The following is a 60,948-nucleotide window of genomic DNA, read 5'->3' as shown; positions in this document are numbered from 1 at the left end:
TTGGACCATCCTGGAGAAAACCGGGCCAGACCCGCAGCCAGGTGCGTTGCCGCCACCTGGTGGCCGCCGGCCTGCAGTGCAGGGCAGCGGCTTCGCGCCGGTGCCGTGGCTTAGTGGAAGCCAGGAGTGGAGAACTCCATCCAGGTCTCCCGCGTGGGTGGCAGGGACTCAAACATACAGCAAACGCTTCAACGAGTGTTTTCTTCTTCAGAAGTTTTCAAAGACAATGTCTGATTTCAAAATGGTTTATTTGAGAGGCAGATACAGACAAAAAGCGCCCATCTGCTGGTTCACCCTCAAACGCCCACAGCAGCTGGGACTGGGTCCAGCCAAAGCGGAGAATTCAAGTCGGGTCTCCCAGGAGGCGGCGGGGACCCGACCGCTGGGGCCTCCCGGGGTGCACGCCGGCAGGAAGCTGGCTCCAGAAGCAGAACTGGGCCACAGTCAGCGCTGGGATACGGGGGGCAGGTGCCCCACCTGGGGCCTTCACCCCTAGGCCAAGGGAGTCCCCCTGGAAGTGCTCCCCAACACCTTCTGCTGAGATGAGGCACGAGGCCTTATCTTTAGGGAGTCTGCGAAATGCAAGGGTATCAGTCACAGTGCAGGACGGGGCGGGGGCTCCACTGCCGGAACCAAGCAGGGGGAGGGGCAGCGCTGGGTGAGCCACGAGCGACAGTCTTCGTCCCAAGTAGCTTCATAGCAACTTTTTTTTTTTTTTAAGATTTACTTATGTATTTGAAAGGCCAAGTTACAGAGAGGTCTTCCATCCGCTGGTTCACTCCCCAAATGGCCACAGCAGCCAGAGCTGGGTCAGGCCGAAGCCAGGCGCCTCCTCTGGGTGTCCCACGTGGGTGCAGGGGTGCAGGCACTTGGGCCAACCTCTGCCACGTTCCCAAACCACTGGCAGGGAGCTGGATCGGAAGTGGAGCAGCTGGGACTCGAACCGGTGCCCGTGTGGGATGCCGGGGCCACAGCCGGCAGCCTGCCCCCTGCACCAGCAGGCCAGCCCGCCAAGACTCCTCTCGCCCCCTCCCCACCCTCTGCCCTTCCTTTCTGTTCTTCCCCTCTCTCCCTTCGGATGTGAATGCGATGGCTGGAACCCCAGAGGCCATTCTGGACTGAGAGCTGACCTCAAGGACGGACGTTAACTTGAGGACAGTGGATCAGGAAGGGGACAACCCAGCTCACTGCAGGACGGCGCCAGGGCAGCCCTGGGCCACGTCTCCTCTGGTGGAGGAACAGACTTGCTTCAGAACTGAGGACTCGGCTGCCACTGATGGAGGCACACCTGGTCCAGGACTGGGAGCAAAGACCAGGTGGGGCCAGCGTGGGGGAGCAGCGTGGGGTGGCCACTGACCACGCGGGCCTCCCACGTGCAGCGCGAGTGCGAGTCCCGCTGCGAGCGACACTGACAGCTGGGACCCAGGAGGCGGTCCCGAGGGCCCCCCCCCCGCCCTATGAGTGCGTGGTCTCAGACAGAGCCCACTGCGGCCCGCCTGGCAGAGCTCAGACCCCCCCGCCCCCGCCCGCTAAGCCGAGCCCCGGCTGCACCTGGGTGAGTGCTGGGATGGGAGTTTGCGTAAAGTCCAGGTTGTGATGGACAGTGGCTTCCCTACCCCCAGGTCAGCCTGACCTGCAACCTTGCGTTCCCCTCCCTCCTTGTGGGTTTTGCCTCTATAAACCCTGTCGCTTTGGGGCCGGTGCTGTGGGGCGGCAGGTTAAGGCCCCACCCTCACCCGATATGGGCGCCGGTTCGAGTCCCGGCTGCTCCACTTCCGATCCAGCTCTCTGCTGTGGCCTGGGAAAGCAGTGGAGGATGGCCCGAGTGCTTGGGCCCCTGCACCCGCGTGGCTTAGGTCATTTGGGGAGTGAGCCAGAGGAAGGGAGGACCTCTCTCTGTAACTCTTTCAAATAAATAAAATAATTCTTAAAAAAAAAAAGAGAGACCCACGTGTCCTCGAGGACTTGATCAAGTTCAAGCCATTTGGAGAACTACTTTCACTGACAGACTGGCTGGAAGAAATCGAAGCCTCCTCACACCCTGACCCAGTCCCGGGGGGCTCAGGAATCTAAAGGTAAAAGCGGGGCGGGACAGCACGGCCCCGCGCCCACTGCGGACCGCACGACCTGCGCGCGCCGCTCCCGGGAACTGCGCAGCCGCCGTAGAGCGCGCAGAAGGCGCGCCCCGCTCCCGGGAACTGCGCAGCCGCCGTAGAGCGCGCAGACGGCGCGCGCCGCTCCCGGGAACTGCGCAGCCGCCGTAGAGCGCGCAGAAGGCGCGCCCCGCTCCCGGGAACTGCGCAGCCGCCGTAGAGCGCGCAGACGGCGCGCCCCGCTCCCGGGAACTGCGCAGCCGCCGTAGAGCGCGCAGACGGCGCGCCCCACTCCCGGGAACTGCGCAGCCGCCGTAGAGCGCGCTGGCGGCGCGCGCGCGCGCACAGGGCCGGAAGGACCCGGACGGCGCCGAGAGGAAGGGGCGGGGCTGCTCGGGCCTCGCGCATGCGCGCGCCGCGCGACGTTTTGGCGGGTGTTTTGCGACTCCTCGGTGCCGTCTGAGGCGCCCAGCGGGAGCCTGTGGGAAGCAGCTCGGTTTTGTTTGTTTATTTTGTGAGAGCGGCCTCTCCAGGTTCCCAGGCCTCCCCTTCGGGACGCTCAGGGGCTGCTACTCCCACATTTTCTTTTGAAAAGGAATTTTTCTGTGCCTTAACCTGGGGCCTCCCGACGGCTTGAGGGCTCGGGCCGCGGGGTTCCGTCCTCCCTCGGCCCCCCGAGGGACCTAGGCCTGCTCGCCCGGCTCCGCGCCCGCGGCGGCCGCGGCTCGGGGCGGAGCGGCTGGCCATGGCGGCGTCGGCGCAGCTGCTGGCGGAGGAGCTGCAGATCTTCGGCCTCGAGTGGGAGGAGGCCGTGACCGAGAAATGTGAGTCCTCGCCCGGGCGCTGCCCGGGTGCTGCCCGGGCCCCAGAGAGCAGATGTGCCCGTGGGTCGGAAGCGCCGGTTCCCAGAAAGGGGCGCTGTGCGGCCGCGGGCTTGGGCCGGGCCCGCTGGAGCCCCGACAGCACAGCAAGAGACGTGGGGTTGTTGGAGAGGCGCGGGTTCCGCCCACTGGTGCAGCCCCCACCGCCGGCCCTCAAACAGCGTCCAGAGCAGGTGCCCCTCGACCGGAACCCCGCCGCCTCCAGGGTCCTTCGCGTTAGCAGGAACCCGGCACTGAACCCTAGGCTAGGCCTAGGCGATGCGTCCTTCTCCCGTCGGATGGTGGGTGTTCGGTGCACCTGTGGCTTGGAGCTGGCGTCGAGGCCCAGCAGGTGCAGCGGTGGCGCGGGGTCGCGCCCTGCCGACGGCCCGGGTGTGTGGGGCCCCGCCGCCGACGCGGGAGACCTGGAGGAAGCTCCTGGCTGTGGCCCGGCCCTGCCCTGGCCGTCGCGGCCGTCTGGGGAGCGAACCAGCGATGGAGGACCTCTGTCGCCCTCTCTTAGCTCTGACTTTCAAATCAATCAATCAGGTCTTTAAAAGAAATTTTTCAGCTGACCCTCCCCGACCTCGGAATCTGCCGTGCCCTGTGTGCCTGAAAACTCCGCTCCTGGAGGAGCCTGGCTCACGGCTTCGCTTCCTGCAAGTCTGCACGCAGACGTTACCTTCTCTGCCCAACTCCCCAACCCCTCTTCTGGCTTTTTCTTTCTTTTTTTTTAAGGATTTTATTTATTTGAAAGGCAGAGTTTCAGAGCGAGCGATAGAGAGAGAGAGAGAGAGAGAGAGAGAGATGTCCATTGCTGGTTCACTCCCCAAATGGCTACAAAGGCCAGGGCTGGGCCAGGACAGAGCCAGGAGCTTCATCCAGGTCTCCCATGTGGGTGCGGGTCTTCCTCTGCTTTCCCAGGCGCGTTAGCCAGGAGCTGGATCAGAAGTGGAGCACCCAGGACTTGAACTGGCGTCCTTATGGGATACCAGCGTTGCAGGCTGTGGCTTAGCCCATTACGCAGCAACGCTGGCCCCTGGCTTTATTTTCTACCTGGCACATTTAACCATCTAACATACTACCTGCTTCCGCGTTTTCCGTCTCGCCGCAGAAGTAGACTGTAGGGCAAGGATTCCTCTGTGTTCACGGCTGCCCCAGTGCCGGCGGTGCCTGACACTGGTGGATGATGAACCTTTGATTGGGGTAGAGTGTTCTAGTCCCTTTGCAAGGTAACAGCTGCAGGACGTGACCTGAGTTCTTGTCCGATTTTCATTCCCGCAGTGGCCGAGCTTTGCGTTCTGTATGGACAGAGTGAAGAGGGAATGGTAGGCGAGCTTATAGCCTTCTGCACCAGCACGTGTAAGATGTGCGTTACCTCCGAGATTCTCAACTCTTTTGAGCATGAGGTAAGAGCAGAACGCAAGCCAGCTGAACACGCACCTGGCCCTGGCGGGGGGCACTGGGGTGTACTCAGAATCGTCCTGGAATGTGGACCTGGGCAGATGGCTTCCTGTCCTGAGCCTGCTCCCCTCCACTAGCCGCTCTGTCGTTCACACTTAATTGTTGTGAGAATTAAATCAAGTGGGTGTCAAGCACCCAGAACGATGCCCAGCAAGTGGAAGAGGAATTGTCTGTCTTTGACTGTATTTTGGTGCTTATTGTATTAGCTGAAGGCTGTGGGAAACGCCTCCCCTGTGACTTGCGACAGAAAGATAAATTCATTATGTTGTATTCCTCAGTTTCTAAGCAAAAGGTTGTCCAGAGGCAGAGCCCGGCAGGGTGTCTCCAAGGACAGCGAGCACGCCGGGGCCAGAGACATCGTGTCCATCCAGGAGCTGTATCCTTTCTGCTGCAGGTCTTTGCGCCAAGTCGCGTGCTGTGTTTTAGAATCTGTCTACAGTTGCACGCGTAATTTGAAGACATATAAAAGTGGCCCAATATTGAGATTCCTTCTTTAATCAGTTCTTGCCTTGGGCAGAAGTTTATCATTGTTTTCCTTAACCAGTGTTTTTAGAATTGAAGTGGAGGAAGAAGAGGAGACGCTTCTGAACTCCTACACCACGCCCTCTAAGGTGAATGTAGTATGTTTGGAAATTGCATTCTGGGAGTTGCTTTTTATTTTTTTATTTTTTTGGAAGATTGATTTATTTGAGAGGGAGAGTTGGGCCAGGCCAAAGCCAGGAGCCTGGAATTCCATCCAGATATCCCACGTGGGTGCAGGAGCCCAAGCACTTGAGCCATCTTCTGCTGCTTTCCCAGGCACATTGGCAGGGAGCTAGATCAGAAGTGGAGCAGCCGGGACTCAAAACAGTACCCATATGGGATGCCGGCACTGCAGCTGGTGGCTTAACCTGCTGCACCCCAGCACTGACCACCATGCTTTCCTTCCTTCCTTCTTTCCTTCCTTCCTCCCGTCCTCTTTCTTTTTTTAAAGATTGATTTATTTATTTGAAAATCAGAGTTACACAGAGAGAGAAGGAGTGGCAGAGGGAGAGAGGTCAGTCTTCCATATGCTGGTTCACTCCCCAGTTGGTTGCAACAGTTGGAGCTGCAGCAATCCGAAGCCAGGAGCCAGGAACTTAATCCAGGTCTCCCAATCGGGTACAGGGGCCCAAGGACCTGGGCCATCTTCTACTGCTTTCCCAGGCCACAGCAGAGAGCTGGATCAGGAGTGGAGCAGCCGGGACTCGAATTGGCACCCACATGGGATACCAGTCCTGCAGGCAGTGGCTTTACCCGCTACGCCACAGCGCCAGCCCCCACCATGCTATTCTTTAAACATATCCACTTCATATGTCCCCTGTTAGGTGCCATACCTGCTGAGTGTTGTAAACTCCCTCCCCCTCCCCTTGTGTCTTTTGTTCTGTTGCTTTATTTTTCTCAGTAGGGCTTATTACTACCAGGTGTGTTATATACAGCTATTTCAGAGAGCTTGTGGAAAAATGGAATTAAAAATATTTATTTTAATGCAAAAAATTTTTTGAATCCTTGCATGGTTTCTCCATAATACACCATTTTCCGTGAACATGTTGAAGGCCCCTTGTGTTTTCTCATTTGTCTTTATCTTCCTTCCGTTAGAATGGAAGCTCCCTGAGGAAGGAGCCTGGGCTTGTTTGCTGCGGTTGTCCCAGTGCATGCAGGGGAGACCTCATGAATAATGGCAGCTGGTTGGCGCTCTGTGCAAGCACCCGGAACTGCAGTACCCCGGGGGCCACTGACCGCTTCAGACATCCAGAATTTATCTGACTTGTCTGTTTCCAGGGTTGATCATATTCTTCGAGAATGACTTCCAGGAACCTACCTCTTAGTAGGCTGATGTTTTTAAAGATTTATTTATTTGAAAGGCAGAGTTATGGAGGGGTAGAGGCAGAGAGAGAGAGAGAGTCTTCCATCCGCTGATTCACTCCCCAAATTGCAACCACAACTGGTGCTGTACTGATCTGAAGCCAGCAGCTTCTCCTGGGTCTCCCACACGAGTGTAGGGCCCCAGGGACTTGGGTCATCTTCCACTACTTTCCCAGGCCATAGCAGAGAGCTGGATCAGAAGTAGAGCAGGCCGGCGCTGCGGCTTGCTAGGCTGGGCCGGGGCCGCGGCTCACTAGGCTAATCCTCCACCTAGCGGCGCCGGCACACCGGGTTCTAGTCCCGGTCGGGGCGCCGGATTCTGTCCCGGTTGCCCCTCTTCCAGGCCAGCCCTCTGCTGTGGCCCGGGAGTACAGTGGAGGATGGCCCAGGTGCTTGGGCCCTGCACCCCATGGGAGAGCAGGAAAAGCACCTGGCTCCTGGCTCCTGCCACCGGATCAGCGCGGTGCGCCGGCCGCAGCGCGCCTGCCGCGGCGGCCATTGGAGGGTGAACCAACGGCAAAGGAAGACCTTTCTCTCTGTCTCTCTCTCTCACTGTCCACTCTGCCTGTCAAAAAAAAAAAAAAAAAAAAAAAAAGAAGTAGAGCAGGCCGGCGCTGCGGCTTGCTAGGCTAATCCTCCGCCCTGCGGTGCTGGCACACCGGGTTCAAGTCCCGGTCGGGGCTCCGGATTCTGTCCCAGTTGCCCCTCTTCCAGGCCAGCTCTCTGCTGTGGCCAGGGAGTGCAGTGGAGGATGGCCCAAGTGCTTGGGCCCTGCACCCCATGGGAGACCAGGAGAAGCACCTGGCTCCTGCCATTGGATCAGTGTGGTGCGCTGGCCACGGCGACCATTGGAGGGTGAACCAATGGCAAAGGAAGACCTTTCTCTCTGTCTCTCTCTCTCACTGTCCACTCTGCCTGTCAAAGACAAAAAACAAAACAAAACAAAAAGTAGAGCAGCCAGGTCTCAAACTGGCACCCATATGGGATGCCGGCACTGCAGGCAGCGGCTTTATCTGCTACATCACCGTGCTGGCTCCGCAGATTTACTTTTTAAAGTAGATAACCTTCTGATTGAAACAGCACATGCAGGACACCCCACTCCTGCCGTGGAAACGCCTGCTGAGGGAGACTCGGTGATGAATCAGTCTGTGACCATGGAGTCCGAGCTGAGTGAGTTGCATTGACATATTGACCAGTTTGAAACGTGAATACAGCTCAGGAGATGCAGGATGTGCCTGGGCTAGAGGCACGTGGAATCTCTGTCGCTCCCCTCTCTATAGTTCTTTCAAATAAATAATTCAGTCTTTTTAATAATTAAATAGAGCTCCTGCCTTTGGCCTGGCCCAGTCCTGGCCATTGTGGCCATCTGGGAAGTGAGCCAGAGGACAGGTCTCTATCTCTTTCTCTCTCTCTATAAAACTCTTTTTATTGTTTTTATTTATTTATTTGAAAGTCATAGTTAAACTGAGAGAGAAGGAGAGGTAGAAAGAGAGAGGTCTTCCATCTACTGGTTCACTCCCCAATTGGCCACAACGGCCAGAGCTGCGCCGATCAGGAGCCAGGAGCTTCTTCCAGGTCTCCCACGTGGGTGCAGAGACCCAAGGACCTGGGCCCTCTTCCACTGCTTTCCCAGGCCATAGTGGAGAGCTGGATCAGAAGTGGAGCAGCGGGGACTTGAACTGGTGCCCATATGGGATGCTGGCCCTGTAGGCGGTGGCTTTACCCACTACACCATAGCAGCTTTACCCTAAAACTCTGACTTTCAAGTAAATAAATAAATAAATCTTTAAATAATGATGAAAATGATTTGAGAAAATATCAGAAGCCTTTCTAGGGGACAGGTATTTGGCCAGGTTGTTGGGATACCCGTTCCCATGTCCTGGTTCCAGGTTCCTGCTAATGATACTCTCCTCGCCCACAAGTGATGGCTCAAGTGGGTGAGTCCCTCTACCCAGAAGGGAGACCTGGATCAGGTCCTAGAAGTAAACTAGTGAATGGGAGACTCCCCCTCCTCTCTCCCATCCCACTGCTTCTTCATAAATAAAATTTTAATCTTTGTATTTGACCTAATATGTAATAGTCCCTAGTAAAAATCTCCTAAAGAATTGAGATGTAGTTTCCATTGTAGCTGTTTAATGGCAGTTTGAATCCGTGCTCTGGCGTTCTAACACTGACCACCAGTCGGCAGCCACGAGCAGCCGGCAGCTCGGAGCTGGAGCGCGCCTTCAGCAGCAGCCGGGAGGAGCTCTCTCCGGCAGGCCGGCTTCCTGGCTGCAGTCCAGACGAGGGTTGTCTTTCCTGTGTTACACTCAGTTGTCCTAGACTTGAGGGGACAGCCCGTCTCTGGGCTGTGGATTCAGCCTCCATTCTGGTCTTGTCTTTGGATCCTTATTGATGAGCCAACAGCAACAAAAAACCCGAGTGCAGAAGTGACCAGCAGTGAGGTGTTTGCTGACTGCTCTCCAAGTGTGAGCTCAGCCGTATCCTCGTGTCCTCTGCCTGGAGCCTGTCCCTTCTTGATGTTGGAAATGTGTGGTAGACTTTGCCAGAATAAGCTGGGACACGGTCCCATCCCTCTTCAGGAAAATGTGCGCACAGGTCAAAGCTAGGGGTTGCAAAACTCAAATGTGTTCTAAAGCAAAGAGAAGTGAGGACGGCAAGTGAGCAGACTGCCCGCCTGGCTGTCCTTTTTGGAAAATATTATTTGTGTTTTTTCGTAATTGCCTTCAGACTGGGGACGGTGCTGATGAATGTCGGGTCATGGTTGTGGGAAGTTTCTTGGGGCTCTGCTTGGACGATGGGGCCCAAACAAGAGAGCCAGCCTTCTCGTTGGGTGCTGTGCCCTTGCGAAGGAACTGTACTTCAGTGAGCACCTTGGATCTCGAGTGACTGGGGTTTTGTTTCCTGGTTTCTAGGGCTCTCAGAAGCGAGCTATCACCACCCCAGAAACCCCCCTGACGAAAAGGACTGTGTCTGCCCGTAGCCCCCACCAGCTGCTTTCTCCGTCAAGTTTCTCTCCAAGGTACGGATCAGACTGGGGTGCCTCCAGGTGCCCCAGAGCAGCCCCTGCTGGCTGGCTGCTGCAGGCTGACCGCAGAGTAACTGATTAACTGGGCGGAGGGCACCTCTGCCGAGAGCCACCGGGAGAGCCAGTGCCCCCGGCCTCCCCGGCGCTGCCTTTGTGGCAGATTTCTGTTTCTCACAGTAATGGGGGAGACTGGCTGCCCACCCACTTCTGCAGGCGCCTTTCCTAGATCGGGAACTGGCGTCTTCTGCAGCCAACAGCCCGTCTGTCCAGGAACCTGCCAGTCTGACAAGTGGGTTTCCACCTGCTTCTCTTAGTTTGTGTTTTGCTGGGCTTGCTTTCTTCTTCTTCTTTCTTTCAACCTAATTATTTTTTCAAAAGAAAAAGCACGTGTCTTTGTTCATAGTGTTGTGTAACCTGTTGATTATTCCTCACTCAGGTCACAGCTAGTCAGTCGTCTTCACTGTGAGTCTGTGCTGAGTTAATTGGTGTTTATCCCTGCCACCACCACTGCACATAAACCCACAGAGGTCGCCAGTGACTGCAGGCTGTAAATGGCACGTCTTATGTGCGAGAACCCCATGGGCAGAGGACGCGTCTGTCAGTGCTGGCCCCTCTGGGTGAGGCCCGGGAGCCACCACCTCTTCTAGACTGACGAGAGCTTGAGATTTCTCAGGCTCTATCACTTGATTTTTTTATGTTTGTACTTAGTTTACTTATTTGAAAGGCAGAGCAGCAGAGTGAGACAGCTATTTCATCTGCTGGTTCACTCCCCAAATGCCCACAACAGCTGGGGCTGGGCCAGGCCGGAGCCGGGAGCCAGGAGCTCCATCCGGATCTCCCGGGAGGGAAGCTGGGACCCAGCTGCTTGGGCCATCACCTGCTGCTTCCCAGGGTGCGCCTTGGCGGCAGTGGGATGGAAGCAGAGTGGCCGAGTCGGGGCGTGGGTGTTTCTGTGGCGGCTTGACCTGCGCCCCACACCGTCCCAGCTCTGCCCCTTCAGAAGAGCGGCCACGGGGACGAGTGCCCCTCAGATTGTGGAGGGTACTCGGGCTCCATAGCGCAGCCCAGTGCTCCGGGAGTTCTCCAGCCTTTTTGGGGAATAAGCTTTCTAGTCGTACAAGGGTGTCCTTGAAGCTGGTGTGCAGGGACGGCTCTCACAGATGAGCCAGCACCATTCTCTAAACACGCAGTGCTTTGAGGCCTGCAGGCCTGGGGACGGCGTCTGATTGCGTCCGGGGCCTGCTGTAATGGGCGCCCCTGGGAGCTTCACAGGGAAGGGCTTGGAGGGGTCGGGGGCGTGCTGCCTCGTCATTTTTCATAGACACTAATAAAGCTGACATCAGAAACGGGTTTTGTAATTCATGCAAGTTACATAAGTTATTCAGGCAGAGGCAGCGCTGGGGGTAGAGGTGATTAACTGAGCTCCTCGGGAGCTTCTCTTTGGCAAGGAGGAGCGAGGGCACCGCTTGTGCCGGGTCCCGTGTGACGCTGGTTCCTGCAGGGTTTAGTGCCGTAAACACAGCAGCCCTCCGGGCACAGTGCTCACAGCTGAAGGACTGAGGGGATCTGCTTCGCCTGAGCAGGTGGGCAGCCTCCCTGTGCTTGGAGGTGTCGTTTGCTCGTGGGGAAAGGAGTGAGGAGAGCTGGTCAGCAGAGCCCTGGAGAGGGGGCGCGTGGGCTCCCACCGGCTCCCCCCGCCGTCTCCAGCCCGGGGACGCTGGGGAAAGTTGACGCATCGTATTTAGCTCCGTCTGCCGTCGTTCCTGCCTGTGAGCTCCGTTCTCAGCATAGCTGGCTTGATTGCAGGCTCACGTGATCGGCTAACACGTTAGACAGTCACAGAGCCTGCTTTTTAGCCAATTCCGAGTTTGGGTTTTGGTCAGTTTTAATGCCAGGGGAGCAGCAACCTTTAAAATACATTCCTGTCTGGACTTCTCTAAGCACCTTTGGTTTTCCTCCTCGGCCCCTCATTCCTGAAATTCCTGAAAGGTCTGGCTGTTACGTGGATTGGTTTATAGCACACGAGGCTGGCTCGGCTTTCCTCAGTCCCTGTTTCCAAAGGTAACCTCATTTTATTCCTCTCTCCTTTGAGATACACACACAGTGATACTGATCTGTTTTGCTTCTGATTAGTGCTACGCCCTCCCAGAAATACAACTCGAGAAGTAACCGAGGAGAAGTGGTCACCTCCTTCGGCTCGGCGCAGGGGGTGTCTTGGTCTGGGGGCGGAGGCGCTGGAAACGTCAGCCTGAAAGTCTTGGGGTATCCAGAGCCCCTCACCGGGAGCTACAAATCCATGTTTCAGAAGCTCCCAGACGTTCGAGAAGGTGAGCCTTCTTCCCTTAGAGACTCTAAAACCACCTGGCAGGGTTTAGAAAGAGTGATAAAGCTTAGGGCTGGCTGGTAGAGCAAGTTCCAAGCTGCCTTTGAGTGTGAGTGGTGGGCTCCCTGTGAGTGGAGGGACAGGGCTGACACCATCGTCGTTCTCCCAAGTCACGTCGCTGCCGAAGAAGGGCGCGTCACCAGTCCCAGTGACGAGCGCCTGTGCCAGAAAGAAACTCCGCTGAAAGACGTTTCCAGCCTCTGCGTTGGCAGCCCTCCGGCTCGTCCTGGGCTCCCGGGATCACGGTGGTCACCTGGGTGGGGGCGGTGTCCTGTGCCAAGTGGAGGGCTGCATCCAGCACCCATGGTCAGGAGACGGGCTTGGGGGCGTTAGAGGGTCTGAGCTGCCTGACGTCCCTGGTGCCCTTCCCGCTTCTGCAAGTGACGGACGTGGACGTTCTGCGATGTGCTGTGTTTCTTCCTGACAAGTGAAATGTCTTCAAACGCCTCTTTCTCACCTCTGGGGTTGCAGTTCTGACCTGTAAGATAGAAGAACTCGGCAGTGAACTCAGAGAACATTACAAGATTGAGGCTTTCACTCCCCTTCTCGTCCCAGCACAAGTAAGAGACGTTCTCACGGCCCTCAGTGGGTGCTGTCGTGTAAGTGGGTGGCGGAGCCGCCTGCCTGCTCGCCCTGGTCTGTGTTCTGGTTTGAACGCTGCTCTCGGTGGGGTTGGGGAAGTGGGTGCTTCTAAAGAAAGGCTCATGCCTGCCCTTGGCCTTGTGACCAGGATCCTGTCTGGATCGGGTGTTGTGTTTTTGTTTAAGATTTATTTATGTATTGAAAGGCACGGTTACAGAGAGGGAGAGAGAGAGACAGAAATCTTCCATCTGCTGGCCCACTCCCTAAATGGCCACAACAGCCGGAGCTGGGCTGATCTGAAGCCAGGAGCTTCTTCCTGGTCTCTCACACGGGTGCAGGGGCCCAAGGACTTGGGCCATCTGCTGCCGCTTTCCCAGGCTCGTTAGCAGGAAGTGGAACAGCCGAGACTTGACCTGGCGCTCATATGAGATGCTGGCGCTGTAGGCTTTGCCCACTACACCACAGCACCAGTTTCTGGATCCAGGTCATGTACATGAACAAAGATTGATGGCCTTGTTCCCCATGGTGGTGCGATAGGCCACCTCCTGGAGACCCCATAAATAGAAGCATCCGGGTTCCAGATGGCAGGATGGGGTTTTCTGAGCCCCATCATTCGGGCATAGACCCACTGTCTGTCCCCTCGTTTGGTCTCTGTCCTTCCAGATCGGCAGTTGCTGATAGTATCTTCACTTCATGCTTGTGTTTCTCTAAAATATTCTTAAATTCATTTTTAAAGATTTATTTCTGACAGGCGCCACGGCTCACTAGGCTAATCCTCCACCTAGCGGCGCCGGCACACCGGGTTCTAGTCCCGGTCGGGGCGCCGGATTCTGTCCCGGTTGCCCCTCTTCCAGTCCAGCTCTCTGCTGTGGCCAGGGAGTGCAGTGGAGGATGGCCCAAGTGCTTGGGCCCTGCACCCCATGGGAGACCAGGAGAAGCACCTGGCTCCTGGCTTCAGATTGGAGTGGCACGCCGGCCATAAGGGCCATTTGGGGGGTGAACCAACAGAAGGAGGACCTTTCTCTCTGTCTCTCTCTCTCACTGTCTAGCTCTGCCTGTCAAAAAAAAAAAAAAAAATTTCTTTATTTGGAAATCAGAGTTACAGAGAGGGACAAAGGGAGAGAGAGAGAGATCTTCCATCTGCTGGTTCATTCCCCAGGTGGTCACAACAGCCAGGGCTGGGCCAAGCCAAAGCTAGGAGCCTGGAGCTTCAGCAGGTCTCCCATGTGGGTGACCTTGACACTGGAGCCCCAGCACTTGAACCATCTTCCACTGCTTTCCTAGGCGTGTTAGGAGGAAGCTGGATCAGAAGTGGAGCAGCTGGGACACAAACTGGTGCCCACATGGGATGCTGGTGTTGCAGGTGGTGGCTTTACCCATGTGCCACAGGCTGGTCCTGGAATAGTCCTCGATCTAAGGGGAGATGTGTTCTAGAAGATTCTTTAAGGCACCTTTGTCACAGTTCACATCTGGAGAAGAGTGACCAGATGGGGCATATGAGTAAAACCGGGTCTTCTAAGGAAATTAGGAAGTGGAGGAGGAGGCAGGGCTGCACAGTCATGTGGGAGATGGGACTTCTCTCTGCTCCCGGGCTTGGGGATGACAGGAAGCAGCAGAGAAGGTTGCAGCTTAGGCATGAAGGACTTCCTGTCAAGAGGCCGTGTGGGGGCAAATGTAGCTCTGGAACCAGACTTCTGGGCTTCAGAGCCAGGCCTCACTCACGGACCTGAGTCACCGACCTCGCCGTCGCTTGCTACCTGTGAAGTAGGCGCAGTGGTACCCACCCGGTGCTTGTTGTGAGGATTAAGTGAGTAATTACGTGGAAGCTTTTAGAATGCTGTCTGGTATCTTACAGTCGCGACGTTAGCAGTTATTGAGTTGGAGGGCTGCTTGGGAGGGGGCCCGCCCCCTTGCAGGACATATTCCCAGTGGGGGGGGGGGCTTGCTGCCCTTCAAGAGTCTTTTTTTTTTTTTTTTTTTTTTTTTGACAGAGTTATAGACAGTGAGAGAGAGACAGAGAGAAAGGTCTTCCTTCCGTTGGTTCATCCCCCAAATGGCCACCACGGCCAGCGCTGCTCTGATCCGAAGCCAGGAGCCAGGTGCTTCTCCTGGTCTCCCATGGGGTGCAGGGCCCAAGCACTTGGGCCACCCTCCACTGCCTTCCCGGGCCACAGCAGAGAGCTGGCCTGGAAGAGGAGCAATCGGGACTAGAACCCGGTGCCCACATGGGATGCCGGCGCCGCAGGCAGAGGGTTAGCTGAGTGAGCCACGGCGCCGGCCCCTCGAGAGTCTTGATGACGAGTGAGCTCAGGCTCAAGGGCAGCGCGTGGCTGGGGTGGTTTTCTGTTCGCTCTGTTGGCTCCAGGTTGAGCTCCTGTCGCACAGACTCATTCATATGTCGCAAACTTCCTTCTAGGAACCTGTCACGCTGCTGGGACAGATTGGCTGTGACAGCAACGGGAAGCTGAACAACAAGTCGGTGATTCTTGAGGGGGACCGGGAGCATTCCTCCGGCGCTCAAATCCCAGTGGATTTATCTGAGTTAAAAGAATACTCTCTGTTTCCTGGACAGGTGAGGTTGCAGGAGCCTCCCTGAGATGCAAGCCACAGTGTGTGTGGGTGTGTGGGTGTGTGGGTGTGTGTGTGTGAGAGAGAGAGAGAGCGCGCGCGTGTGCCGTGGGCAGCTGCTCCTGGTCGCCGTCCCCGTGCCCTGAGGTGTGGCTGCGTAGGCCCAGGAGCTGACACCCACAGGGTTCCGATTCTCTCGAGCGTGCTCTGGCCATGACTGCCCAGGATCAGTCCTGGCTCCACCCCAGCTGCGAGCCAGATTGGATACTTAATCTTCCAAACAACAGTGTCTTCATCCATAAAATGGGGATAAATAATTCTTACGTCATAGGACTGTGGTGAAAATTAGATCATGCGTGTATAGCATAATTAGTATTACTAATACAGCATCTTAATTTGTTTTCTAGAAAAGTACCCTAAGTTTACATGTACAGATGAGAGTAGCTGGACAGTTGTTTTAATTGCATCAAAATAATTTATTCCAGACCTCTCCTTTTGTTGCCTGTTTAGCAGTCCTGTTCTGTTTCCTGTCTTTCAGGTTGTGGTTATGGAAGGAACCAACATCACGGGTAGGAAACTTGTTGCCACCAAGCTCTACGAGGTACGTGGTGGCCCCCGACCCCCCTGGTTCCCTGCAGGCTCGTGTGCAGTCCTGTGTGCCCTAGAAGCTGCTCCTTTAAGAGCCTGCTTGTTTGTCGGTCCGTTCTCGGAGCGGGACCCTGCCTCGAGGCCGGGGTGACAGCTGCCTCTGGGAAGGACCCGAGAGTAAATCCTGGAGGCTCTGCAGGCCACACGTCTGCCGTGACTGCGCCAAGGCAGCCACATGGCTGGGGGACGAGCGACGGTGGCCAGGTTCCCATGACCCTTCTGTGCAGCTGGCCGTGGCTGCGTTCAGCCCGCAGGCCTCAGTTTCCTGTTCCTGCTCTAGGCCACAGGCCTCCAGGAATGTTCATCAAAGCCAGAGAAAGTAGCAAGACGTCCTCTCCCTTTCTGCCTGGAAGCACTTGTAGCAGACACTCCCACGTGTGGCTCGGTGTTTCCTGGAGCTCACCGATGACCATTGACTGGTCGCTTCGCTGTTCTGAGCGGTAGAGAAAAATGGCAGGTCCCCTCAGCTTTGCGGGCTTTAGCTCCAAGGAGCAGGACAGAGGCTCATCCCTCCTTCCTTCTCCCCCGTCCCCACTGCCCTACCTCTGCACCCATGCTCACCAGTCAGGGGCCCACCCCTTTCCTGACCCAGGTGATGGCTGGCACGAGACCCTAGTGGAGTTTTCTCCCTGTTTTTAGGGTGTGCCGCTGCCGTTCTATGAGCCCACAGAAGAGGATGGGGGTAAGTTTTGGTCTAAAACGGGCTTTGCCAACTGTGAGGGTAGTGCGCAGAGGTTCAGGAATGCACTTCCTCCGGCCCGAGAAAGCTGTCAGAGCTCGTGAGGCGCAGCATGCACAGGTGGTCGGGGCGCAGCCGGGCGTGGGGCTCGGAGGCCTTCTGCTGCAAGGCCGCAGATCTGAGCCAGGTGCTCCTCAGGGCTGCTCCAGGCTCTCACCACGTGATGCCTGGTGCTTAAAGGCCGGCGCTTAGCAGGTACTTGGAGGTTACCTTTTTTTTTTTTTAAGATTTATTTATTTATTTATTTGAAACTCACAGTTACACAGAGAGAGGAGAGGCAGAGAGAGAGAGAGGTCTTCCATCTGCTGGTTCACTCCCCAGATGTCTGCAATAGCCAGAGCTGTGCCAATCCAAAGCCAGGAGCCAGGAGCCTCTTCTGGGTCTCCCATGTGGGTGCAGGGGCCCAAGGACTTGGGCCATCTTCTACTGCTTTCCCAGGCCACAGCAGAGAGCTGGATCGGAAGAGGGGCAGCTGGGACTGGAACTGGTGCCCATATGGGATGCCGGTGCTTCAGGCCAGGGCATTAACCCCCTGCAGCACAGCGCCAGTCCCCCACAAAAGAACTTCTAAGAAAGCATAGTGTTATTTGTTAAGTAATCTGGGTGAGGAAAGGGCAAAGAGAAATTTTGACAAACTTTGCCACAAAATATTTCAGAGCATTTTAAAATGTATTAATTTATTTAGGAGAGAGTGAGAGCTCTTTCATCTGCTGGTTCACTCCTCAGATGCCTGCAGCAACCAGGTTGGGCCCGGCCAAAACCAGCTGCCCGAGAATCACTCCGTGTCTCCAGTGTGGGTGGCAAGACAAGTACTTGAGCCACCTGCTGCCGCTCAGGGCACAAAGCAGGAAGAACTGAGTTAGAAGCTGAGCTGTCGCTCAGTCCCAGAGGTTCCTGTACGGGATGCGGCTGTCCCCTGTGCCTTAACTGCCACATCCAGTGCCCACGGTCCCTGCATTTCCGTGAACAAGGCACTGGGATGCCCAGCACTGCAGCCTGCCGCCACCCCCTGTGCGCTGACAGCGCAAGGTCTCCCCAGGGACGAGGTGGAACCAGGAGTGACATGTAGCGGTTTAGGACGCTGTGTATTCCCAGTAGACTTGTGTTTATGGAGGCGAGGATGGCACGGTGGAATCAGATCAGCTCAGGCAGTGAAGAGAAATGAACGTGCCTGAGGGGCTGGGGGCCTTTCAGCGTTTTGTTTCATACAAGCAATTGAACAAGGCACTCGTGGAGACACAGAGTAAGGCGTGGCCATGGGGCAGACTTCACCTCGGCCCCTGCCCCACACAGGAAGCTGACGCCGCCCTGAACTTGCTGGCCTGGCTGCTGTTAGGAGAGGGGCTGGGGACAGGCCCCTGCCCCACACAGGAAGCTGACTCCGCCCTGAACTTGCTGGCCTGGCTGCTGTTAGGAGAGGCTGCGACAGCGCAGGCCCCTGCACCCCGGCACCTGCAGCCTGTCTCTGCGCTCTGGGTGCACACCTCCTCCACGTCCTCCAGCTGCCTGGGCCATCACATAGTCCCTCCCACTGGACACACCCAGGGCCCAGTGCTCTCCTGGACCTGCCTTGCCCTTCTCCTGAAATGTCCTTTCACGGGAAGCACACCTCATCCAGCACATACTTTCCTCACTACCACTCAGTTCACACCCTCCTGCGCTGGGGAGAATGCTCACCGTGTGCCCGGGTTACCTGGGCTACCTGGGCTTCTACTTCCCAGGGCTGCAGTCACATCTGACTGGAGCCCAAAAATGGTCAGTGGAAACTCCAGAAGGAAATGTTTTAGTTGTGCACCATCCTGAACCGTGTGCCGTCCCCTCCCCTGCTGTCCTGTGCCCGTGTGTCCATGCTGTGCACAGCGCCCAGTCCCTTCCCCTGCTGTCCTGTGTCCATGCTGTGCACACCGCCCACCTGTTAGTTGGCAGCCGTCACGTTCTCAGGTCTCAGTATATGGTGCTCGCTCACAGGACTCGCTACTCTCCGAGGCGTCAGGTTTCCAGTGAGGTGAGGGCCGTGTCTGCCCGCCTGCCCGTCACTCGAGGGCGGGGTGAGGACCTCCTCCGTGAAGACTCAGTACGTCGAGTCCTGTGCCGTCCCCCGCTGCTCTTTGTGCTCGTGACGTCCTCATAGCAGTCCTTTGTTTAAAAATTTGCATTTGTTCATTTTTCATTTTATTTGAAAGGCTGAGGACAAGAAAGATCTTCCATCCACTGGTTCACTCCGCAAGTGCCAGTAACAGCCAGGGCTGGGCCAGGCTGAAGCCAGGAGCCCAGAGCTCCATGCAGGTCTTCTACCATGAGTGACAGGCACCAAGTACTTGACCGACATCTGCTGCCCCCAGAGCGCCCACTAGCAGGAGTCTGGGTTGGAAGCGGAGTAGCGAGGACTGAAACCAGACACTTGGATGTAGGATGCAGGCAGCCTGAGCAGCGACTCGTCCAGTGTGCCAAGTGCCTGCCCCATCCAGCATCAGCCCCTCCCTTCTTCCTTTCTTCCATCTTTCTGTCAGGGGGCGCCATTCGCTGGTTACTGCCCACTGTGGCTGAGCTGAGCCAGGCAGAAGCCAGGCAGCAGCTGGGAGCTCGATCCAGGTCTCTCACAGGTGGCAGGGACACAGGCACAGCCTCTGCTGTCACCACCGCCTCCCAGGATGTCTGGCAATCCTTTCTGTCGTAGATTGTGAGCAAACCATGGTCCTGGTTGCCTGCGGACCGTACACCACGTCTGACAGCATCACGTATGAGCCCCTGCTCGACCTGATCACCGTCATCAACCATGACCGGCCGGATGTCTGCATCCTGGTAAGAGGCCTCTTGGGGCAGCTTTGGACAGGGAGGCCCCACAGGAACTGAGAATCAGCCCTTAGGAAGGGTCTAAGTGAAGGTCTGAATTTCTGGGAAGCACATCGTTCGGTCCTCCTTTTTGCTAAGAAGTGTTTTCTTGTGTGTGAGGCCGACAGACGTGTGAACAGAGAGCACTCTCATCCACTGGTTCCCTCCCCAGATGCCTGAGATGGCCAGGGCTGGGCCGAGGCTGAAGCTGGGAGACGGGGACACATCCACGTCTCCACACAGACGGCAGGGACCCAGTTACCTGGGTCTCCACTGCTACTCCCAGGGTCTGCCAGCAGAGACCGGAGTCCAGACCAGCGCTCCAGCCTGCGATGCAGTGACCTCACCCAGCATCCTAACTGCTAGGCTACATGGCCACCCCATCCTCTTTTTTTTTTTTTTTAAGATTGATTGATTTATTTGAAAGTCAGAGTTAACACAGAGAAGGAGAGGAAGAGAGAGAGAGGGGTCTTCCACCCACTGGTTCACTCCCCAATTGGGCACAACAGCAGGAGCTGTGCCGATCTGAAGCCAGGAGCCAGGAACTTCTTCCGGAGCTGCCACGCGGTGAAGGGGCTCAGGGCTTGGGCCATCTTCTGCTGTCCCAGGCCAGAGCAGACAGCAGGATTGGAAGTGGAGCAGCTGAGCAAACCGGCACCCATATGGGATGCCAGCACTGCAGATGGCGGCTTTACCTGCTCTACCACAGCGCCAGCCCCCCATTCTCCTTTTTAAAAATACTTTTTGGGGGCCTGCACTGTGGCGTAGTAGGTTGAGCCTCCACCTGGGGCGCTGGCATCCCATATGAGCACTGGTTTGAGTCCCAGCTTCTCCAGTTCCAATCCAGCTCTCTGCTATGCCCTGGGGAAGCAGTGGAAGACAGCCCAAGTCCTTGGGCTCTTGCACCCACATGGGAGACCCAGAGGAAGCTCCTGGCTCCTGGTTTTGGATGGTCCAACTCCGGCTGTTGCGACCATTTAGGGAGTGAACGAATGGGTGGAAGATCTCTCTGTCTGTAACTCTGCCTCTCAAATAAATAAATTAATCTTAATTAAATTATGAAAGTACTTTTTGATTCTTTTTTTATTTTAAGTTTTATTTTTATTTATTTAAAAGAGTTACGGAGAGAGGTGGGGAGGGAGACAGAAATACATCTGCTGGTTCACTCCCCAAATGGTTGCAACGGTCAGGGTTGTGTGCCAGGAGCTTCTTCTGGGTCTCCCATGTGGGTGCAGGAGCCCAAGCGCATGGGCCATCCTCCACTGCTTTCCCAGGCCAATAGCAGGGAGCTGGACCGGAAGTGGAGCAGCCAGGACTGGAACCGGCATCCACATGGCACCTTTCTAAAGCTTAGAGTGCTACTGTCAGCATGGTAGTCAATTTCCATTGCTGGATTTAGAAAATGAGAACAAAGGTTATGTTGGGAGGGGGTCAGTAGAGCAAGGAACAGTCCCTGGGACCACCCTGCACCCAGGGCTCAGGGGCACCCCCACCCCACCCCATTTCCTAACTGCCCAGACTCTCCAGGCAGCAGTGGGGAGCAGGGGCCCTGGGCAGAGGAGTGCTGGGACAGGTTCTCTGGAGGTGTTTGCAGACACCTGAGCTCTGATTGGTTCTCTTGGTGCCTTTGTTTCCCCTTCTGGCTCATTCGCAGCTGGGTCCCTTCCTGGATGCCAAGCATGAACAGGTGGAGGTAAGTACCTTGGGTGGGACAAGGGTGAGGGCTGGGTGCTTGTAGCTGTACAAAGCCCAACTTTTCTTCACCTTTTTTTTTTTTTTTTTAAGGTTGGTTTATTTATTTGAAAATCAGAGTTATAGAGAGAGAGGGAGAAACAGAGATCTTCCATCCACTGGTTCACTCCCCAGAAGGCCATAATGGCCAGGGCTGGGCCAGGCCAAAGCCAAGAACCAGGAGCTCCCTCTAGGTCTCCCAAGTGAGTGGCAGGTGCCCATACACTTGAGCCGTGCTCCCCTGCTTTTCCCAGGCCGGTAACAGGGAGCTGGGTCAGAAGTGGAACAACCAGGACTCAAACCAGCAGCCATGTGGGAGGCCGGCTTCCCAGGTGGCGCTTTATCCGCTGAGCCACAGCGCCGGCCCCTCTTTGCACCTTTCGGAGTTGATCCACATCTGTGATAAACCTGAATTAATCCTGTAGCTAATCAAACACATTGTAGCAGGGCATTTTTTATAAAGATCTTGACCTTGACAGGGCTGTCTGGAAGCTGGGGTGGGAAATACAAAAAACACCAGTCCCTGCGTTCCTTGGTCTGTGACACCTGACACAGAGTACCAGCACAGGTGCAGGTGTCCCTGGGTCGTGGAGCTGTCCTCAGATGCGTAAACACAAAAGGCTTTCCTGGGACGTCTGTGTGGCCGGGGCCAGGGCCTCCTGTTCTGAGTTCCAGGACCTCTGACCTCCCTCGACAAGGAATCGAAGCGCCTGTTGTCTCGCTCCCAGCTGTGTTCGGGAGACGGATTCAGGCCCTCCCAGAAAGGGACCACAGCTCTTAGATGCTTGCAGGTCCCTCAGTTCCTTGCCCGACAGCTGGCACCTGGCAGACACCTAACGAAAGTGGATAAACGCCCGGCGTCCACGCCCTGAGTCCTCCTTCCCTCTCTTGCAGAACTGTCTCCTGACGAGTCCATTCGAAGACGTGTTCAAGCAGTGTCTGCGTACGATTATCGAGGGGACGAGAAGGTCAGATTCAAAGCAGTGGCCGGAGCCCTCGGCTTCCTAGGTTTTCCCGGGCGTCCCAGTGAGGACTGAAGCTATGAAAGCGATGGTGGCTCCTTCCCCTTGCGTCCTTCTAAACTGCCCGGGTCAGACAGGACCCTTGAACTGCAAGCGGGGCGGCGTCTCTGGGAAGCGCGGAGATAAACAGGCTTGGGAGGAGAGGACCGCGGAGGCCTCGCTCTCCTGCTGTGCTCTTCCTCTGCTCGCTCCCTTTTGTGTAGACTGGTATCAAGGGAATCTTCCTGGGAGGGTGTTGAGGTGGTCGGTGACTGACACACGCGACCCTGTTGGGAGGGTTTGGGGTGAGTCAGTGCTTCCCCGTGTTGCCTGGGGCGCTGCCCGAGGCCAGAGCAGGGGTGGCAGGAACTCTGGGTGGGTGGGAGCTCGCATCCCTGCACAGCTCAGACAGCCGGTGCAGTGAGGCATCAGGCAGCGCCGGGAGCTGTGCCGCTCACCGGAGAGGAGTCACTGTTCCAGGAAGCGGCTAAAGCTAAAAGTAGAAAGTTCAGGAAGCTGCCGCCCTCGGTTCCTGTCCCTTCTCCCCAATGTGAGGGTTTGAAAGAAGTTGGTGTAGGTGATGGATCTTCACCAGGATTTGCTTTTCTTGTAGCTAAATTGATTAAAAAGAAATTAGGCTAAGCTTTTGGAAACTGGTCTGTGTGACAAAGGTAGCTTGGTTTTGTTTTGTTCTTTGTTGTTTAAATTTATTTGAAAGGCAGAGTTCCAGAGGGAGGAGATACAGAGAGAGATCTTCCATCCACTAGTTCACTCCCCAAATGACTGCAATAGCTGGGGCTGTGCCAGACCAAAGCCAGGAGCCCAGAGTTTCTTCCCGGTCTCCCGTTTGGGTGCAGGCCCCAAACCCTTGGGCCATCTTCTGCAGCTTTCCCAAGAGCATAGGCAGGGAGCTGGATTGAAAGTGGAGCGGCTGGGTCTCAAACCAGCATCCATATGGGATGCCAGCATTGTGGGCAGCGGCTTAATCCACTATGCCACAACACCGGCCCCTAACAAAGGTGGTTTTTAAAACAAGATGTAGGGGCTAGCACTGTGGTGTGGTGGGGAAAGCCGCCGCCTGCAGTGCTGGCATCCCGTATGGATGCTGGTTCAAGTCCCTGCTGCTCCACTTCCGATCCAGCTCTCTGCTGTGGCCTGGGAAAGCAGTGGAGGATGGCCCAAGTGCTTGGGCCCCTGCACCCGCCTAGGAGACCCAGAAGAAGCTCCTGGCTCCTGGCTTCAGATCGGCCCACCTCCGGCCATTGCTGCCATCTGGGAAGTGAACTACCGGATGGAGGACCTCTCTCTCTCCCTCTGCCTCTGCCTCTCTATAACTCTGCCTTTCAAATAAATAAATAAATCTTAAAAAAAAAAAAAAAAAAAAAAAAAAAAAAAACTAAGATGTGTCCACCTTCTGGCCGTTGAGCAGCCACAGTAGTTGATTGGACCTGAGACCTGGTAGAGAGCACCCTGAAGCACCCAAAGTCAGGGTGCTCGAGTTGTGCTGGTGGCGGCCAGAGGCTGGCTCTGCCTCTCCGTCCCTCCCTCTGATGAGGGTGACATAAGTGCCTGCCCTCTGCTTCCTCAGATCTGTCATGACCTGGGTCAGGGTCGTTGAATCCGAGCGTGCTTACGGCTCCTCAGGAGATAACCGCCCAACAAACAGGAGCAGGCTGTGCCCCCTCTTGTCAGCTTCCAGGGCGGCAGGAACTGTAGCAGTGCCGAGCCGTGGCTGGTGCTTTTGGTTCGAGGATGGTTCTGATTTTGGTTCCTCGCCTCATGTGGTATTGACAGCAAGGACACAAACAAAGAACAGAGCGGGCATTGTTGGGCTGGGTGAGTGCCCAGCACCACCAGGCACTTTCATCCGAGGCCAGCGTGTGGCCCAGGGCAGGGCAGGCTGCCCCACCTTCCAGAAACCACAGATAAACGGCGCTCAGGTGGAGAACTCCTGGTGCAGAGCCCTGACCTGGTCTAGCAGTGGGGCTGGAGCCAGTGCGGAAGCTGGGCGGGCCCCTCCTGTCCGAGGGAGCGGCAGGGGCACCTGCCACAGTGACGGGTACGGCTGTGCGGTGCTGAGCAGAGCCGCCTGGTGACTGAGCAGGGGCTGTCTCCTCTAACCATTGCTCTTCTGAGCCAGCAACTCTGTCCCTTGACGGCAGCACCTGCTCCCCGGTCCTTTGTGTCCATCATGGACCTTGAACCCTCGGGACCAGGAGCACAGATTGTCCCGTCCAGGCAAGCTGCCACCAGTCTCTGCACCCTGATGCTGGGCTGGGGTTGTTAGTGAGCTGCCCAGGTGAAAGGATTTGGAGCCGATATGCAAAGCACCTTTGACCTCAGGTTTCTGGTTTCCGGTTGCAGCAGCCTGGGCTCGCTCCTTGAGCAGAGGTGACGAGTGTTAAGTGGGACAGCCGTCACCGGCGCCTCGTCACACGAGAAGGCGTGTGTGCCTGGGAAGCGAGAGGAGGGCTGGACCCCTCGGGGCTGCTGCTGGCTGCTAAGTGGGCCCAGGTGGCCACGTCATCCTGTGTGGTGTATGATAGGCCTCTGTGCCGGGGGCAGCCAGGGCAGCCAAGGGAGCAGGGTTTTCCCTTCCTCTTGTGTGGCCGGGGAAGGTGACCAGTCGGCCCGAGTCAGAGCTTTCCTCGCGTGGGTGTTGCAGCCCTAGAGGTTCTCCCCGCCGCCAGCAGAGCAAGCGCCTGCGGCACCTGTGCTCTCAGCGTGGCTGTGAAACGGTCCTTGCGCTTTTGCAGCGCAGTCTGGCGAGCGGCGGAGACCAAGGCGTCCGTCCCCTGCGTGCTGTGTGAGCAGAGGCGCCTCGGCTGGGAGGGGAGCCACCGTCTGCTTCCCGTCGCCCTGGAAACGCCTGTGTCATCGGCCCGTCAGGGCCTGTGTTTGCGCAGCCGGCCTCAGGATCTGAGGGGCACGCTGGTTTCTCCTGGGGAAGGGACCCCAGCCTCGCTGGTGATGCGGGTTGTGTGGCAGGGAGACTTGAACGCCTATGCCCTGCCCCTGTGGCCCCTGTGCCGATAGTGGGCGGAGTCAGAACTCCTGTCCCTGCGCTTGCTCTGCGGCTGTGATTCTTGGCCCAGTCCTTGTCTTTCTAGATTTTCTAGAACTCAGACGCTGCCCTGTGCCTGGGGGGTGCCACCTGGCAGGAGGCGGCCTGGGCAGCCAGAATCTTTTCAGCGTGGCTGAGCGTGAGCGGGACGAGCTGCGCTCGCGGGGTCCGGGAGACGCCGCTCTGCAGGGCGGAGTCGGGGCCTGAGTCTTCCCCGGGGGGTCTTGTCTCCGCTCTCACTCAGCCCTGCGGCCTGACCGCTCACACGCTGCCCTTGTCCTGTAGCTCCGGCTCCCACCTCGTGTTTGTGCCATCGCTCAGAGACGTGCACCATGAGCCCGTGTACCCGCAGCCACCATTCAGCTACCCTGAGCTGGCTCAGGAGGACAGAAAGGTACCTGCCCCGGCTCGGACCCCGGGCCACCAGTCGGGCAGAGGCCCTTCCCAGGTCTTGAGCTCCTTTCTCTAACAGGCCAGGGTGGTTGTGAATTTACCAGGGTGGGTTTAGTTCCGTTTGGTGGTCCCGCAGCCTCAGAGACCCCCGCACTGTCCCGCGGAAGAAGTTTCCAGCTGGGCGTACAGAGGTCTGTTTGCACCCTTCTCGCTCAGCGAGTGCGGTTCGTGTCCGAGCCCTGCAGCCTGTCCATCAGCGGGGTGATCTTTGGTTTGACGTCCACGGATCTGCTGTTCCACATGGGCGCCGAGGAGATCAGCAGGTGAGAAGCGTGGCCAGGCCGGCAGGCGGGACAGCTCGCGCCCGGGATCCGGTCCTCTCCCCGGCCCGGACACCAAGGGCTGCCCGACCGTCCTGGCCAGCAAGTCCTGAGCGCCGCACCCGGCCCTCGCCCTGGTGTTCTGAGCGGCCCTCCGCCGGGGGCGCCTCTCTTCTGCTCTGTCCTGCCCTCGACTTGGAGGCACAGAAACCCCTCCACCCCTTCTTCCCTGCCGCCTTCCCTTCGCCGCCCGGTGTGTGAGCTGAGCAAGTGCCGGTGTCCCTGCGGGTTCCCTCAGGCCCCGCTGCGGGCTGCAGGGCGGCGGCTCTGGGCGGGGAGGGGCGTGACCCCTGCACAAGCCCCACGAGGAGGTGCTGCAGACCCTGCGTGAGACCGGCTCGCCGGCAGCCTCCCTTGGCCTCGATTACGGGGGCTTCCTCTCTCCTTCCCCTGCGGGCAGTCTGTGGACTCCCCGAGGTGTCCCCCTGTTGCTGTGTCACAACCGTGGAGGTCCGTCTAGTGCCTCCCACTTCTCACTCGCCTTCCTCCCCCAGCTCTTCCGGAACCTCAGACAGGTTCAGCCGGATACTCAAGCACATCCTGACCCAGAGGAGGTGAGCGCGCTCGCTGGAACCCCTTGATCATGCGGGGGGGGGGGGCTCGGTGGCCAGGCTGCCCGCCAGAGGGGACGGTGCCGCAGGGGTCCGCCTCGCCTGCTCCTGACCCCTCTCCCTCTTTGCAGCTTCTACCCGCTGTACCCTCCCCAGGAGGGCACCGCCATCGACTATGAGAACTTCTACGCCTACGCACAGCTGCCCGTCACACCGGACGTCTTCATAGTCCCGTCAGAGCTGAGGTACTTCGTGAAGGTAGGAGTGAACTTGGGCTGTTTCTCCAGAAACACCAGAGCCGCCCAGCACTGGCCGGCCCAGGGCTGCTAATCTGGCCGCTGGCCTCTGCGACCCAGCACTGGGGCCTCGTTGCTTGTAGGGGGGTTGGCTGGACAGCGCATGCATTGGTAAACGCCCAGACAGAGGCCCCGTCCCCGCCCAGGTGGCCGGCAGGAAGGCCCTCAGCATGGTGGAGATGGGGCTGTCAGGTGACCCGGAGGGGTGGTCGTGATCGCTGGCCCTGCCCACCCCGGGAACCCACCCACACTGTCCCCCTTCCCAAGGCAGAGCCAGGCCAACCTCGCGAGGTCACAGTTTCCCGCGTGGGAAAGCAGTGAACGGCGATGTGGGTTGTCTCGGAGCTGGGGGGCTGACTGGCGTCCCCCGGCTGCCCCCTCCACAGGAAGCCCGTGGCAGGCGGCGGGTTGGGCTGAGGTTGCCTGTGGTGGCCTCGTTTCCAGATCGCAAAGCCCTCTTTGGGGTCCGGGGCCGTCTCCCCCTGGCCCTCGGCCCACGGCCTCCTCTTTCCCTCCCAGGACATCCTCGGCTGCGTCTGCGTGAACCCCGGGCGCCTCACCAAGGGCCAGGTGGGCGGCACCTTCGGCCGCCTCTACCTCAGGAGGCCGCCCGTGGGCGGGGAGGGGCGGCAGAGTCCCTGCGCCGCCGTCCAGGTGGTCAGGATCTGAGGGGGGCTCAGGCACCTGCGCCCTGGCCGGACTCCTCCTCTGGGGGCGTGGCCGGGGCGTGGCCACGCAGGCAGGGAGGCCCGGGTTTCCAGCGAGGATCAACCACACACACAACTTCCGGGTGAATAAAAGTGAGTCCTGGTGTGTCTTCTGACTAAAGTCTCTTTCCTGATAGTGGACAAGAATGTTGCCTGCTTGACCGATGTCCAGAGAAGGCGGAGCGCTGGTCACCCTGGGTTTCTGTCCAGCCCCTCGGCCTCTGAGGCGCCCCAGGCCCGCATGGCCTCTGAGCCGCGGAGGGCGCTGGACGCAGGCCATGGGGCGGGGCTGCCGAGTGGGCCGCTGGCTGCGTGCCCAGCCCTCCCGCGGGCCCCTCGCATGCGCACTGTGCCAAAGCTGGACTCCCTGGTGGCGGCCACTCTGGCAAGCCCCGCCGTGTAGGCCGGGCCTTGCCTGTCCTCCAGAATGTTCAGGCGAGCTCGCGCCGTCCAGGTCCCCAGCACAGCCCGTGGCCGTGTGTGGAACAGAATGGGCTTCTGCCCTGAGCTGGCCAGGCTGTTGGGACGGGCTTGTGGGCAGTCGGTGAGCGCCGGTGGCTGGGACCTGGCTCAGATGGACAGGTGGCCGCGCAGGGCCCGCCCACCTCCCCTCTCCTCTGACCAGGGCTGGGTAAACGCCTCCCTTTAACCGAGAGCCTTGGCTTTGGTTAGTCCAGGGACAGGAATGAGACAAGGCGCAAGCTGGAGGGCTGGTTCCCCTCCTTCCCCAGCGGGGCTCCGCAGCCTCTCTGTGGTCTCTGGAGCCCAGACCCCTCTCCCACACCCGATACGGTTACCCCAGCTCAGGAATACCGCCTGTTTCTACCAAGCCGTGTTATCAGCGGGAAAGCCTCCCCCAGCCTTGGGAAGCCTTGCCTAGAAAGGCGGCCCCGGGCCTGGTCTGCAGCTCTGCTGGGGAGCCCTGGTGGTCCCCCCTTGGCACAGAGCCCCCTTCCCCCTCCAGACACGGAGCAGCGTGTGCAGGGGGGCTGGGAGGTGGTGGAGAGGAAGCGGGACCGTTGCTGGTTACCAGGGGTGGGACTGGGAGCTGACCTGGGAGGCCAGAGCCGGCAAGCCCCAGGGAGCAGGCAGGTCTGGCACCAGGCGGCTCCATTCTGTCAGGACAGCGGTGCCGAGCGACTGCTGGCTGCTGACCCTGGGCCTGGCTGTGCTGTCACCAGTTCTGCAGCGTCTGTCTGTGGGGCTCGCTCTGGGGCACGCGGAGGCCCTGACGGCGGGTAGAGGCGGCAGCCGGTCCCATCCGCCTCCCGAGCCCCTTGGGTGGCCTCTGCCCTGGAGACGAGCCGAGGGCTTGAGAAGCAGGCCAGCGCCTGGGCGGCCCTCTCCTCACCCCTGGCATGGCTGCCCTGTAGGGTTCAGGCCCTAGTGAGGGGAGGGGACAACCCTCGTGGCTCGTGTGCACGGGAACCCAGCCAGATGCCTAGAGGGATGCCCAAGGTTGGGGGGGACACCCAGGGCTGGAGGGGGCTCCCAGGGCCGGGGGGGGCTTCTGGGGTCACGACACTGACCTGACCCTCAGGCCCCCACCTGCCCTGCCCTGGACTTTGAGTCCTCCCCCTTGACCTGGGCCTCCCAGCCGGCGCAGCCCACCCCTGCTGCCCCCGTGTGGGAGTGGCCGTCTGTGCTGATTTCTCTCTGTGCTTGGCACACTGGCAGGTTTCCTCCCCCGACCGGGCCTCCTGGCCGGGTCACCAGGGAGCCAGTCCAGCTGTGCGGGCGCAGCCTCTCGCTGGGGGTGGGGTGGGGAACCTCCAACTCCTCATGAAAGGCTGGGGCTGGCTCGGGGAGGGAGGTCCGATTCTCAAAAAAAAAAAAATGCTGTTTTATTTTCATCTACTTGAAAGGCAGAGTGACAGAGACGGACAGGTCCTCCATCCGCTGGTTCCCTCCGGGCACCTGGCCGCGGTGGCCATTGGAGGGTGAACCAACGGCAAAGGAAGACCTTTCTCTCTCTCCACTCTGCCTGTAAAAAAAAAAAAAAAAAAAAAAAACGAGGGTGGACGTGGTCAGGGAAGGCGCGTTGGGCCGGGAGTGGTGTTTGGAGCCGGATGGCGGACACCGGCACCCACCCTCCTCTCCTGGCTTCCCTCTGCCACACGCCTGCCTTGCTTCAGCCAAACGGCACATGGCATCTCCTGGCTCTGGTGACTGGGCAGGCCTGGGCAGGCCTGGGGCCATCCAAACATGGTGACCAGGGCTTGAACTGGCAGAAAAGACAGCTGCAAGGGCAGGGCTGCTGCAGTCGTTTTACCACCATGAGAGGAGCCCCGTCTCGAGTGTGGACTGAACCCCAAGGACGCAGAGCCTGGAGATGGAGAGACGGGTCAGCACTGGGCCCCGTCTGAACCCCAGTGAAGCTGCGTCCTGGAGATGGAGAGACGGGTCAGCACTGGGCCCCCTGTCTGAACCCCAGTGAAGCTGCCCTCAGGTACCCCAAGCATAGACCCTAAGTAGCCCACGCCCTTCTTTTATTAGACTAGCCTGCTTGCGACCACAACAATGAGGGCCTGATCCAGTCCAGCGGGAGCCGGACGACCCAGCAGCGCTGGGGAGACGCGGGCGCCGGAGAGGCTGGCCTGGGAGTCCCTGGGTTCAAAGGCCTCGGAGCTGGGAGGCCGCCAAGAGGGGCGGGGCCGGGCTCGGCCGCAGAGGGAACCTGGGCCAGCTCGCTCTCCAGGGTCAGCGGGGCGGGGGCGGGGTCAGGAGTGGCGGCAGTGAGGGGCTCCTGGGGTGCGGGCCGGGGAGAGCAGAGGTCACCTGCGCTCGCTCGGGCGTGCGGGTCCCCGCGCCGCGCCCACCCTCCGTCATCCTGGGGGCCGAGCCCGTGGCCGCCCCCTGGGACATGCCCAGGGCCTCAGGGCTGGGCCCCAGCCAGGGGCAACCTCCCCCCCAGACCCAGCCTCCTCCCTCCTGAGCACCCTGCAGCCCTGTGACCCCGTGACTGGGGCCCCTGCGCACTCTCCCGAGAGCCGCAGCACCTGCCCGCCCACTCTGCCCCCAGAGCCCCCCAGGTCCAGACCCGGGAGCAGGCAAGCGGAGAACCACACGCGGCCTCCCTGGCTGCTCACTGCAGGCGGCGGGGTCTGCGCGGGGCCCGGTCCGCGGGGGCGGGCTCTCCACCCTCCCAGCGCCCCGGCATTGCGCGGCCCGCGGCCCCGGTTCCTGCTGCCTCTGGGGTGGGGGTGGGGGTGCGGGCGGTTGTGGCGCCCTCGCAGGTCCTGCTGGAAATGTTTCGCCGTGAGCAGGGATGGCTTCAGAAGAAAGTGAGAAGAGAAAAAATATAGGGGCCGGCGCTGTGGCGCAGGGGTGAAGCCGCCGTACGGGCGCCGGTTCGAGTCTCAGCTGCTCCCCTTCCGACCCAGCTCCCTGCTGACGGCCTGGGAAGCAGTGGAAGACAGACTGTTTAATAGATATAACCTTTTAAATTATGTATTTATTAGTTATTTGAAAGGCAGAGTTAGAGAGAGAGAGAGGTCTTCCATCCGCTGGGTCACTCCCCAGATGGCCACGGCCGGGAGCCAGGGGCTTCTTGTAAGTCTCTCAGGTGGGGGCAGGGGCGCAAGGACTGCAGGCGGCAGCAGGGGCTGACCCAGGCACTCCAATGTGGGCGCCACAAGACAAGCCGCGTCTCAGCCACTGCACCCCCCCCCCCGCCCCTCCGTGACCACTGCGAGGGGCTTCCCGTGTGCATGCCTGTGCGAGTGGGCGTGCTGCGCGCGCGTGTGTGTGTGGCTGTGCACGTGTGTGCGCGTGTGCACCGCTGCATCTTTGTGTGCTGCGCATGCGTGTGTGTGCTTGGGCATGTGCACACGTGTTGTGCGTTGTGTAATTGTGCGTGTGTGCTGTGCGTGTGTGTGGCTTTACATGTGTGTGCTGTGTGTGTGTGTGTGGCTGTGCATGCGTGTGCATGTGTGTGTTGTGCAGGTGCACCCCCTGCTCGGGTCCTGAAGGGCTCCCTGCCCTGCCCCTCCCGGGTGGGGGGTCTCTCAGAACTCTGCTCCCCAATCCCCAGCGAGCGCTCGGCACCTGCCGGGCCCTAAGCTCCGCTCTGCAGCCGACTGCAGGAAGCGGCACAGCTTCGGCGGGCGTACACGGAGGGTCTGTCGGGCGCCTCCCCCGGCCACCTACACAGCAGGGACCTCACTCACGATGGATCCGATCCGGTGGGATTGCCTCCCGGCGCAGGAGGCAAAGAGGAGCCCACAGGCAGACTCCCCGCTCCCACACGGCCGCCACCCCGTGCGTGAACACTGACAGACGGGACCGCACCGGGATGCGGTGGGTTAGGGTCCCGCGCACAGGGGCGGGAAGCGGGGACCCCCAGCAAGCCCTGTGATGAGGCACAGCGGTGTCCTCACTGCCAGGCCAAAGGCCACCCCCACGTCCCCAGCTTCTGTCGCGTTATCTCCAGCTCTGACTTCCACCGCCTGTCTCTCCTGGACGGGGCCCCTCCTCCAGGCTGGCCTCCTCCCAGGCCCACCTCTCTGGAGCTGCCAGCCCCACCTTCCTCAGGGCGTGGGAACGGAGCTACTCCAGCTCTGCTTCCGGAAAGACGACGGCTTCGCCTCTCCCAAGAGAAAAGCAAACTGGAACCACCAGAAGGCCCTCCATTTCCTTCTTCCCTGTCAGAGTGACGATGGTCCAATCGATGGGGAGCCGGGCCCTGGCGCCTGTGCATCCCCGGGGAAGCGCACGCGGCCGGAGCCTCCTTGGATTCACTCTGCTGCGCTCATGGCACGGGCACACCGTGCCACACAGCTGCGCCGCTCGTCCTGGGGTCGGAAGCCCACGGCCTGTGCCCGCGCTGGACAGCCATGCGGCTGTGAAACAATGCAGCTGCAGGTGACGTGCCCTGTGCACGCAGGGAGCCACAGCCGTGTCCAAGACAGCTGACCACAGCGGGGAGGGGGGGCCCACGGCACCGGCAGCATCACTCCGGCCCCCTCCCCCGGCTGCCCCCAGGGCCTGCAGCACCTGGGGCTCTGTGTGTCTAAATATTTGCCACTTGTGCAAAGAGACGGGGTGGGGGGCTGTTAGTACGCGAGGAGCATCTCTGGAAGTGTTTGTAAGAGCTGATAAGGCTGCTGTCCGCGGGAGGGGAGCTGGGCAGGGAGCCAGGGCGGACGGGCGGGAAGGGAGCCTTCATGAAAGGATGACTTCATCAAACAGTCATTTCAGTGAGAAGAAAGACATTCTGATCCTGCCCCTGATGCCCTCCCCGCTGCACTCAGCGGCTCCCCCGCGCGCGCGCGCCTCTGATTATGGTGGTGGACCTTCAGCTCTCAGGGAAAAGTGTCAGAAACCCAACCCAGACTGGATTCGGCAACAGCTGGGATTCGGTGGCTCACGTAATGGGCACTGTTTCAGGCACGGCTGGATCCAGGAGCACAGGCACCGTCTTAGCTCTGCTTTTCCCTGGGTGGGCTTCATTCTCAGGCGGGCAGGGCCGGCCGCCAGCAGCCCTGGGACAGTGTCTTGGCATTTGTAAAGCAAACAGTTCCAGGAAGCCCCCAGGCTGGTGCCGAGCGGTGTCGGATGCTCATCTCGGAAATATCCCTCCGGCCCAGGTTGGCCAGGCACACTCGGAGCTTGGGGACGGGGTCAGAAACACTGGAGACTGGGAAAGTGAGGGAAGGGTGCGGGGCCACCGTGGTGGTGCGGCGGGCTAAGCCGCTGGCTGCACCGTCTGTGTCACATACGGGCGCCTGTCCCGGCTGCTGCACTCCCCAGCCAGCTCCCATGCGCCTGGGAAGGCAGCAGATGACGGCCTGAGTCCCTGGGCACCCGCCCCCATGTGGGAGATGGGATGGAGCTCCGGGCCCCTGGCTTTGGCCTGGCCCAGCCCGGCTGTTCTGCCGTTTGGGGAGTGAACCTGCAGACGGAAGACCTCCGTCTCCGTCTCTCTGTGACTCTGCCTTTCAAGTCTTTCAAAAACCAGAAGCAAGAAAGCAGAGGGGACGACGCTAGGCAGAGAGCACCAGCCCTTGGACCAGGCCCGCTCCCGTGCGCTCTCCGGAAGTTCCCCGGTCACACCACGCGTGTGCGTGTGCGTGGAGCAAGCAGTGACATACAGCAAGGCACAGCACCGAGGTGCCTGGACGGGCCGAAGGCAGCCTCTGTTGACCCCTCCCCCCGTTTTTCTCCCTGGAGCAGATGAGCAGTCGTGCAGCCGAGTGGCTCCAGAGACTTCTGGGAGGAAGCGTGGGGGCCAGGCCCTGCCAGGACAGGGTGTCACCACTCTGGAAACCCCCCAGGCCTGGGCCAGAGGCCAAAATCCAGACCTAAAGGAAAGTCCCCGCTGCCAGGCCCTGCCACCGACTCCCGAGAGGGGTCCCCGGCAGAGGAGCGGCGGGGGCGACCCCGAAGGTCGGCACTCGTCTCTGGTCCCAGCCTCCGGCCGATGGGATTTCTCTGAGCGGCTGCGCAGCGAGGCGGGCAGGACTGGACTTGGCCGGTGTCCAGAGGCAGAAGGAAGCAGAAACAATCAAGGAAAAAATCTCGGCCAGGCCCTGGAGTGGGCTCAGGCCGCCAGCCCTGCGGGCTGAGCTCGGGCCGGGAGGTCGGCCGCTTCCCAGCCCCCAGCACCCCACGGGGCCCACCTCCTGAGACCCCATCTCTTCCCACTGTCCCCCAGGGGGTCACTGCCCTGCCTGGGAGACTGCTCCCGGGCCCCTGTCACCCCACCTGCCTCCCAGGGGGGCTAGGCCCCCGGTGAGGGCAGGGGGTGGCTTTCCTGAGGGGCCCTCCATTCTGGTCAGCCTTGGGGAGGGGGCTTCCGCCTCTGGCCCCCAGGACCCACTGGGGCTGTGGCCGCTGACAAGGGCGATTTCCAGGAAGAAGCGTCCGGGAGGGGAAGGAAGGGCTGAGTCAGTCCCTGTGTGGCCGCCCCCGTGGGGGGAGGCAGCTGTGGGGGCGGGGCGGGGCAGTGGCCACTGGGGACAAGCAAGTGCCCTTGGTGGCCTGCCCTGCCCCTCCAATGCCACCTGGGTGTCTGGGCGCAGGGGCCTGCAGGGGGAGCGCTCGGCCTGAGCCTCTGGGGTCAGAAATGCCGGCGCTTGGGCGCTTGGCCGTCCCGCGGCTCAGGCTGTCCCAGCCTCCCGGCCACGCCCGGCCCTGACACACAGCCTGAGAAACGGCAGAAAGCAGCCAGTTTCAGCAGACAAAATCCTTTTTTTATACGCACTTAATTGCAGGGCTCGCACGGGACATTGGGTGTGTGCACAAAGGCCCGTCCATTCAGCAGGACCTCCCCAGGGACCCCACGCCCAAGGGGCGGCCTCCACTGTGAGTGGGCGTTTGCAAAGGGCAGAACCCGGGCCAGCCACGAGTCACTCCAGAGCCTCGGGCCTGGCGCTGGGGCTCCGGATGACGGCAGGAGGGGACCCGGCAGCAACGCAGCCGGCCCTGGGCACAACTCAGTCACATCCAGGGGACTCAGGGGGCAGCTGCAGTCCTGGCTTGGTGCCCAGGCCGGACAGGGAGGAGAGCAGGGGCTTAGGCCAGGCCCCTGGGGACTCCACACCTCAGCTTTCCCTTAGGACAGTGAAACACAGAGAGAAGCGCCTGGTGGGGAGGGGAGGTTTGCTTGGCTTCGTGTTTTTGCAGGTTCACAGTCCAAGATGGATGGCCACAGTGTTTGGGCATCGGGGGAGAGCGACCCCACCGACAGGTAGGGTAGCACAGAGCAGCCCGCGGCAACAGAGCGTGCACCTACCTGTCTAGGGGGCCTCTTACAAGTCCGCATGGGGCTCAGTCCAATCCAAGGCCCCCACAGGGCTCACCTTCAGACACCATAACAGGACTAAGTTCCACCTCTCAGCACCATTTCACAGAAGACCTTGGGGACGAAGCCTTTAGGAACAAGGTACCACAGGTTTCTTCTCCGCGCGGGACCCCCAGGCCCTGATGCCATTGTCCCGTGTTACAGAGCTGTCTCAGAAAGAGAAAGCCCTTTGCCTGAGGCCACAGAGCCAGCTCCGAACCTGGTCCATGCCGCAGGGCGCTGAAGCCCCTCCTCTCCCGGGACTGTCCGGGGATGCCGTCCGGGGATGCCGGCGCTGGGTGAGAAGCCCGAGGCAGAGGAGGGCTGGGAGGCCGAGGGCTCTGCCCCTTCCGCACCGGGCGAATCAGCCCCAGCTTCCAGCTCTGCACGTTAAATGATTCGGGCCGCGGCCACTTCACCAGCCCCTCGGGGGGGATGTGCAGGAGATGGAGCCACCGTAAGGGCACAGGTGGTCTGAGCTCAGGAGATGGAGCCCTCGAAGGGCACAGGTGGTCTGAGTGCGTGGGAGCCCGGCAAAGCCAAGGTGGCAAGAAGGGGGAGGGGCATCCCGTGCCCCCCTGACTCCACTGTGCACTACTGGCTGGCGAGTTCCAGACGAATGGGGTTCTTGGCTCGTGTTTCTGGAGGAGGCCAAGAGCCCGGCACCGGCATGTGGAGAGGGCCTTGGTGCTGCCTCCACCCACGGCGGAAGGCAGAGGGCAAGCGCTCAAGCCCCAGCCCTCTTGACCCAGCCTGAATCTGATCCTGAGGCTGCAGCCCGCCAGACCCTGGGGTCCAGTGGCCAAGGTTCCTTTTGCTGGACGCGTGCAAACCCTAGCACCCACCTGCATCCCAGCTTGGCCCGGGCCCTCACCCCCTCCCTCTACTGTCCAGGCCTCAGTTTTCCTCCAGGCCACCGGGCCAGTCCTGGCTCCTGGCAGAATCCACCGCAGCCATCAAGGTTAAACCAGAGGGCTGGCGCTGTGGTGTAGCAGGTAAAACCGCTGCCTGCAATGCCGGCATCCCATATGGGTGCCCCTTCTAGTCCTGGCTGCTCCACTTCCCATCCAGCTCTCTGCTGTGGCCTGGGACAGCAGTGGAGGTGGCCCAAGTGCTTGGGCCCCTGCGCCCGTATGGGAGACCTGGAAAAAGCTCCTGGCTCCTGGCTTTGGATCAGCCCAGCTCTGGCTGGAGAGTGAACCAACGGATGGAAGACCTCTCTTTCTCATTCCTCCCCACCCCACCTCTCTCTCTGCCTCTGCCTCTCTATAACTCTGCCTTTCAAATAAATGAGTAAATCTTAAAAAAAAAAAAAAATTAAACCAGAAGCTTCCCCCATGCATTTTCCACTGCTGCTGGAGAGAATTAACCCAGACACGGTGGCTTTGAATGGCAAAACCGTCATCATACGTGCTGTGGGTTAGAAGCCCAGCGCGGCCTCACTGGGTGAGGTCAGGTCAGCAGGGCTATGCTCCTTCCGCAGGGGCACCGGTTCCCCCATCTTTCCCAGCTTCTAGGGCAGGGGCGGGGAGAGGTGAGGGGGAAGCAGTGTCCAGCCCGAGGGTCGTCTAAGGCCCCTGAAGTCATGCGGTCTGGCCCCGCCAAAGCCACCGCAGGTAGGACTCAAACTTCATTGAACACACAGCAGGTTCGTTTGCAAGGTGATGACTCTCCACGGCCTGCAAAGGACAGGACAGGAGTCCACGGGACAGGTGTCCACGGGACAGGTGTCCACAGGCCTGGCGGAAACAGACGCCCCGGCCCCGTGAGGCTGCAGCTCCTCGGCTCGCGGCCTCTTTGTCCACCTGCCCAGCAGCCCCCGGCCCTTCCTCACGTCTCTTCCCCACCCCCTCTGACTTTTAAGGAGCCAGCTCTCCCACCGAGGCCCACCCACATTGTGTAGGACACACTCTCACTCTCTGAGAAGTCAGGTGGTCACAGCCAGGACTGTGTGGGCCACTTTAAGCTTATGATTCCAGTTAGAACGCACCTGGCCAGCACCGCAGCTCACTAGGCTAATCCTCTGCCTGCGGCACTGGCATCCCGGGTTCTAGTCCCAGTGGGGGCTCCGGATTCTGTCCCGGTTGCCCCTCTTCCAGGCCAGCTCTCTGCTGTGGCCAGGGAGTGCAGTGGAGGATGGCCCAAGTGCTTGGGCCCTGCACCCCATGGGAGACCAGGAGAAGCACCTGGCTCCTGGTTTCGGATTGGCGCAGTGCACCGGCCACAACAGCCACTTGGGGGGGTGGGTGAACCAACGGCAAAGGAAGACCTTTCTCTCTGTCTCTCTCTCTCTCTCACTATCTAACTCTGCCTGTCAAAAAAAAAAAAAAAAAAAAAGAAAGAAAGAAAAGGAAGAACGGGGACAGGGACATCCTTGGGGGCTCCAGTTCCTCCCTGCACAGACCCCTCCTCCCCTCCCTCCCTTCCCTGCCGGACCCCAGCCTCCTTCTCTCCTCTGGGCCACCCTGTGGGTCCCCCCCGCACCTGCCAGCCCAGCTGTCAGCCTCCAGGAAGCCAGGCCCCCACACCCCGTTGCTTTCCACGCAGCTTCCGGCTCCCTCTTCCGAGCCCTTTCCCGTCTGGAAGGGGGGCACATTGTACCTGGGGAGCTGGAGTTCCCGCCCCTGGATCCCAGTCCATCCACAGGACGCTGCGAGGCCCTAGGCAAACACTGGGGAAATACCCGCTGAGTCACAGAACGGGTGCTGGTTTCCTGCTGTCCACCTCCAGCCCGTGTGAGTGAATGAAGGAGTGGATGAGTCTGCAGGAAGTGGCACAGCCTGACAGCAAGTGCAGGAGTGCACGGGCCACCCCGCCAGCTCCCACGCGCGCACACGCACACGCACACACACGCGGATATACTCCCCTCTCCGCCTAGCTCCCAGGAAGTGACCAACACTCCGAAGCTCCCTCGTGTCTGATATTTTGACGTAGGCTCATTCATGCCCTTAGTGATCACCTAACGCACCGTGCTGGCTCCTCCCACGACCCCCCCCCTCCGCAGGGTGGGCTCCGTGAATTCTTTAAAATTATTCTATCTTCCGGCCACGGCTTCCCCGGCCCCCCTAGAAGCTACGGCTTTGGCTCCCACGGGCACAGCCCGAGCCCGCAGAGTCCACCCCGGGCCCCCGACACCACCCTGCCGGCCGCCGCGGGAGCCGGGACAGCGGCCCCGCACTGCGCCCCTCGGAACGGGGAGCCCTGGGCGGTGCCCCGAGTGGGCGGGCCCGTGGGCGGGGCCGGGGCGGGGCGGCCCCGGCATTGGCTCCGCTGGCCAGGGGCGGGACCCCAGGGGCTTCAGGTCCGCGCAGCAAGTTCCCAGCCAGGGTCCAGCCCGCCGCCGCGCCGTCCGGCTCCCGAACCTCGCCGCCCGCCCGCGCGCCTCGCGGTGAGTTACACGGTCCGCGGCTCCGCGCCTGTCCACCCCCCCCCCCCGAGAAGCTCGCGTCCCGGCCCGGGTCTCACCTCCGCGCAGGTCCTGCCCCTGCGCCTCGGGCTCCGTGGGATTCTCGCCCGCGCCCCGGTCCCCACAGCCCCACCTGCGCCCTTCAGGGTCCCCGGGACGCTGCGCATCCCGAACTGGACTCCCGGTTCCTCCGTCCATTCTGTGCGCGAGCCCCCTCCCCGCCCCCGGGACCCTGGAGCGCGCTCCCAGAGTCCCCGCCAGGACCGGGGGGCGTATTTTTAGCCGATGGTGAGGTGTCCTCCTATCTTTAGCCGCGGCCTTGAGTGCCCTGAAACGCATCCGGGCTGGGTGGGGTGCGCCGGGGCAGGGGGCGAGGAGGGGTGGGTGCCGGAACCTGACCTCCGGGAGGCGCCGGGGCCGGCACGCCAGAGCTCTGGCCCCCTGCCGAGCGGACACTCGGACCTCGCCCAGGCCGGAAAGCGCGGGGGGCGGCTCCTCCCAGAGTTGGGAGACCCGAGCAGCGACCCTGATCGCCCCTCTGCCCCTGCTTGCGTGAAGCGTCGCGAGAAAGGCCCCCGCGGGCATTCCGCCTCTGGCGCTGGGACCCGCAGCTCCTCCGGGGCGCACAGGAGAGCCGGGTGCACCCTCGGACTCCGCGGCGCGCAGGGCGATAGCGGGAGCGCGCGCGCCACCTAGCGGGTGCGGCTCCGCACGGAGACCCCGCGAGACCCCGCAGCCGCTGAGCCGGACCCGCGCGGGCGTGGTCTCTGCTGGCGGACCTCGGAGGCCAATGCCTGGGACCAGAGACCGTGGGCTTTCAGGCTGCCTCCAGGCCCTGCACCCCGCGAGCCAGAGCGCTTGCCGTCTTCCGAATGGGTGGCAGGGCCAGCAGTGACCCGCGGATCCCGGCCGTTGTACGTGGACGCCTGGGCTCGCTGGTGGAACAGTGGGGTCCCAGCAGCCCTCGGGTTGCTGGCTTCGTTGGCAGCCCACTCTATGGGTAGGGAAGGTGAGACCTGGTCTTGCCCGAGGTCACAGGGCCCTGGCTGAAGCTGGACAGAGTGGGTCTCCTGATTCCGGGGTGGGGGACTGCTCTCTGAGCCTGGGTCCTGGAGGGTGGCCTCCTATTCCTGGCGACAGGAGGGGCTCTGCTTCCAGGAAGTGGTTTTCTCTGAGGGAGGCCAGGGCTCCTGTCCAGGCCCAGCCCAGAGAGCTGGGATGGCTCCCATCTGTTCTTCCCATAGCTGCAGGGACCCCACAGCTTTGTCCTGCTGGGATCTGTGGACACTTGCAAGCTGGGGGGGGGGGGCACCCAAAGGCTAGGACTCAGAGGGGCCCCTGGGGAACCTGCTTCTTTCCTGCTCCCAAACCTGGCTGTGGAGCTTGGCACGGCCCACCAGGCTGGGTACCAGGCTGCACTCTTCCAGCCTGCTACCCGACCTTGGCAAAGGTAACATCTCGGCTTCGGCCTCTGCTGGGGGAGACTGCAGACGGGAGGTTGCGTGGCAGGCCAGGACCGGGGGTCTTGTGGCTGCCAAATGCGAATACTTGGGGCCTGATGGCTGTAACTCCCAGCCGCACCCTCGCGTCTCCCCACATCTGGAATTGGGCGGTGCATCTGGCTCTGAGCGAGACAGCTGTCAGGGCCGCCCAATTTGTTGTGGAAACATTCAGGCTGTCTTGGCACTCATGCAGAGGGGGCGGGCGTTGTCGGGGGGGAGGGGGGACCTGGCCCAGGCTCAGGGCAGATCCTCCTACCCATCAGCCCCGCTGTCCATGAATGAAAAAAAAAGAGCTACCCCAGCAAGGGGACGGACTGGGTGCAGGTCAGGGTGCCCCCGGGCCTGGCGTGGCAGGCACAGGATGAATGAGGAGTGGGATTTGGGGGCTTCCTGGTGCCCGCTGCCTCCCCTGCCTGCCCCCAGCTCCTTCCTGGCAGAGCTGAGCTCCACTGGGGCAGGAGACGTGTTCCTCTGTTTCCTGCTAACCTGCAGGTGCGCAGTGTCCGGCCTCCGGGCCCCCAGGGGCTGACCTGCGGTGTCCGGTCCTGGGGTGGGGTTTCCCGAGTGAGGGCCCTGCCTCTCCCCCTTCCTCCTTCCTGCCCCCCGGTGCTCACCCTGCCCGGGGGGTGCAGATGGAGCAGAGGACCTGGCCGGAGCCTCCCGTGCACAGTCCCTGCTGGCCTGGGGAGGGGCCGTAGGAGAGGGTGGGCTCATCTGGCCGGAATCTGGGCCCTGCCCTTGCCCGCTGGGTGACCTTGGACGTGTTTCCTCCTCTGCCTTTTGTGCTGGCCACGGCTGGGCTCCCACGTGTCCGGCACAGGCCAGGCGGGCCCTCGGCGCACCCCGCCCCGGGAAGCGGGCGGAATACTCGCTCTGTTCCGGTGTGACCCTCCTTCGGAGTGTTGATTTTTCCACATTAAGAATAGACTTTTTTCCCCCTGACAACATAAATTATATTGCATGCTCATTATTAACAATTTGAGCTCAGGAAAGTCTCACTAAGGAGGGAAAAAGTGAACCTGAAATTGCGCCGTTTTGAAGTAACCACTGTCAACATCTGGGTGCCATCCTTTCGTGTTTCCACCAACCCCATGGCGCTGACTGCCTCTTCCTCTCCCTTCAAATGCCCGACACCTCTAATTTGCTATGTATATATATATATTAATTTGAAAGGCAGAGTTAGAGAGAGATAGCAGAGGAGAGAGAGAGAGAGAGAGAGAGAGAGATCTTCACTGGTTCACTCCACATCTGGGCCTGGTCTTCCAGGTCTCCCTTGGGCCATCTTCCGCTGCTTTGCCAGGCGCACTTGCAGGGAGCTGGATCAGAAGTGGAGCAGCCGGGTGCCCATATGCGATGCCAGCTTCCAGGCAGAGGCTTAACCTGCTACTCCACACTGCCAGCCCTGATAGCTCTAATTTTTTATTTATTTATTATTTATTTGACAAATAGAGTTAGACAGTGAGAGAGAGAAAGGTCTTCCTTCCATTGGTTCACCCCCCAAATGGCCGTTATGGCTGGAGCTATGCCGATCCAAAGCCAGGAGCCAGGAGCTTCCTCCTGGTCTCCCATGCGAGTGCAGGGGCCCACAGCAGAGAGCTGGACTGGAAGAGGAGCAGCCGGGACTAGAACCCGGTGCCCATATGGGATGCCGGCACCACAGGCAGAGGATTAACCAAGTGAGACACAGTGCCGGCCCTCTAATTTTTAATTTATTTGGTGGCCAGTGCTGTGGAATAGTGGGTAAAGCTATCGTGTACGGCACATACATCCCATGTGGGCGCCAGTTCGAGTCCTGGTTGTTACACTCTGATCCAGCTCCTGCTAATGCACCTGGGAAAGCAGTGGCAGATGGCCCAAGTCCTTGGACCCCTGCACCCACGTGGGAGACCCAGAAGAAGCTCCTGGCTCCTGACTTCAGATTGGCCAGCTCTGGCCATTGCAGCCATTTGGGAGTGAACCAGCAGATGGAAGACCTTTCTCCGTGTGTGTGTCTCTTCCTCTCTCTGTCTGTAACTCTGCCTTTCAAATAAATAAATCAGTATTTTAAAAATTAGTTTTTTGAGAGAGACAGACAGACAGAGTCCCCGCCCACTGGTTCACTCCCAAAATGGCTGCAATGGCCCGAGCTGGGCCAAGCCAACGCTGGGAGCCAGGAGCTTCACCTGAGTGTCCTCCCTGGACTGAGCAAAGTTACCTAAGCCCTCGCCAGCTCTTTCCGTGTCTACGTGAGCAGGGAGCCGGGGTCAGAAGCCAGGGCTCACAGCAAAGCAGCTCCCCAACGTGTTCTAGCTGCTAGGCGGGACACCCACTCCGTGATGCTCAAGTTTTTCTTGTTTAATATATATATATTTAAATACGTATTCATGCATTCATTGTTTGAAAGGCAGAGTGACAGAGAGGGAGAGAGAGAATCTTCCATCCTCTTGTTTACTCTCGAATGCCTGCAGCAGCCGGGGCTGGGCCAGCCTGCAGCCAGGACCCAGGAGCTCCACTGGGTTCTCCCACACGGGTGACAGCACCCCGGCTACTTGAGCCCTCGTCTGCTCTTCCGGGGAGGTGGCAGGAAGCTGGATCCCAGCAGAGGTGGGACTCCAACCAGGCACTAACGTGGGATGCAGGCTTCCCCGGCGTGCGCTTAACCAGCTCTGCCACAAGGCCCGCCCATCTGATTGTTCAATGAGGATATTAGGTGGTTGTGACAGTTGATTCAGACGCCAAGAACAGTAGAGCACCCCCCAACATATCTGTGCTCTCCTTCCCCTTCTCTCTAGGTGCTGAGGCAGGGAACAGGGCCGGCTTCACCACCAGCCCATGAGAAATGCTTTTCTTAAAAAACGTTTATTTTTCATTTACTTGAAAGGCAGAGAGACAGAAACAGACATCTCCCGTCTGCTAGCTCACTCCTCAAATGCCTGCTACAGCCAGGGCTGGGCCAGGCCCAAGCCAGGAGCCAAGAGCTCCATCCAGGTCTCCCACGTGGTTGGCAGGGACCCAAGCACTCGGGCCGTCCTCTGCTGCCTCCCAGGCGCACTCGCTGGGAGCTGGATGGGAAGTGGAGCAGCCGGGACTCCAACTGGCACTCTGATGAGAGGGTGACGTCACCTGCAGGAGGGCCGCGATGGGACCAAGCGTGGAGGTGTCTGGCTTCCACAGCGAGGGCTGAAGGCCCCCTGTGTGTGTGGGCCTGGGGGTGCCCGACAGAGGGTCCCAGCAGGGAGTCGCCCCTGCCCCTGCGCTCCCCACATTCGGCCCTTCTCACGCCCCACTTGCTGAGCAGTGGGGGTCAGGCAGGGAGTGAGCACGTGGGCAGTGGCGCCGACCCAGGGCGAGAGACCAGAGCAGGACTTTGTACACGACTTTGGGCCTGAGCCTTGGGTTCCTGGGCCTCAGTTTCTCCATGCGTAAGGGGGACGCTTGGGGCTGTTGGTCTCGTGTCTAAGGCGCGGTGGGTCTGTGCCGACGCTCTTCTTTACAGAGACACCTCTCCCAGGGCTGGTGCAGGGGCCGAGACCTGACGCGTGCTTCTGCCGTGTGTCCCCTCGTCCCTGACTTGTGTCCCCTCTGTGTTTCAGCTCCTCAGCCTGGGAGACGCCGTCGGGTCAGGGCCGGAGCGCATCGCCGCCTGCAGCTGCCTTCGACAGAGACTCCTTCCCTGATCTGTAATCGCTCTGATTCCTGGAGCCCACCGTGGCCGCGCCCCCTACCGTTTCCTCGCAGCCCGTGGCAGGTTTGGTGTCTGCAACAGGTGCTTCCAGGCCCCGGTGAGCTGCGAGAGAGGCCGTGGACTTGGCAGCCCGGCCGGGGCGGTGAGGTCACCATGTCCACCAAGGTGCCCATCTACTTGAAGCGTGGCAGCCGCAAGGGCAAGAAGGAGAAGCTTCGGGACCTGCTGTCGTCCGACATGATCAGCCCGCCGCTGGGGGACTTCCGCCACACCATTCACATCGGCAGCGGCGGCGGCGGCGACATGTTTGGCGACATCTCCTTCCTGCAGGGCAAGCTCCACCTCCTGCCCGGCACGGCCGCCGCAGAGGGGCCTGAGGAGGACGGCGCCTACGACCTCCCCTTCCAGTTCACCCGCACGGCCACCGTGTACGGGCGGGAGCTCCCCGACGGGCTGTCCCCGCTGCTCAAGAACGCCATTTCCCTGCCGGCCATGGGCGGGCCCCAGGCCCTCACTCTGCCCGCCGCCCAGGCCCCACCCAAGCCGCCTCGCCTGCACCTGGAGAGCCCCCCGCGTTCCCCACAGCCCTCCCCACCGGAGGCGGGCAGCGTGGACCTCTGGAGAATGCCGGAGGCTGGCTCGCCCCCCAACGGGCTGACCCCAGAGCCGGGCGCGGAGGAGCCCTTCCTGTCCCACGCCAGCTCCCTGCTGTCCCTGCACGTGGACTTGGGGCCCTCCATCCTGGACGACGTCCTCCAGATCATGGAGCAGGACCTGGACCGCGTGCAGATCCCCACGTAGGCCCCGCGGCACCGCGGCTGGGGCGATGCCCGGAGGTGGCGTGTGGACACCTGGCCCAGGAGTCACGACCCCAGCGCCCACCCACAGGGTCGCAGCCACTGATTCTCATTTTGAGCCTTTGTTTCCCCTCCCCCGCCCCGCCCCGCCCTCTCCCCAAGAGGGGGCCTCACGCTTTCCCCTAACAATCCACAAGGACACGGACAGAAATCAGACTTGAGTGCCAGCTGCCCCCTCCACGCCCCGTGCCTGGGGCGCCTTGGACGGAGGCTCTGGGAACGGATTCAGCCTCTCCTGCCTCGGCCCGCCGGGGCGCCCCGGTTGGCGGTAGCAGGAAGAGGCGGCTGAGAGCTCAGGCGGGGCAGCCGGTTCTGGACCTCGAGCTTTGACCTGTGTCCTGGACGTGGAGCGTGGTTATCAGAGACCAGCAGTGTCCTGCCCCGTCCCTGCCCGTCCCTCCCTCACATGACCAGCGGATTCTGGTCGCAATAAAATTGCTGCTGCTGCTGCTGCTGCTGCTGGCTGAGTAGCTGTGCCCGTGTCCCAGGAGCTCCGGTCTCCGCCGGCCGTGGGCGGACTCTCCCCGGGGCAGCCCCCAGCCCCCAAGGGCTCTGTGGAGGGCTTGCACCTGATTCTGTGCCCTGCTGAGAGGAGGCAGGAACAAACCGGTGTCAATTCTGCGACTTGGGCGTTTGGCAAGGGGTGGGGTGGGCGATGCAGGCCCTGCCCGTGTGCCAGGTCCACCTGGGACATCCAGGAGGAAAACAGTAGCCGCAGGCCCTGTGGAGGGGCCCCGCAGCTCTGGACGCGGAGGCCAGAGGGAGACGCGGCGGGGAGGGATCCGTGGGCTCCCTCGGCGGGTGTTTGCTGAGTGCCCACAATACTGAGGAAAAGGATGTCAACGCGTCAACAAGTGATGGTGTCCAGCGGCGCTAAACGCTGTGGAACCATCCGGAATGCCTGCGGTCGGTGGAAGGCAGGAATGCAGGTGCTGCCAGACACGGGAGGGCAATCAGGAGATTCGGAACTACAGCTGCGCTAACAGACTTGTGCCCAGGCGTGAGCAGGGGCACGGAGGCACCACGGAGCCAAACCTTCATCTCACCTGGCCTGTGTGAGCCTCGGTTTCCCCATGTCTGAAATGGACTCAGAGGATTGTGGGAAAAAAATCATTCACTGCCACATGGATGTTTTAAAGTAGTGACCATGGGCAGCAAAGGGTGCTGGGGCTCCAGACACACAGCACGGAGGCACGGCAGACAGGCTGGTGGCAGCTGAGGGCGGTTTTGCCGGTCGGCGAGAGTGAGGCTGAGCGCCCGGGAGCTGCTGAACCGTGCAAAGCAGGGAGACGCGGTCGGCGGGAGGCCAAGGAGGGGGCGGCCGCTGCAGGTGTGGGAGAAACAACGAGGCAGGGACGGTACAGGCAACAACGATGTTTGCTTATATATTTTTTGTGTGTGGCAGTGATGAATTGTTTTTTCTGGAGGCAGAATACATATAAAATTACCATATTAAAATATTTATTTGAAAGGCAGAGCCCCAGAGGGAGAGAGAGAGGAAGCACCAGAGATCTTCCATCTGCCGCTTTACTCCCCAGGGGCCTGAAACAGCCCAGACCGAGCCAGGATGAAGCCAGGAGCCAGGGACTCCCTCCAGGTCTCCCGGGGGGTGGCAGACGCCCAAGAACTCGGGCCGGACAGTCACCTGCTGCTGCCCAGGCGCATTAGCAGGAAGCTGGATTAGAAGTGGGGAAGGGACTGGATCCCAGGCTCTGATAAGGGATGCAGCCTTCCCAAGTGGTGCGAAACCGCTGTGCCACGCTCCTGCCCGCGATCCTGCCGTTTCTAAGGGCACGGTTCAGTGGCCTTACGTGCTCACACTTTGTGGTGCGACCGTTGCCATCATCCACCTCTGGAGCGTTCTTCATCTTCCCAACCTGCGTTAGACCCTTGGTCCCCTTTCCCCAGCCCCTGGCAACCACCCGTGCCACCTGCTGTCTTTGGAGACCTCATCCAAGCGGAAGCACACACTGCCTGCCTTTGGGCACTGACTTACTCCATATGGCACCTACATCCTCAGGACTCATCTACCTCGTAGCCCACGTCAGAATTTCTCTCCTTTGAGGGCTGGGTAATGTTCCGGGCGTGTAGTGTTAGCCGTTTATCTGTCAGTGGACACGTGGCTGAGTTGCTTCTGTGCCATTGGAGGGTGAACCAGTGGAAAGGAAGACCTTTCTCTCTGTCTCTCTCACTGTTCATTCTGCCTGTCAAAAAAAAAAAAAAAAAAAAAGACTGGAGATTGGACATATTCCTGAAGTGGGGCTTGAACCCAGGTCTGCAGGTCCCCAAAGCCTGTCCTTGGTTCAGCCTCTGTCCCTGGGTTCAGCCGCAGGCCCTGGGAAAGCAAAGGCCCCGTCCTGGGGAGCGAGAGCCTTCTCTCCGGCGTCAGGAAGCACCATGTCCCACAAGCTCCACCCTCAAAAGTCTTCCCACAAAGCCGGGAAAGAATGTGCTGGCCAAGAGAATGGCAGGTGCCCCTCCAGTCCGCTCTGAGACGCCCCACAGTCGTGCCTGTCCTCACTCTGCTTACTTTCCAAAGAGCGGCAACGGCAACCACCCGGCCTCCCGGCCTCCTCGCCCTCTGTCAAAAAAGCTCGTGTTGGGGCAGGCATGCGGCCCAGCGGTTAGGATGGCTGCGTCCCTCCTCAGGGGACCTGGGTTACTTCCCACTGAGGCTCCGGCTTCCCGCTCGTGTGCGCCCTGGGAGGCACAGGTGACGGGCAGTGGTGGGTCTCCCGGCTTCATCCCAGCCTAACTGTCGCGGGTATCTGGGGAGGGAAGCAGCGGCCGGGAGACGGATCAGCTGCTCGCTCGCTTGCTCACTCAGGTCTGTTGTCCACCTCTTTGCTTCAGGAAGAAACACAGTGATCTACTCGCTCTTCCTTTCCACACCCACCTTCCACGTCCAGGTTGCAGGAGGACACCCGGGCCTCTTGCACTCCTTCCAGCTGCGGTTACCCGATTCCGGGCAGTGCCCTCCGGCGTTTGCTTGCTGTCCTGGTGGACGTGGGGCTGTTGAGAAGTGATTCGTTCGTTAAGCAGGATTGGCTGGGTGATAGGCATGAAGGAGGAGTCCCCTGGGCTGGGCTGATTCCTGGATTACCTGGCGTGAGAACGGGTGGTCTGGGCTGCACAAGCCCACCTGCCCCTCTGCTTTCCGCCAGATGCTGAAGCAGGGCCAGGCCCTCACAGAAGCAGAGGCGATGCCAGCGCCGCACTCTCGGCCCTCTCGGCCTCCAGAACTGCGACCAAAATAGACCGAATAAACCGTTATCCTTCGTAAGCCCCCCGCTCTCGGGTGTTTTGTCGTAGCAACTGATAATAAGGACACCAGCCCAGCTCAATCGTTCGCAACCTAGGATCTGCACTGTAAAGTCCATCACCACCAAATGCACCCTGCATACGAGAGTGGAGGGGAAGAGAGAAGCGTGGCGGATTAAAATACATAAGAAATATCTTTTTTTTTTTTTTTTTGACAGGCAGAGTTAGACAGTGAGAGAGAGACAGAGAGAAAGGTCTTCCTTCCGTTGGTTCACCCCCCAAATGGCTGCTATGGCCGGCACTGCGCCAATCTGAAGCCAGGAGCCAGGTGCTTCTCCTGGTCTCCCATGTGGGTGCAGGGGCCAAGCACTTGGGCCATCCTCCACTGCACTCCCGGGCCACAGCAGAGAGCTGGACTGGAAGAGGAGCAACTGGGACAGAACCGGCACATCAACCGGGACTAGAACCCGGAGTGCTGGCGCCGCAGGCGGAGGATTAGCCTAGTGAACCCTGGTGCAGGCCTATAAGAAATATCTTTGACACAGCAGGAAAAGAAAGACATGCAGGCCAACAAAGCCTTAGCTGGTATGAATAACTTCCTCCCTCCGCCCGCGTGCGCCTCGCTGAGCAGGGCTCTTTAGCAGGGGATGTGTCCCAGGTCGCCGTTTCCAGAGAATCTGAGCCCTTAGTGGCGTTCTCTATACAGAGTCTGCATTTTCTCCAATTTTTTAATTTTGAAACATTTCAAACTTAGAAAAAATACCATCCTTATACCTCCATCCGTTTGCCAATTATTTCTATTTTTTAAGTTTTATTTTACCATGAGTTCATTTACATCTTATTTATTTATTTGAAAGTCAGAGCCACAGAGAGAGAGAGAGAGAGGGAGAGAGAGAGGGAGGGAGAGAGAGAGAGGGAGAGAGGTCTTCCATCCTCTGGTTCAGTCCCCAAATGGACACATAAGCTGGGGCTGGGCTAGCTTGAAGCCAGGAGCCAGGAGCTTCTTCTGGGTCTCCCACGTGGGTGCAGGGGCCCAAGCACTGGGCCATCCTCCACTGATTTCCCAGGCCACAGCAGGGAGCTGGATCAGAAGTGGAGCAGATGGGACTCTAAGTAGCACCTATATGGGATTCCAACATCAAAAGTGTTGCCTTGACATGTTATACCACAACGCCGGCCCCAACATAGATAAATCTTTAAAAAAGAAAAGAAAGAAAAAAGGCGAAAAGAATGGGTCCACCTTATGGCAGGCACTGTGGTACTGCAGGTTAAGCCCAAAGCCACCACTTGGGACACCTGCATCCCGCAATACGGTGCCTGGAACATGGAGTCTTGACTTTTTTTTTTTTTTTTTTTTTTTTTTTGACAGGCAGAGTGGACAGAGAGAGAGAGACAGAGAGAAAGGTCTTCCTTTTCCATTGGTTCACCCCTCAATGGCCGCTGTGGCCAGCGCACTGCACTGATCCGAAGCCAGGAGTCAGATGCTTCCTCCTGGTGCAGGGCCCAAGCACTTGGGCCATCCTCCACTGCACTCCCGGGCCACAGCAGAGAGCTGGACTGGAAGAGGAGCAACCGGGACAGAATCCAGCGCCCCGACAGGGAATAGAACCCAGTGTACTGGCACCGCAGGCGGAGGATTAGCCTAGTGAGCCGCAGCGCCGGCCGGAGTCTCGGCTTTACTTCTGATCCAGCTTCCTCCTAATGAGCCTGGGAGGCAGTGGAAGATGGCCCAAGTACTTAGGTTCCTGCCACCCAGGTGGGAGACCCAGATGAAGTTCCTGCCTCCTGACTTCAGCCTGGCCCAGCCCTGCCGGTTGTAGGCATCTGGGGAGTGACCCAGCAGGTGGAAGAATTCTCTGTACATGTCTATGTATTTCTGCCTTTCAAATAAAATGAAAACAGGAAAAGAAAATGACTCTATGTTAATTCAAGTTCAAGGCTTAACAAGTTCAAGGTTTGGACTTTTCAACTTCCCTGGACCACCCAGATGATGGGATTCTGGACCACAACTCCATAGAAGTTGGGGATTCTTTGTTTTTGAGGGGCAGAGTGACATAGAGGTAGAGAAATAGAGAGGTCTTCCATCCACTCCGTCACTCTCCAAATGCTGGCAACAGGGCTGGGCCAGGCTGATCCGGAAGCCAGAGACTCCATCCAAGTCTCCATGTAGGCGACAAGTACTTGAGCCATCACCTGCTGCCTCTCGGGGGGGGGGGGGGCAATAGCCGGGAGAGCTGAATTGAGAGCAGGAGAGTGGGATTTGATCCCAGCCACTCCAATGTGAGAGCAAGTGTCCCAAGCAGCGTCTTAACCCAGCACCAGACGCCCGCCCCTGGGTCCCAGCGTCAGTGTGGAGGAATCTGACTTCCCACACCGGGGAAGCGCTGGCCTTTGATTTTCCCCCCGGCCCCAAAGACTGTCAAACCACAGCTTAGTTCCATGGTTATATTTTCCAGATCAGTAAATGCTCCCGGGACAAAAATTGCTTTGAATGTTGGACTTGCCTCCCTGGATTTTAGCCTCTTAATATCGACCCAGTAATGCTTCACTGTGTTGTTAGCTCTTCATTGATTTTCAGTGTTTTTTTTTTTTCCTCCACCTCTGTCTTAGTGGGAGGGCTGGAATCAAACACCTAACCAGGAGCCTGTCTCCTCATAACCACATGCACAGACCTGCCAGGGGATTCTCTGGACTTCACTTCTGTTCCTCCCTCCCCCGCTGGGTAGCAGGAGTCCTGTTTCCCCTTGACAGTTGAGATCAATCAGCCCAGCCAATAATGGGCCTCTTTGTACTTTCGTGCCCAGCGGCGTGGTGTGCACCGAGCTCCAGGGACCATCCCAGCTCAGGATTTAGAGAAGTGGTTACTGCGCCCCCTGCTGGAGGTGTGTCTCCTGTGGGTCCCCAAACCCAGGAGGTCGAAAGCAACATCTTGGAGACGGCCAGGGCTGCAGCCCGCGTCCTCTCCTGGTGCGCGTGCGCAGGAGAGACCCCGGCGCCGCGGCGCTCTCGCCCAGAGCGCGCGGAGCAGCTGCCGCTCGGTGTTGCATTTCTGGAAGATCGGAGACTGCTGGTGCTGGGCCTGTGAGCTGCCTTCCCAACTATTTGCAGCTAGCTTACCTAGTGTTACTGTTGTTGCTGATTATTTTTAAAGATTTATTTATGAGCCGGCGCCGCGGCTCACTAGGCTAATCCTCCGCCTTGCGGCGCCGGCACACCGGGTTCTAGTCCCGGTCGAGGCGCCGGATTCTGTCCCGGTTGCCCCTCTTCCAGGCCAGCTCTCTGCTGTGGCCAGGGAGTGCAGTGGAGGATGGCCCAGGTGCTTGGGCCCTGCACCCCATGGGAGACCAGGAAAAGCACCTGGCTCCTGGCTCCTGCCATTGGATCAGCGCAGTGCGCCGGCCGCAGTGCGCCGGCCGCGGCGGCCATTGGAGGGTGAACCAACGGCAAAAAAAAAGGAAGACCTTTCTCTCTGTCTCTCTCTCTCTCACTGTCCACTCTGCCTGTCAAAAAAAAAAAAAAAAAGATTTATTTATTTATTTGAAAGGCAGAGTTACAGAGAGAGAGAGGTCTTCCATCCGCTGGTTCACTCCCCAACTGGCCAAAATGGCTGGAGCTGCACCGATCCGAAGCCAGAGCCTGGAGCTTCTTCTGGGTCTCCCACGCAGGTGCAGGGGCCCAAGGACTTGGGCCATCTTCCACTGCTTTCCCAGGCCACAGCAGAGGGCTGGATTGGAAGTGGGGCAGCCAAGATGCCAGCACTGTAGGCGGTAGCTTTACCTGCTATGCCACAGCCCCGGCCCCCTGCTGTTTTTAAATTTAAACTTTTCATTGAAACACATACAGAGAAATGCACAGGTCTCGTGTTGCCGGTTACAAAGAGAACAGGGGGGATGTATAACAGTCCTCGCCCCCCAGTGCCAGCTCCTGTCCCCTCTCCTGCCCTCTCGCGATAATGAGTCTGTTGTGTAACTTGACGTAAATGAGCCCGTACAGTGTGTTCTCGTGCATCTGGCCTCTCTGGATCGATATTAAGTGCTGGAGATTCGTTCGTGATGTGGTAATCCCTCGTTCTCATAGAGGGAGGGGCTTGCTGGATCATAGGGCAGGTGCACTCGGATGCTTAGTGCTGGCGAACTTTCGCAAACTATGCATTCAATTTTACTTGAAAGGCGGAGAGGGGGAGGACAGAGAGACAGAGATCTTCCATCGCTGGTTCACGTCCCGGGTGCCGGCCACAGCCCGGGCTGGCAAGCAGCAGCCCAGGACCCAGGCCAGATCTGCCCTGTGGGTGGCAGGGACCCAAGCGAGCTCTTCTAACCTCCTAGGGTGCAGGAGGTTAGCATGGGGAGCTCTGACCCCCGGGGCCCCGCAGTCCTCTGGGTAACAGGATCGTGCCGGCTTCCCTTCCACACTGCGACACCACTCAAACTCAGGTGCGGTGCAGGGTAAGCAACGGCCAGTTCCTCTCGACTCCGACCAGGCAGGCACCGTCCTGAATCGCAGGGACGGAAGACACGGCCTCACTCGGAAATGCTAACACGTGGGGGCAGGCCCCAGGCGCATCTTGGAACTGGCGCTGCGAGGGGCAAGGACGAAGCCTGGGGCGCTGGGCCGGGGGCGCCTGAGCGCGGGAGGCGGCCGGGGCAGGGTCTGGAAAAGCAGGGACCGATCAAGAAGCCCACCAGGACACAGAGCAGGTCTCTCAGTCTGCTGGGGTCGACCCTGGGCGACTCCGTCGGGAGCTGATTCCAGGGCTCCGCTGGGGCCCGAGTCGCCATTCAGCCGGGTGGAGGAGAGACCCGGCCGCCAGCTAGCACCGAGGCTGCCCGCGCTTAGGGGGCCGGAGGTGCGGCGCGCCCCTCTCACCTCCCGCCGCCCGCACCGCACCGCACCGCACCGCACCGCACCCGTGCGGTAAAAGCGTTAACCGAAGCCACAAAGGTCGGCGAGGAGCCAGGATACGTCCAGCCCGTCTCTGGGCCTCCCGGCTTCCGCCAGCCTCTGCCGTCTCGGTCCTGCACCGGCCCGAGCGCTCCCTCGCTGCGCTAAACCCGAAGGCCGGGCGCCCCCCGCCCAGAGGCCCGGAGCTCCTCGCTCCCCGGCGCGCACAGGCGGCGCGTGCGCAGAGACAGGGCGCGCGCGCGGCGGCGCGGTGGGCGGGGCACCGGCGCTCGCGAGCAGCCACGGCGCGTGCGCACAGGGACGCGGCACCCGGGGCCCCGCCGCGGCGCCGGCGCCTGCGCGCTGCGGGCTCCGGGCCCTCCCGGCCTGAGGGAGAGGAGCAGGGAAGATGGCGGCGGTGGTGGAGAATGTAGTGAAGCTGTGAGTGGTCGTTTCTTTCTCTCCCAGGCGGAGAGGTCTTGTGAGGGGCCTGGGAGTAGGGGGCGGTGCGGGAAGAGAGGAGGCGGCCGGGGGGACGGGCCCGGGAAGGCCGTGGTTGCCGCTCCGGGTGGGGAGTGCGACGCGGGGGGGGGGAGGACTCCGGAGAAGACGTTGCGCCTCTTTGGAAACTTGTGGAGGCCCTGGGCGGGGGGCACGCGGGAGCCCCTGCCCCGCGGCCGCTGTGCGGGGCTGTGTGGGAGCCGCCGCGGGGCCTGCAGGTCGCGGAGTGCGGCGCTCAGGCTGCGGCCCGGAGGAGCCGAGCCCAGGCCCCGGGGGGCCCCGGCGAGTCCCCGCCACGCGCGGCCGTTGGCCCGGAGCAGCAGGCTCGGCGGTCCCTGCGGGGCTGGGGTAGCAGGTGCGCAGGACGCAGGCAGCGCGGAGAAGAAGGGAGAGAAGTTGAGGGGGAGCGGGGCCCGAGCGGGCCAGGCCGGGGGGCGTCCTCCGGGCGACCCGGAGCCGTCGTGCGGGTCAGGGGTCGGGCAGAGCTAAATTGGGTGGTGGTCGGGGACCTGGGGGATGCTGCGGGACTTGGTGACACGAGCCAGCCGCCTGCCCCCCGAGGAAGAGTCCGGTGCGTTGGGAAGCGGGCTGGTGCCCGTGGGCGAGCCTGGGGTGGCCTTGTCGCCGCCGCGCGGACGCGTCTGGCCGTCCAGTTAGGGCTTTTTGGATTCTGGCTGGACGCCAAGGTCAGGTGCGGGGCGTGCTCTCTGGACCCCGCGTCTCCTCTTTGTGGTGGCCGAGCAGGTCGCCTCCCCCTGCCCGCGGCGCTTTCCCCGGTTCCATTAAGCTAAGTGCCTTCTCCCTGGCTTGTGGTTTGGTTTTTTTTTTCCTGACTTGCTTCTTGCTCTGTCCTGCTGCCCCTGGGAGCCAGCCCCCCGCCCGACGCGGTGGTTTCTGCGATCTGCCCACGCCGGTTCCCCAGCTCTGGGCTGGCGTTTCCCTCCCTCTGATGCCTTCCTGACTCGCGGGCTCTTTGTTTGCCCGCCGTGCTCTTTGTTGACCCCCCCCCCCCCGGGAGGGCCCACCTAGGCTCGGTTCCTGAAGCTTCTACCTGGGAAGCCTGTGCTGCGGCCTTGCCGGGTTCTGAGGGGGAGGATGCCCTTGGCCTTGGCAGCTCGGCTTCGCCCGCCGTCTGAGCCAGGGGGTCGGCCGCGTAGCTGCAGCCTGGCTTTTCAGGTCTCGGAAGAACCGGAGGGATTGTGAAGGTCATCAGCCGCCGACTCCGGGTGCCGACAGCGAGACCCCAGCTTCTCTGGGGGCCGGGACTGCTGCAGGCTTCCCTAGGAGGCTTCGCGCCCCTGCACCGAGATGCAGTCCCTGAGCCCCCGTCAAGGTCAGGGCCGCCCGCAGCTCGTCGGGGAGAGGGTGTTCTCTTTGTGAGTGCTCTGTCTCTACCGTGGTAGCAGAGTGGACGCCCCCTCTCGGGTCTCGCTGTGAGAGTACGGTGGTGCAAAACAGTGGTTTGGGAACTCTCTGAGTCAGGTACCAGAGCTGCAGGATAATTTACGTGAGATATCTTGCTACACGGCCTTGCGTTCCTAAGACCGATCTCTCGCTCTCCTCGTCAGATGCTTCCCACAGTGCCCACTGCGGTGTCCTTCCCAGCCCCGTTACCCCAAGACTGCCGCTTGCCCCGCTTCTGAAGTCCCCTAGGGTCCCCAGAGCTCGACAGAGCGTCTCACGCATCCCCGAGCCCTGCGGCCCGCGGACCCTTCTGTTCCCAGCGTCAGCGTCAGTCGCATCAGCAGAAACAGCCGCTGCACTGAGCCTTGTTTGTCCAGTTTCCTCTGCGTGGGGAGGACGTGGCTGCCTCCTCACGGCCAGCGATGGGAGCCAGCCCCGCTCAGGTCTCCAGCGCAGGGTCCTTGCCTGCATCCAGGCGGACTGTGCTTGGGCGATGCCGTCCCGCGATTGCCTGCTGGGGATGAGGGACGCTCCACTGTGCCGCTCACCGAAAGCCCCCATCCGATTGCAGAGCAGGGTTTGTTGGTGTAGCGCCAGAGGTGGGCATGAGCCCGGGAGACGTAGCGCGTGCAGCTCCTCACGCCCGGGGTTGCCTGCTCGTGGGTCCCTGGGATGTCAGAGCTCAGCGAGTGCAAGCTCCCGAAAATGCGGAAGAGACACTGAGGTCCATGCAGGGTTCGTGCAGGTTGACTAAGTGTCCGTGTTCGCGTGCTGACTTGGAGCCCGGCAAGGCCGTTTTATTCCCAAGTCCGGATTGACGGTGTTGCAGATGTTTTCATGGGTATTAGGGAGACTGGGGAGAGAAGTCACCTGTGCCCTCACTTTAAGAGGGATATATTGGCCGGCGCCGCGGCTCACTAGGCTAATCCTCTGCCTTGCGGTGCCGGCATACCGGGTTCTAGTCCTGGTCGGGGCGCCGGATTTTGTCCCGGTTGCCCCGCTTCCAGGCCAGCTCTCTGCTGTGGCCCGGGAGTGCAGTGGAGGATGGCCCAAGTGCTTGGGCCCTGCACCCCATGGGAGACCAGGAGAAGCACCTGGCTCCTGCCATCGGATCAGCGCGGTGCACCGGCCGCAGCGGCCATTGGAGGGTGAACCAACGGCAAAGGAAGACCTTTCTCTGTCTCTCTCTCACTGTCCACTCTGCCTGTCAAAAAAAAAAAAGGGGGGGGTATATTAACTAACTAGGGGTTACTAGTTCCCCCTGCATGACCAAATGGCTGGTTGAACCCTGGTTTCATGTACATACTTTTTAGAACCAGGTAACTCTTGGCACTGTGCAGTTTTCCAGTTCTTCAAAACACTGAAAGATTTGTCCTTAATTCAGATTTCAAATTGAATCTCTTTTTGGGTCAAAGCCGATTCCTGTATAATTTGGGTAGGAACAGGACCTCAGACTAAACAGGTTTCATGTCAGTAATGTTACTCAATGAAAGCTTCGAGGGGGGGTGGGTGTTTGGTACAACAGTTGACATGCCGCTTGGGACACACAGGTCCTGTATCCGAGTGCCAGGGCTCCAGTCCAGTTTTGCTCCTGTCCCAGCATTCTCGCTCTCGCACACCCTGGAAGGCAGCAGATGACGGCTCAAGTGCTTGGGTCCCTGCCTCCCACGTGGGAGGCCGCGCCTGAGTTCTGGGCCCCTGTTCTCAGCCTGCCCCAGCCCCAGCTGTGGTGAGCATTCGGGGAATAAACCAGGAGGTGGGAATGTCTAACTTACAATACAGAAGAGGGACAGGCATGGTGGGGCAGCAGGGCCGCTGCTTGCGATGCCGCGTCCCGTTCCGGAGTCCCGGCGCCAAGGCCTGGCCACTCTGCTGCTGACCCGGCTCCGGTGCTGGAGGCCCTGCAGCCATGGGAGACGGGGTGGAGCTCCTGGCTCCAGTCTGGCCCAGCTCTGGTGTTGCAGCCATCTGGGGAGTGAACCAGCGGATGGAAGGTCCAACTCCCCCTTCGCCCCCATGAGCTCTGCCTTTCAAATAAATAAAATACGGATGGAACGGATGGAAGTCCCCCAGTCACCAGCTTGTCTCCTTGGAGACCGGCTGTGTCTTTTCCACCCCTCTTACCCAGGTGACACATCGGCACGTTCTTGCTTTATCGTCCTAGTCTTGGAATTGTCTACTCCAATACATGAAGAGCTTCCTTTCTTCTGTGGCTATACCGTAGAGTGCTAAGTGTAGGACGTCCACCAGGCCGTCCTGAGCGCCTTCCCCATTTGTAAGGAGGGCTGACACCCAGGCCTCAGGCCCGTGAGGGCTCCGAGAACTGGCAGCTGACCTGAAACAGCGAGCACTGCGGTGGGCTCGGCAGAGTCACCGAGTAAGCGCTAGTGTGAGTGAGGCTCAGGTCTGCTCAGACATGATGAAATCACGCGTTCCCGGTGGTGATGTCCATGTGACAGCGCAGGGAGGAGCCTGCTGTCCCACGAGGTAGAGATGGAGGTACATAGAGGGGAAGTGCGAGCCCTCGTCTCCTGGGCCCTGCGGAGAAGCTAGCGTAGCGCCCTGCGGCTCCCCACACCCCGGCTCTCTCGCCAGGCTCGGGGAGCAGTACTACAAGGACGCCATGGAGCAGTGCCACAGTTACAACGCCCGCCTCTGTGCCGAGCGCAGCGTGCGCCTGCCCTTCCTGGACTCGCAGACCGGAGTCGCCCAGAGCAACTGTTACATCTGGATGGAAAAGCGGCACCGGGGTCCAGGTGAGGGTCCAGGCTCGGCAGGAGGAAGACTGGCTCGTGCTGGGCAAGGGTGCAGTTGAGTCTCCCCCGCGGCTGCCTGTGGTCTCCTGTGCTGAGAAACCCGTGGAGGGGGCAGGCCGGGTCGTCCAGCGTCTGCTGCCCTGCTGCAGCCATGGTTGGCTTCTGGAGGGCTGCGTGGTTGCCAAGGCCTGCGCCTGGATCTGTTTTTCTCTTTCACAAAGTAGCCCCCACCTCACTGTCAGTCTTACTCCCTTGCTCTAGAACTTGAGATGGGAGGGGGCCAGCATTAAACCAGGTTAAACCAGCGTACCAGGTTAAACCTCTGTGTGGGACCCCGGCATCCCATATGGGTGCCAGTTCAAGACCCAGCTGGTCCACTTCCAATCCAGCTCTCTGCTAATGGCCTGGGACAGCAGTGGAGGACGGCCCAAGTGCTTGGGCCCTTGCACCCATGTGGGAGACCTGGATGAAGCTCCAGGCTCCTGGCTTCGGCCCAGCCCAGCCCTGGCCATTGCAGTAATTTGGGGAATGAACCTGTGGATGGAAGATGTCTGTCTCTCCTCTCTTTCTGATGTTGCATTTCAAATAAATGAATCTTTTAAAATATTAAATTTAAAACAATAAAATAAAAAAGGGGGGAAGGGAAGCTGCTCATCTGGAAAGAGTTTGGTATTACTTTCTAGAACTAGGTTAGGGCTTGACTTCTTTCTCTTCATACCACAGGACTGGCCTCTGGTCAGCTGTACTCATACCCTGCCCGGCGCTGGCGGAAAAAGCGGCGAGCCCACCCCCCTGAGGATCCACGACTGTCCTTCCCATCCATTAAGCCAGGTGAGGTCGCCTGCCTCTGTGCGGAGGCCTGCCAGTCACCTGATAGGTACCAGACGCAGTGTTAGATCTCGAGTGTAGTAAGACGCGATTCTTCCCTGTGGAGAACGCCAGTGGTGGTGCCTGGGCGGCCGGAGCAGAGGCAGCGGCTGACCTCTGCTGTAGACCCAGGTCTGCTCGCAGCCCCTGAGCTCGCCTTGTCCTGACTGTGCCTGCAGACACGGAGCAGACCCTGAAGAAGGAGGGGCTGATCTCCCAGGACGGCAGCAGTTTGGAGGCTCTGCTGCGCACTGACCCTCTGGAGAAGCGAGGCGCCCCGGATCCCCGCGTCGACGACGACAGTCTGGGCGAGTTCCCCGTGACCAACAGTCGTGCCCGGAAGGTAGGAGGCCTTCGCTGCGGCTAAGGAAACTTCTCCGGGCAGTCCCTCATCGGGCACGCCCACCTAGCAGAGCCGAGCTGACCCCAGTCTCTGTTGGCAGGCGGTCTCTGCACCTCCTTTGCTTTTTTTTTTTAAGATTTATTGATTTATTTGAAAGGCAGAGTTACATCTGTTCTTTCATTCCCCAAATGGCTACAGTTGCCAGCGTGGGCCAGGCTGAAGCCAAGAGCTTCATTCAGGCTCCTACAGGGGCCCAGGATCTTGGAAGCCGAGCAGTGAGGACTCACACTGGCGCCCACGTGGGATGCAGCTGCACCTGCCACGCCCCTTCCCTCTAAGTGCAGACGCTCACCTGAGATTACGTAGGCGAGACAGACATGATCCCTGCCATCAGGGAGGATAAAGATGTCTCTGCAAATCAGAGCCAGGAGTACGGTGGGCAGTGTGCCAGTTGCTGCTTTATGTTCTTTCTTGTTTATGCTTTTTTTTAAATTTATTTTTGAAGATTTACTTTTATTTATTTGACAGAGTTACAGAGAGAGGTAGAGACAGAGAGAGAGGTCTTCCATTCACTCCCCAAATGGCTGCAATGGCTAAAACTGAGCCAATCTGAAGCCAGGAGCCAGGAGCTTCTTCCGGCTCTCCCACACGGGTGCAGGGGCCCAAGGACTTGGCCGTCTTCTACCGCTTTCCCAAGCGCATTAGCAGGGAGCTGAATTAGAAGTGGAGCAGCCCATATCGGATGCCAGTGCTGCAGGCTGGGGCTTTAACCTGCTGCGCCACCGCACCGGCCCCAGTCCATACTTTATGAGGCCCTAGTTCACAGACAGGGATGCTGAGCAGATCAGTTTTAAAACTTGTCACAGAGTGTTTCAAGTAAGCAGCAAAGCTCTCATTTAAACTAGGAAGTGAGTGTCAGAAAGGAACCACCATTGGTGTCCTCCAGGATGGCCAGATGTGAGCAGAAGAGGCGTGGCTGCCAGAGAATCGGAGGGAGCTTTGTGGATATAGGGTTGGGCCTCTCGAAGGTGGTTCAGCGTGGAGAGAGGCACAGAGGAAGGAAAGCCCATAGCACTGAAGGGAGCAGAAACAGGATTTGTAGGGTGAAGAGTGGAGCCGGCAGGGTGGGGCTGGGCCACAGAGGAGGCTCTGGGCATCTCAGCCAGTCCCACCACGAGAGAGCTTCCGGGTATGCAATACTTCTGCTCATCCTAATCCTGTCACTCAGCGGATCCTAGAACCAGATGACTTCCTGGATGACCTTGATGACGAGGACTATGAAGAAGATACTCCAAAGCGTCGTGGCAAAGGGAAATCCAAGGTGAGAGGCCTGCAGCCTGGGACAGAGTGGCTAAGGAGTCCCACGTCTTATTTTTTTTTAAGATTTATTATTATTATTATTGAAAGGCAGAGTGGACAGTGAGAGACAGAGACAGAGAGAAAGGTCTTCCTTTTGCCGTTGGTTCACCCTCCAATGGCCGCCGTGGCCGGCACGCTGCGGCCGGCGCACTGTGCTGATCCGATGGCAGAAGCCAGGTACTTATCCTGGTCTCCCATGGGGTGCAGGGCCCAAGTACTTGGGCCATCCTCCACTGCACTCCCGGGCCACAGCAGAGAGCTGGCCTGGAAGAGGAGCAACCGGGACAGAATCCGGCGCCCCGACTGGGACTAGAACCCGGTGTGCCAGTGCCGCTAGGTGGAGGATTAGCCTAGTGAGCCGCGGTGCCGGCCTTAAGATTTATTTATTTGAAAGGTAGAATTAGAGATTCCATCCTCCGGTTCGCTCCCCAGATGGCTGTGATGGCCTGGGCTGGGCCAAACCAAAGCCAGTAGCTAGAAGCTCCATCCGGGTCTCCCGTGTGGGTGCAGGGCCCAAGCACTTGGCCGTCTTCTGCTGCTTTCCTAAGCACATCAGCAGGGAGCTGGGTCAGAAGTGGAGCAGCCGGGACTTGAAGAGCCACCCAGATGGGATGCCTGCGTCACGTGTGGCAGTTGACCCACTGTGCCACGGTGCTGGCCCCGCGTTATTTCTTGGGGTTGCCTTTTTCCCTTTCAAGTGCGGTTCGCACTCACTCACTTCCCGGAGAATTTAACTCCTTAGGCCCAGACTTCTTAGGCCATCTTTTTCCTCCTCTTGGCAGAGCAAGGGTGTGGGCAGTGCCCGTAAGAAGCTGGATGCATCCATCCTGGAGGATCGGGACAAGCCCTATGCCTGTGACAGTGAGTGCCTCGAGAATGGGTGGGTCCTGCTCGCCTAGGACCCAGCTCCACACAGGAGATAGAGGGGGAGGGAGACAGCCTGGGCGCTTGTCCTGCCCACTTGCCGGTTCCCTCGGAGACCCTCGGAGACCCTCAGGAGGCCCAGGCCTCTGCTACGTGGCGGGGGCCCTGCATTCTCCGGGAGAGGTTCTGCTGGCCTGGGTGGGGGTGGGCGGATGCAGGTCTGCTGGTCGCAGTGGAGCCAGGGCCCCGGGGACGCAACGCCGAGTGTCCCATGTCCTCCTCCCCTTCCCTCTGGC

At 59.8% G+C, this 60,948-nt stretch overlaps 3 protein-coding genes across 10 annotated transcripts in view; all 3 read left to right on the top strand.

Annotated features, from left to right (window-relative positions):
• Positions 1-2,686: 2,686 nt before the first annotated feature.
• POLA2 (DNA polymerase alpha 2, accessory subunit) lies at positions 2,687-27,320 on the top strand. Of its 2 annotated transcripts, none has more exons than XR_007913532.2 (18): positions 2,687-2,917; positions 4,238-4,362; positions 4,696-4,793; positions 4,971-5,028; positions 9,217-9,323; positions 11,463-11,656; positions 12,184-12,272; positions 14,711-14,866; positions 15,401-15,463; positions 16,150-16,192; positions 18,927-19,051; positions 20,736-20,774; positions 21,707-21,780; positions 25,163-25,271; positions 25,407-25,593; positions 26,145-26,204; positions 26,333-26,459; positions 27,017-27,320. XR_007913532.2 is itself a non-coding variant. In XM_002723403.5 (18 exons), exons 1-18 carry the CDS (start codon positions 2,839-2,841, stop codon positions 27,164-27,166), a joined length of 1,803 nt encoding a protein of 600 aa, XP_002723449.3. In that variant the 5' UTR covers positions 2,687-2,838; the 3' UTR covers positions 27,167-27,320. The 2 variants fall into 2 exon arrangements, 1 of the variants encoding a protein (XP_002723449.3); XM_002723403.5 differs by having other exon boundaries at positions 25,487-25,593.
• Positions 27,321-38,256: 10,936 nt separating this feature from the next.
• On the top strand, positions 38,257-44,868 carry CDC42EP2 (CDC42 effector protein 2). The gene is made up of 2 exons (XM_008251795.4): positions 38,257-38,375; positions 43,468-44,868. The coding sequence occupies exon 2, from the start codon at positions 43,713-43,715 to the stop codon at positions 44,358-44,360; it is 648 nt and encodes a 215-aa protein (XP_008250017.2). The 5' UTR covers positions 38,257-38,375; positions 43,468-43,712; the 3' UTR covers positions 44,361-44,868.
• Positions 44,869-52,740: 7,872 nt separating this feature from the next.
• DPF2 (double PHD fingers 2) overlaps positions 52,741-60,948 on the top strand; it is a 17,295-nt gene continuing 9,087 nt past the window's right edge. The window contains exons 1-8 of one of the 7 annotated variants that reach the window (XM_070068654.1): positions 52,956-52,999; positions 56,014-56,192; positions 56,592-56,962; positions 57,059-57,219; positions 57,943-58,050; positions 58,266-58,429; positions 59,658-59,750; positions 60,571-60,649. In XM_070068654.1, the coding sequence (XP_069924755.1) occupies positions 57,087-57,219; positions 57,943-58,050; positions 58,266-58,429; positions 59,658-59,750; positions 60,571-60,649 (577 nt within the window). In that variant the 5' untranslated portion in view covers positions 52,956-52,999; positions 56,014-56,192; positions 56,592-56,962; positions 57,059-57,086. Of the gene's footprint in view, positions 53,000-56,013; positions 56,193-56,591; positions 56,963-57,058; positions 57,220-57,942; positions 58,051-58,265; positions 58,430-59,657; positions 59,751-60,570; positions 60,650-60,948 lie in introns of all 7 variants that reach the window. The other 6 variants (XM_051831441.2, XM_070068650.1, XM_017339470.3 and 3 more) reach the window with 6 other exon arrangements.

This window comes from Oryctolagus cuniculus, chromosome 1 (genome assembly GCF_964237555.1).
Source record: "Oryctolagus cuniculus chromosome 1, mOryCun1.1, whole genome shotgun sequence".
Taxonomy (NCBI): Eukaryota; Metazoa; Chordata; class Mammalia; order Lagomorpha; family Leporidae; genus Oryctolagus; species Oryctolagus cuniculus.
Note: the sequence above shows the minus strand (reverse complement) of the source record. Positions and strands in the feature narration are given on the sequence as shown.

Excerpts from the sequence above, each read along its gene's own strand:
- POLA2 (XM_002723403.5), top strand. The coding sequence starts at position 2,839 with ATGGCGGCGTCGGCGCAGCTGCTGGCGGAGGAGCTGCAGATCTTCGGC. Across the intron at positions 4,794-4,970 it reads ATCGTGTCCATCCAGGAGCT|AATTGAAGTGGAGGAAGAAG; the intron begins GTATCCTTTCTG and ends CAGTGTTTTTAG. Across the intron at positions 14,867-15,400 it reads ACTCTCTGTTTCCTGGACAG|GTTGTGGTTATGGAAGGAAC; the intron begins GTGAGGTTGCAG and ends CCTGTCTTTCAG.
- CDC42EP2 (XM_008251795.4), top strand. The coding sequence starts at position 43,713 with ATGTCCACCAAGGTGCCCATCTACTTGAAGCGTGGCAGCCGCAAGGGC.